Below are 68,458 nucleotides of genomic sequence, written 5' to 3'. Positions count from 1 at the left end.
GAGTTGTCCTTCACTTTCCAGATAGTTTTTGCACAACTTTGAGGTGTGTTTCAGATCATTATCTTGCTGAAGAATGAAGTACTGCCCAACTAACTGTAATCCTGATGGAATAGAATAGCTATGAAGTATGCTATGGTAGCAATGCTGGTTGAGCTTGCCATGGACATGGTAAAGATCACCAACCCTGTCACCAGCAAAGCAACCCCAGATCATGACACTGCCTCCTCCATGCTTGACAGTGGGAACCACACATGCAGAACTCATGCGCTCACCCTCTCTGCGTCTTGCAAATACTTGGTGGTTGGACCCAAATATTTCAAATTTTGATTCATCGGTCCATAAGACCAACTTCCACTCCTCAAACGCCCAGTTTCTGTGTTTTTTGGCCCAGGCAAGTCTCTTCCTCTTATTCTGCACTGTTAACAATGGTTTCTTTGCAGCAATTATTCCAGTTAGGCCAGCTTCACACAATCTCCTCTGAACAGCTGATGTTGAAACATCTGTACTTCTTGTAGCATTTAGCTGAGCGTGTATTTCAGGGACAGTTAATCGCCGGTTTCGCAGACTTGTGACTCAGATTAACTTGTTCTCTGATTCTGAGGTCACCCTTGGCCTGCCTGACCTTGTTAGGTCCTCATGAGTGCCAGTTTCTTCAAATAGTTTGATGGTCTTGGCCACAGCAGTTACAGACACTTGCAAAGTTCTTGTGATTTGTCTTAAAGATTGACCTTCATTTCTTAAAGTAATTAGTCTTTTTTCTTTGCATAACTGAGCGTATTTTGCCATTTTCTGCTCCCTTACATTCATGAATAACAAACTTGTGCCTATGCTACCTATATTTATAGTAATCATGGACCCTCACCAGTTAACAATAATTGGTGACAAAAGGTTAACTAGGTAGCATGCTAGTTAACTCAGAGAACATCTACCAAACACACTTTTATACTTAGGCCAGTTTCTAACACCGTGTTATACACATTTCAGACTTTTAACTGACTTGGGCTTCAGACTGAAATCCCCTTGTTTTGGGTGACCATTTCATTGAAATTGACAAGATTTACATTTTCATTTAAAAATTTAATTTTTGAATGCAATTCACTTATGATTATCAGCTTATATAAGTACATGTATCATATAATGAAATATTAACTGTTGATAAACAAGTTTATACAGATAAAAGCATAGATAATCATGAAAAACCTGGTTTCAAACGTACGTGTGTGTGTGTGTGTGTGTGTTAGTTAGTCAGTCAGGTGGTGTGGTGGTGTGGTGGTTAGCACTGCTGCCTCACAAAAAGAGGGTCCTGGGTTCAGTTCTGGCCTAGGGGTCTCTCTGTGTTTGCATGGGATTTTCTGTTTTCCTCCCACTGTCCAAAGACATCCTGTTCAGGTTGATTGGTCACTCTAAATTGCCCTAAGAGTGTGTGTGTGGTGACCTGTGATGGACTGGCGTCCTGTCCAGGGTGTAGTCTGTGATTAATGATAGTGGATGTTTGTATGTTTATTGTCCATTTGCAGTTTTCTAACTCGGTAGCTGAGGAAGTTGCAATTTTCATTTTTAACCAGAAGATGGCATTGTAATCTGTGGATAATAGTTCTGTCTAAAAGAACAATTTAGAAACTGAACATACTGCGCCTTGCACTACTGCAACCCATGTAAGGATTAATGAACAGTACTGCAGCCATGTCTTTTGTAGGGAATGTTGAATGAAGTTTCTAGTCCTATAAGGTAATGTTCCACTCCCACTAGAGGGCTATACATGTATATATGGGGGGGGGGGAGGGGGGCTTGTGTAAACCGTTTTCAAAATGATCATTTCAGATGATGGAAAGCAGAGACTTGACAAAATCAGCCCTTCCAAACATTTGCCTCTGTCGTTTACTACTTGCAGACCTTCTTTAGAATTGTATTGAAATGCAATATCGCCACATTGTAACAGCTGATCCTCTCACAAAAAAAGTCACCCATACCATACAGTCTCAATCGTGACTACCTTTTATCAGTTTGAAATACAAAAACCTTGGGCAAACCAGTGGTGTCAACATTAAGAAACAACCAACTGTACGTTACTGTAAAGGGTAACTGTGACACACATGCCTTCATTAAACAGCTGAGGTTAAATGCCCTTTGTTTACAGTGTCTTGCTGATCCTGATGGAATTCATGCAAAATATTGATTTATTGTAAACCTCCTGGATTGTTAGAAATGGATTTCAGTTTTCTTTTCAGCATGGAAGCTAAGTGAAGTGATTTAGTGCTTAAATTATAAACTTTTTTTTTTTTGTCATTGCACTCACTGGAACTGTAAACATATAAAAAAGCGGTTTGAGAATGTTTTTTTTTTAAAGTCACATATGTATTAGGTGAGAAGGCGATACATAGTCTAGTGTATCAAAAAAAATTGCATTGTTTTACCAATAGATTTTAAAACATATCCTCTATTTGTTTGATTGCCATAGGAGATACAGTGTATGAACTGCTCAATAGTAACACAATTGTTTAAAGAAACCTCTCCAGAATGCTATAATATGTAAACTTAATAAATCATTGAAAAATACAGGCTTGCACTAAAACTGCACATGGTGCCGAAGCTGCTGAGCTGGATACTTTTGATATGTCTGTTTAGTTTTGTGTGTGTATGTATGTCAAGGGGAGCACGCAGCTGGAGAATTAAGTGCTAGGAAAAGAGTTCTGAGGAGCACTGGGCTGTAGAGATTCAGATTGTCAATGTGCTGTGCATAAAGTAGAGATTCATTTTAAAGTCCCTTTCTTGTGGATGGCATTGCATTTTATTATGGCACTGCCATCTTTAAAGCTTCAATGAAGTAACAATAACAAATCAAACAAAAACTGGTAAAGAAAACATTCTTTAAATAATTTATCAGCTAAAGCTTTGTAAATAGGGCCTTGTAGATGCACATGTATATTTCCTTCCATTCTGGGCTGCACTAGTACTATAAATATTCAGTATCATTTGAGATTAGGTGTGGCAATATCACTTCATGTACATTTTTCTAAAATCTTTTACACAGACTGAATTTAAACTAGTGTATACTTAATAAAATTACATTTTTATAATTGAGATTATGGTTTGAAGTTTTTACACTTGCTTTCTGGACATTTCACCAATTCTTAGCCTGGTATTCCTCAGCATCTTTCTTGCGGATACACTGTCTTAAATTGGCCCAGATTCGGTCGAGCTCTGGGAAATTTGATGATAGTTGCAACATTTTAAATAACACAGCAAACATTGTAAATCATAATGTGACGTTACTTCCATTTCATACAAACAATCTGAGACAGGCCAAACTCTGTTGCTCAGTGCTGTAAATGAAGAACTGTACAAGAACTTGTTACTGTCAGAATGGGGCTGATGATTGTTAACTGGGTTAAAGGCCTAATAGCAGCATCACAAGGTCTTGCTTCTGAAAAATCCAGGTCATAGCAACAGTGTTCTGTTAATATATGGTATAGTTTATGCCTGAGAGTCCAATGTTCTAACAATAGCACAGGAAGATCAAAGCTTCCTGTATAACAAGGAACACCTGCTGGAGCTTTTGTAATGTTGTGTCTGCTGCTTAGTGTTGGGGGGAGAGTTTTCATTTCCTTTCTGTGCTGAAGGGTAATTGTCCTTATGTAAAAAAGCAAGCTTAATAAATCTGAGCCTCAGAGTCATTTTCAAAAAAAGTTTTTTTACGTATATATATATATCGTAAATTTCTAGCAGATTGAAATATATATATATATATATATATATATATATATATATATATATATATGATATATATATATATATTATCTATATATATATATATATATTTCTTGTCTGCTAGAAATTTGATAGGATTCTGAAGGGGAAAAAAAAGCCACGGTGACCCTATAGTTTTATGTTTGTACTCCAATTTACAAACATACATTCATTATAGTATCTCCTCACATAAATCAACTTTTGACCCTTTTTGCCTAGTGCTTTCCAAGTGTGGTATGATGGTTGCAGAGCGGTGTTGAGCATTGTGAATAAGGCATATTGGATGTTGCGTATGGTGCTGAGGATCAGCAGTTTACATACAACTTATGTACTTTTTTTGGGGGGATATTTTTAAGTAGGTTCCCATGCCACAAATGCCAGGTGCCTTGCTCACAGACACAACCTCATGGAGGAAGCAAAGAGACCATGTGAAATTAAACAGTACTTAGTTTCTGAGGTTTGTTCTTGATACACACAATGAATTTGTAGTCCAAACTATGTAAAACAATGTAAAAAATACAATGTGGAGCTCATAATCTCACTAATATTATTAATAGAGAACAAGGTCAAATAGATGCAATATTACATGTGGTGAGCATTGCACTGAGAGCTATTGGTTCTTGGAATATGAATTAGAGATATTAAGAAGAGGTCATGTTGGGCCATAGTTTGTTGATTGGTGGTACAGCAGTATGGCATATACTATCTGATTGCCCTTTTTTAAATGTAAATCTCACTTGTAAATGTATACAAGGCGTTTCAGAAGTTAAAGGCTGCTGTTAAGCTTTCATAGAAAATGTTAAACCTGAAGCCTAGTTAGGCAAAATCTGCAAAAGGAGGTTTTGGTCTTATACAGGTCTCTCTGTATAATTTCTGATAGCAAGATGGGATGCAACGTGCGCCACTCCCTGTGCTTGAAACACAACGGACTGTACACAAAGGCAGTTTGGACTCACTTCCTTCTCACAGTTCCATGAATTGTTTTGATGGCATTGTGCTAATCTTTTAGTTGAACTTCCTCCGCTTCTGGAGGAAAATTGAACTCTTCTAGTAATGTTCCTTTGTTAATGGATGCATCCTTCAAACGATAAAGAAAATGCTGTATGTTTTTTAGTACTGCCATGAGAAGACCTGTAGCTACATTTTTTCTACGTGTTGACTTTGGTGTCAACATGGTTTAACACTGAAATGTACCTCTAAAGAAGCTGTTGGAAGAATGTAACTATATTGTACAAGTTTACAATACGAAATGGTCTTGGTAGACTGTATTTTTAAAGAGCTTACTTTACTAATATACTGTAAAAACAGAAGAGTTGGCATCAGAGGGCAGCTTGTAGATACATGTGATAGCTTTTAAATCCTTTATTTTATTATTACATGAGTAGCTGTTATTTGCTTCATGCTAATATTGGACTTGGCTTTCTCCAAGAATAAGATGCTGTCTCCAGGGTTCAACGAAAGTGCAGCCTCCCTCGCGTCTCAGCAAGTCAACCATCTGGAATGGGCTGGGAGGGGCACTTCACAGGGCTCATCAGGTCCCTTTCTGTGTTTCATCGACTAGCCCACGACACCTCAGGGAGGCTGACAGTGATCCATCCCCACCCAAATTATGATTTATGCCAAAAAACTGCACTTAAACTATTGGACATCACTAACATAATGCAGTTGTAGATTAAAGACAGCTGACACTGTTTTAAGGCTTTACATCTAACAGGAAGTCACTGTCACGTAGCTACAAGGCTCATGTAATGGTAACAGGCCATTCCTTTAGTTGAACCCATGATTCAATATGTACTGTTACTGAGTTAGCTACAAACTTGATTCTGTTTGCAGTAAATCCATGAAACACAAGTAGTGCATGACAGCCATCACAAATAGTTCCATCTTCTATTTTAATCTTTCTCAAACAAGGATTAGAACCAATGCTTTCGTTTGTACAAATGCAAACCTGTACCAACTTGGTTCCTTTTCATTTTCAGGAAAATCAGTTAAACAGAAGTAGGTACAACGGTTTATAGCTAAATAACAGATTAGCATTAATAGCAAGGTTATGGCTACCAGCTGCAAACCTACAGAAAAAGAGCAACTAGATGACTTGCCATCTTTATTTATATGCCCTTATGTGCTTGTGAATATACAGTAAGAAGACTTTTTTTTTTCCTCAGCTGAATCTTCAAGTTCAATACAACAAAGGTTTTTGTTTGTGTTTTCCAGGTAGTCTACATTCTATTGGCCATTCCAGCCTTTAACTTGTCATGCAGCTAATTCTTTCAATGTGTTAAACATTAAAGAGATGCTTCAAAGACAAGTTTCATGAGTTGTATTTGGATAGGTTTCAAGTCTTCCTAACAAGTACCATAATGATGCTGCACCAGAAAACATACCAACAAATCAAACACCTTGCCAGTAAAACAATATCACATACAGTGTTTTTACTGGTGTGCTTATAAGATTACAGAGTTGAAAAATGTAATATTTTGTTATCCTTATGAAGCGGTGCAACATCAAGGCTAGAGCCATTGCATTTGGGGCTATTCCAGTTTAAAGTTCTTTATGAGCCACACTGTAAAAATATTTTCAAGCAGACCACTGTACTGTTTGTTTTTGCAGCTAATCATTACTGGGCAGAGTCGGAAGTGTAATTGCTGTTTGCTTTCATTTTGCAAGTTAGTGTTGTTGTTTTTTGTTTGTTTATTCATTTTACAGTTAGCAGAAATGCTGATTTTTTTTTTCCAGTTTGTACTGCGTTAAAAAAAAAAAAGGTTTTTACAGCAACAGATTGAGATCGAATGGATTTCAATTGGAACTCAGTCTCTCGCACTGATTGAGAAAAGTACCTAAATACAGCGTTCAATGGGAAGGATGCCAGAGGCCTGCAGAAAAACATGTAGAAAGTAGCTCTACAGCTCTACTGAAAAGAGAAAAGGCTGAATTTCAAGGTGAGGGTAGAAAGGTGGCAGCTTTCAAGAAGGAGAAAGCTTGTAACACTGTAGCCATGTTGGATTGTAAACTATCTGTCCAATCAGTCACTTTTGAAATACAGCTGCTCTGACTCCTTCCTGGTTACACACAGAGTCATCTTGCTGGCTATCTTTTTTAGGATCCTGTTCAAGGTGTTGCACTTTCTGGGTGTAAAAGCAGTAATGGTGGTGAGTACAGAACCCACAATTCTACTTAAGAAGCGGAACAGGAGTTGTGGAAACAAACAGGATGATTAGCCAACGGTGTCGGGATCCAACTTGGCTTTACTATGGAAAAAATCTACTAAACTGGGAGCAATCAATAATTCTATTGGGCTATGCAAATGTAGGGAATGTCATAAGCATATCTACTGTGATAAGCAGTACATACGCAGATGCAAATGCTGAATGCAAAACGTGGTGGCTGTGTGTTGCCTTTTATGAGATACTGTACACCCCGTCTAAATGTGATGGTCTGAAATCAATGCAACTGGTTTGTTAATCAGTTTCAAAATCTCCGAATGACATTTTAGCAATGCCTTTATTTTTATCTTTTATGTACTTCTGAGATTTCTGCATAATGGCCAATACGGCTGTGAAACATATTTTCAATACTCTTTCGAGGTCTCCGAATCGGGTTGTCTTTGAGACGAGTGTTTGACTGCCTCAAGGGAACCTTTTGTACTGAACAACCGAAGGACTGGCTCCAGGCCAGCAGCAACATCAGCTGAGAGCTGTCTTTGGGAGATCAGGTCTGCCTTGCCTTTGTGGGTCTGCAAAGACTTAATCAATCCTGTGTAACAGTTGTAACAAAGCAATCACCCCTAAACTCTCCTGCTGGCGTGACTGAGTGCACGTCCGACCTTTCCTTCTCCCAATGGATCAGCCACAACCTCCACAGTACATCTGCATTCGCTTACCAAGGAGATCTGCAACACGATACTCAATTACCATTGAAACATCTGTAGGAGCCATCACAAATGTCCCAGTTGAGTCACTGCATAGAACTGCACATCTCACAATGGGATTCAGGTTGAAGTTGGTTTACTGCCAGAACTTTCAAAAAGAACTGTTGTCTTGCTACTGTTTAGTATTTACGGTCAGTCAATTTATATGACGGCATTGACTGGGATTCCACATCTACTGTAGCCAGACACTGTTGGCTGCTTATGTGCTTTTTGTATTTTAGTCGCCAGCATGAGGAAGCCATAGTAGTTAAATTATGATATGCTAAGCTTATGCTTCTTAGTTCTCAACATCTTCTAAGAAACACTTCCTTCTTTGGAATGTTCTTGATTGGCTTGTGATCAGAGTCACTGTAAAAATACTGGTGTAATCTAAACTGGTACGCTGAGATAATGTTTATGGCTCATGAAATGGTGTCTGTCCTGGCATGAATATTTTAAATAAAAATAACTAACACTTAAAATAATAGCTGCAAATTTATAATGACTTCTAACTGAATACTACAGGAGTAACACCAGACTATCTTCTGCACTTCCTCCGAGTTCATTATGAATTCAACCCTGTTAATTCATGGGGATTTAATGACCCGTATTCATTCCATGTTCCTTTGTAACAAATTATATTGATCACATGTATGAGGTGTGCACTCATGCATGAATGAACACCTGAGGCATTTAAGGGCTATGACTTCTGATGGTCTCTGTCTACCTCCAGGTGGCTGAACCCTCTCCATGTACACTTTACAATGAAAACAATATTTTGTGACACCATAATAACACACAAAAGTGGTCCTATTCAATATTATATAAGTCATGTCCCCATAGGAAGCTATAAGCAGCAACTGCACTTATAATGTCTCTCAGCGTGTAGATCTCACACTCAGAATGTCAATGACAACTCTCAACTTGCTTAGAGTAGCCACTTAACACTGAAACATACAACAGAGGTGGGTGCTCTTCTGTGGTTGCTTAGATTCAGTTAATAAAGCACTTTGAGGAATAGTGAATTCTAGTATGTCGGATTCTCAATGGCTGAAGAAAAGAAAAACATACTTCAAAGCATTGATTGCAAGACATGCAATTCTCATGAAGACATTACATTTAATTATATGTACAGTGTCAACCTTTCAGTTCAGCACCTGGCAATGAAGCAATCTCTTCCAATTGCAATGGCCTTGCCCTTCAAACATACAATACCTGATAATGAGTTTGGTATGGATTGTAACATATGGGACATAGTGTATATGCTGTAACTAGGAGATAGCATTTTAAACAAGACCAAGGGATCAGGATTCAAACAGACACAAAGCAGACGTTTCCATGAGAAACAAAGGAGTGCTTTGAGCCAAGTTTCTCAAGGATAAAGATTACACATTGTGCAACTCAAAGTAAACTGTTGCTAGTTCATTGGGAGCTGTGAGACCCGTATGTGCTAATTAGAGCAGAGTGCAGGTAAGAAGAAACCAAAACCATAGCAACTTGCACCGCTACATCATTTCAAATATTCTACAAGGCAAATTGAAACAAGTCCGTCGCTTTTTTCAGTTTTCTTGCAGACATTTGCACCAGCAATTTAAGTTCCTTTTTTCATCCGTGATCCAGATACTGTAACTTTTTTCCAAGGAGGTTTTTGAGTTGATCTGTTTTGCCCAGCACAGATAACTTGTTTAAATAAAGTAGAGCTCTACATGAAACAAGAGAAACTCATGCTGGTGTATTTTAAGGGAAATACAATGTCAGTTAGCTTTGGTTGCAGTCATTGTTTTTGTGGTGTTGCACTTGTTGGGCAAGTCTTTACCTTGCATCGAGTAATGTCAATGTATTTCTTTGAATCTGAACTGTTCACAACTTGAAAACTCATGGGATTCTGGAAGCCCGTTGGTGAAAGTGTCCTGGACTGCAATGTGAAATACACTGGCTTCAGTAATGGTTCATTCTCACTATAGAGAAATTAGGAAGATTTTCAGCATTTCTATGAGCTCCTCATCCCGCTAAACAAGCATCTGAAATGTATCAATTTCTTTTGTTCCAAAAATATATCCACCAAAATTAGCATCTCCACCACAGTGGCTTGTTTGACACAACTAGAAGATCTATTCAGCATTTTTTAATGAAAAAAGGAAATCAAGTCATGTCACATCATGGTGTAAGCGCAGTGGATATGCTGACTTATGTAAAAGACATTCATAAGTTATAATGTGGCACTGTAAATATGAACTCTACCTGTGTATCATGCTGTTTTTACCATATGGTACTTGACAACACGATTCATGATTTTACAATGGTAATAGAGATCAATGACAGAAATTACAGCCAGTTATTCCGGTATGTACAGCACAGACTATAAAAAGCAGTAATGGGATGAATTTGGAAAAGGCCTCTATTTACATTAACCAGCACTATTTCCGGGTCTCTACAAGGACAGATCAACACTTGTTCTTCCAGTATGGTGCATATTTGTACGGGTGATGTAAACAATAACCAGCACTGTGTAATTTGCATATAGTCTCCTTCTGTGATGGTTTATGTTTTTATTTATTTTACTGCGTTCTTTAATTGATCCCATTATGTCAGTGTGCATTTCATTCAGGATTGATATATGGGGAAAATTCCAGACAAAAGCCAGAAGCCCTGGTGGTTTAACTCATACAGACAGCAGGTTCTAATTTCAGAGGAATACTTTGTATGCTCCAGCTGTTACTTGAACATGAATTGGTTTATTTTCGTTCGATAAACAGGTGTTTTTGGGCATGTATGCTTCCTTAAAAAAATTAATAATTCTAATGGTTGCACCATTTTGGGGCTGACCTGGTTCGCTCTGAAGCATGTGCTTCTTTTGAGGTGGTTCTCTTTTCTGTCTGTCAGTATCCGGCATGAAATTCCACACATGCCTTTAATTTTGGAAGGAACACAAGAGTAAGTTATCTTACTCTTCTGGAATGTTCCACCGTTACTTCGAAAGTTGGCCCAGACGTAATTAGGTAAGTGGGTAACGGGCGTGTGAAAATTGAATGTTTGTGCAAAAGTGCTTCATGGAGCCGAGGACTGTCTAGGAACATCACAGGGAGGGACTGAATTGGTGAAGGCAGCACATCTACCAAATCCAGCCTTTCTCCTCTGGCTCCAGCAACCAAGTGGTTAAATTAACACAGTGCACATTCAGAGTAGAAAGTGTAAGCTGCTAGGAGAGACAGACTTGGTGATTTAAAGGATGCACACCAGATAAGGTTCTGGGGATTATTCTAGCTGCTGTGCTTTTTTAGCAGAGAACAATCCCCTCAGTTTGTGTATGAGGTAAGGGATTTTTTACTGTTTTTAATGGAAAATGTTTATGCCAGAGCTATAAATATACACATAGTTTAGTGATTATGCTGTTGGGGATTGTAATGACTGCTAAGTAACTGTAACAATTTGGTTAAATCTCTCTCTCTGGTTTCCCTTTTTACACACAAGCTTGTGTGCATAAAATGGCCTTGTTTTATGAAGAGCAGTGAATAGCTGCTGATAGACTGTGGCTTGCAGCCTGCGAGTCAAAACTGGGAGCTGGGCCAAGTTGTTTATGTTATTACGGCTTGAAATCAGCATCATGTTGTTTTGTTTGTTTGTTTTTTATGGAAAGGTACTGTGGGTTTCAGTGTGTTCTAACAGCAATCTTTTGATACAGTCCCTCTCTGAGAACTATTCTAAAAAGAGGCATTGTATTAATTATTAAGATGTGGATTTTTTTAACATTCTTTTTAACATTCTGTTTTATGATATGTGTTGTGGATTGGGTGGGTCAGTTAATAGTGATCCTCAACCTGCAAACTCTATTTTGCTTGTGGCCCTTGGTAACCTTTAGCTTAGATTTTTTTTTTATTCCATATAAAAGAACAGAGTGCTTTTGTTGCAATGGAAAACCTGGATATGACTCAGCTACTGCTTAAGCAGGATTGTCCTATTTATTTTGAATCTTATCAATCAACAAAATGTGCTCACTTTTAGCTTGTAAACTTGTGAACTATAACTGCTTCTAAAAGTTTACTGTGCTCTACCATGGTGAAAGCACAGCAAAGTGTAGTAAAGCATGGTAAACGAGAGACAAGAATGCTAAATCATAGAGAATAGTAATGAATGGAAAAAACTCATGGTAAACATGGCAAATTATAGTATAGTAGTGAGTGCATAGTGTAAGCATGGAAAAAGCATGTTTACTGGGAAATTACTGCACTGTTATTGCATGATATATTTATGTAAGGTTGCTGTGCATGTCATCTTATTGGGATCAGTAAACAAGTTAAAAGCAACACTTGTGACTGTCTCTGTCAATTACCCTTATGACTAGTATATAAACATTCTCTACAAGCAACAAAACATACCTAGTTGTTGCAATGCATTGTTAAGTTGTGCAATGTTGATAAATTAGTAGTAAAGAAATGTCTACAGGGGACTCAAGCAAGTCAACTCAATGCAACTCAGTGCAAACCAATCATTTCACTGAAGCACTGATAAGGGCACTACATGGTAAGTGCTGTCTTCTTGGTACCATGCTGTGACCTGACACATAGCACTCCTATTATGTAGTATGCCTGCCTCGTGCTGTTGTTTACATTGAAGGGATAGCAAAGCTCAGACTGTGGCTGTGAGTTTATAGGAAGAGGCATTACACACAGTGACTAGCAAATAGTGTGCCCTTAACGTCAGCATAGAAAAGGCAAAACGACTTCTTCCTTTTTAGAAACATTGCTTCCATTGTGCTTCCTTATAATGCATACAGTCACCATGTGATTAAATTTGATTTGAGGCCCAATTCTATTTATTACACATTTTTTGTGGGTGAAATTACAAGACTTCGGCAGAAAAAGGGTATGTTGAGCAGCATTTGCTTGAACAGAATGTAATCAAATGAATCACTGCAAGGATAAAAGTGAATCTGGCCCTTCACTAGTGTACAGAAGGGCATTTTTTATAACCATGTCACATCTAAAGAAGTTTTTTTTTCTGTCCACAAAGAGGTTCTATTTGATACAAACTAGTTTGAAAGGTGTTTTGTGTGTGATATTCTTGTTTCCCTTTTGCGTGCACGCAGACTGGGGTAGCACCATGTCTCACAAGATTAACATTGTTCTAGTGTAATCCTTTATCAAAAATTTGCAAACAGGGATCTTTGGCTTTTTAATACTTTTGGTGTACTGTACAAGGAAATCCCATGCATGAATCTCTTACAGCAGCGGTGTATTACATGACTTCAGAGTCCTGACGAGACAAAACCTGATTTGAAACATGACTTTGCTTTCACATGCAGCATTATAAATAATGTTTATGTAACTGGTAGTGTTGTGTGATACACTGCCATTACGGATTCTGTCCTGTCCCTCCGGTGTGATGAGATGAGGTTAAAAGCTGCAATTCCACGAATGTATACAAGCTTGACTCTGTTGCATTGTGGTTAAGACGCTCACCTGCGGTGGACGGGGTCGCCGGTTCATGCCCATCCTCTGTCCTGTTACATTTACTTTCTGAGAATAGGATATTGACGTTTATATTTTTAACGATAACTGTATCCAGGGTTAAATATGTTGCTTATTTCCAGCCCCCGTGGTTTGCCAAACAGAAGGCAGTACAGCATTTGTTAACAGTTAATCATAATAATAAAAAATGTAATTGATTGAAAAAATTATGTACTGATTCAACCCATCCCCAAAATCAACCACTTGCAAACATACACAAGCACACACACACACACACACACACACACACAACATATGTAAAAACTAGATTAAGCCAAACTACAGTACCTTGTTTGGGACACGTGAGCTTATAACAACACAATATAATGAGATGCAACATTTAGATGCAACACATGAGTTAGATATTTGAGTAATCCATTACACTGATGCAAGTGCTTTGTTAAATATTAGGGAGACTTGTGAAAAGACTGATAAAGTAATCACTTCCTTTGTGTTGCACTGTCGTGCAGCATGTTTTCTCTTGTAGCTGAATGCCTTTTATGTATCTTCTGTCCTCTGTGAGGGTTGTAGAGGGTGTAGGTTCTTTTATTTCTGCAGACAGTCTGGAGTGAGTACAAGGATTAAAATGAATCTGGGCCAAGGACTGGCTGCACTGATGGGCAATAAACAAATCCATTTCAGTCCTTGGCCAATCCATCTCTTATTTTGTTCATAAAAATCAAACTCATCCGAAAGCAAGCACATTTATCTTCAGACCTACGTGCCTCTCAAAGTGTAACAGGGCGGAGCTGGTGCATGATCACATGACTACGCACACCGCAGGTGAGCGCCTTAACCACTATGCAAAATACCAGGCTTGTCTGCATTTGTGGTTATAGAGCCCTTAATCTCGTCTACTTGACAAGAGGGCAGAAGTCATAACACCAGTGCATCACACAACACTGTCCGTTACACTGTTCCCCCTTTAACCTCAGCAAGCAGCTGTATCTATGACAAGCCACGTCACCAATGAGACAGGGCAGAGGCTGGGAGCAAACCAGTGGTGACCACCCACACTGCAAGAAAGCATCTTAACCACACTATATAAAGAGGTTCTGCTGCTGATGTGGTGTGAGAGCTTTAAACTTCCTCTAACTGGCCTGAACAAACCAATCTCTTTTGGGCAATTCATATTCCAGGATGAAAAGTCAACCCCTGGCTGTTCTTTTTGCAAAACTCCTGAAATATGCTCAATGTCGATGAGGCATTTTGTGATTTAGTTGTCAACCTTGGTTTTTTTGAACACCCCAGAAACGAGAAACCAAAAAGATGCAATAACACTCGTGATGAAAAGCAAGGTAGGATTAGTACAGTTTCCCCAGAGGCAATAGTCATTGCTGTACTCTAGTGAGTTACAAGGCACAGCTGGACTGCAGATTAGGGCTGTTTACAAAGGAAAAGGGAGGCGCCAGGTCCGCTCATAACTCATAAGTTATTTTAATCTAAACCTTTGGAAAGAGCCAGTGCCAGAATAACATTATGAACAGTCAACATGGCTAACATAGGGTAATTTGCATTCAGCTTCAGAGCTTGTATTTAAGCACACAGCCCTCTGAAACCCCCCTGCAGAGCCAAAAAGAAAGCCACCCATCCTTCATCTACACTTACTTCACTGCCTCTGCGTCCTTGCCAGAAACTAGGGTGCAAATTACATCATGTATAAACTTCTGAATCCATCGTGGCCTGTACGGTACCTCCCCTTAAGGAAATGAAAAATATGAAGTGAATTAATTTATGCTTTTAGTATACTAAAATTCTTTTAAGGTGCTATTAGGGAAACCATCTGTTCTAGTTTTCCTTATATTGTACCATGTAGATGACCCAATATTCTTCCTTCAAGCGAACTTTATAACATTGATACTAATATTTGTATTATTTACAGCAAACCTAAAGTTTTATAGTTACAACTTACAGTATTTTATCAGCTTTCAGAGTCCCACCTTGGAGCATTTCATTCGGGATGTTTTTACTTACTGGGCACCAGGATCTCATCATTATGGAAGAGGGATGGAGAGCATTCTTGTTTATAGACCTAATATACTGACCTTAATTTACAATAGCGCCCATGTATACTTTATATTTTCATCTGCTTGTGGATCGGAGGGGTTTCCTGCCTTACTGTTGGTGTCGGTAGTTGCTTGCCTACATTTCCCTAGCCATGTTTTAACATAATCTTAAACAATTCCAGCGGTGGACCGAATAATATGATGAACAGGAGCAACGACATAAAATATTGTATGTCAATTCACGTGTTTTTTTTTATTATTTTCAACATGGTTCACAATTTGCAAACTGTATAATTCTAGCCTGTCAGACAAAAAGGTCCCGTGCAATCCGACAAAAATGAATCTGTTTGGTAAGGGGAAACAAATAACAATTTATCACTAGCTAATTCACACACAGCCTCTGGCCTACATCAGTCTCTATCTTACCTGCCCTCCATCTACCATCTACACCATCATCTCAACCAGCCATTGCCACTGATCACACTCTGAAGCAAGCCTCTCAAGAGATTTTACTGTGGTGTGCTGTGGCAAATAAATAGCATAGTGTATTAAATAAACAGTAAAAGCCCTGTAAACCTTGGTAATAACCAAGGTAAAGCAGAGAAATGCATGGGCCTTCCAACTCTAGCAACTCCACAGCCTGAAGAATAAAATAGAAAACTGAACGTATGACAGACCACTGAACACCCCTGCATGGATATCCTATATGAATACATCAACACTGAAACAAGAGAAGCACATCTTACAGTCGTTCTGCTTAGGAAAAGAAAAGCCCTTGCAGACATGAAATCTGGATCCTGATAAGAGAACAATGCCCATGTTATGGTTCGGAAACAGTTGCAGGAAACTGGGGTGAGTAATTCTGAAAGCAGGTTATGGAGAAAGTTTTCCTGGATGTATTTTGCATGCAATTCAGGCCTTTGCATAAGCAGGGTAGAAATGTATTTGAAAGATGAAGGGTCAATCTGGCTTGAAGTGGCTATTAATGGCTGTGAATTAAAGACCCCGCTTATCAAATGATTTTGTTTTAGTGTTTCAAAAGCAATTCATTGTTAACAAAGTGTGTGTCAGCCCAACGATGAGAAAAGCCACGGTCATGCTTATAAAGGGGAAGGGAATGTTTAGTCTCTTGGTTCCCATTACTTTGAAATGTTGATGGCAGTACAGCATTGCTACTAACTTTGATTGGTTAATGAGAATCAAACACAGCACGTGAGTCCTCTTAGTTTGCTTCTATATGGAACAATATGAAAAAACATCTGAGAGGGTTCAGTGTGAAGGTTTTTAGATCCAGCACCATTTAACTCAATTGTATAGATGGCAATGTCTCATTAAAAAAACAATTAATAAATTAATAAGTACAAACAACAGATCAATACTCTATGCATTAGGACTCAGGTGCATTTCTTGTCATGATGATGCGTACAAATATTTTTTCCGAGATAGATTAGAATAGGTACTTCACACAGCAATGTCATGAATGGCACTGTCAAAGTTATCTGATTGGAGGGCATTTGAGGCTGTGCAGGGATGTGCTGAGATAGTAACTGCTTATCTCAACTTCAACAGGTGTTGAATGGAGTCAATTTGAAGCACAGTTTATGTTTACACTTGTTTGGTAACAGTAGTCAGCACCACGATAAGAGAAACCTTCCGGCAAAGAGCTACTGCTTTGGGGATATTGGGTTTGTTTTTTCTTTTTGAAAACATGTGCAAATGCCGATTTGGAGTAAAGTGCTTTGAGAATCAAGTCTCTATACTGTAGTATCACATGGCAGCATTTATTAATGTTTTAATGTTTTTTTGTGTACCTTCCAATATCCTAAAGTGCTCTTTGATATGTTTGGCGCATGGACCTTGCAAATACACAGAACAGGCACCTGAAGAAGCTGAACTTCACTGTATACAATTTTTGAGACGTATGTTGTAAAATGGTGGATCATGGAACGACGTGGTCCGATGCCAAGATCGGGGCATGATATCTGGAGCGATTAAATTATCAAGAACTTCAGAGCTCCAAACGAAGCAAAGCCATAACGTTCATGCTAGGAAGAGTTATGTCTTCCGTGAGCATGGACTTCTTACTTTCAGAGTGGTAAACATAAAACATGGTGCATGGTGGGACACTGTTGTATTAAGTCCCACTGTCCATAGCACTGCTAGGAACTGTAGCCAAACTATTTGAATTGTGTTTGTACGCATTAAGCCCGACTAAATATGAAAACGGGACTTCAGTGTGGCTCAATTAATTAGAATGTTTTTCAAGTACGGTTCTGGAGATTGGGTTTCTAGCGTGGACATAGCCTAAAACTTTAAATTTTCAGATCAGAATCATTCATACAGATTTTTACTGTAAGGTGTGTGTAACAAAAAACATTCTCTTTTTTATTTCTGTTTTGAACTTCCCGAACTGTACCAGATATTAAAAATGTCTTAAGATCCCCGAGTGGCTCATCCAGCTGAAGTGCTGCCGCGGGGAGTGCAGGATGAGTCACAGAGCTCAGTCCCCACCAGTTCGCGTCCAGGCTGTAAAAAGAGGCCAATCTTTGCTGGGGACTCCGAGGGGGGCGCCAAATGGGCCCTGACGCTCCCGGGGTGGTGGAAGGGAAACCGTCAGGGATTGCTTCTCCTCATCATTTCTTCTACTGACCAGACACATTCAGACTGGATAAAAAGCAGGGCTGTTCTCTGCTCTCTTAATCTGATCAGCGTAAAAGCGATTCTGGCATTAGGCTTGTGAGATTGGCGGACGCTCACACACCCTCAGAATGTCTGTGCTGTGTGGGGACTCGCTACAGTGAGGAGAAAAAACATAAATGGACATTCAAAATTGGGGGGGGGGGGGGTAATAATAATTGGTCACGCTAAATTAAAAAAAGTGTCTTTACATAATGAATTCATTATCAATTAAGGGAGTCATACAAATGTATTATGTGTCGTGAAATTCATTAATAAGAACGTTTATTTGCCGTGACTATGAATTTCTATACAGTATGTTATCTTGTATATAACTGATAAAGTGATATAGTTATTGTTACTATAGCTATAGTAAACAATGTATTTGCACTGCAGCACACAATCATTCATCTTGTGAGCTGTAACACGTTTACTGATAAAAGGGGTGAAAGTAACAACAAAAAATCCCTCCATCTGTTCTTTCTCTTCCTCAACAAACTGGTAGTGTGAGACAGTGTACATGGTTGGTATTCAAGGCTTGTTGGCTTAATCTGATTGGTTTACATGAACAAGGATGACACTGAGAATCCCAAGGACAGAGATGGCATTGTCCTCATTTAAAGAACTACCAGCAGTGTTTTAGTACTAATGGTACTACACCTAGCAAGCTAAGCAAAGATACAGTGAAGCAATTATATTTATGGGGCTTTTAATCAAAGTCCTTACTGTTTAAATGCACTTGTTCACTTTCAAAAGTCTTCTATGTCAGGACAGGAAGATGATGTAACCCTTTTCATTTCCCCCTTACTAAGATGTGATCTACTGTATCTCATTTAATTTACCACTAGTGACTAGCAAACATTCTTATCATAATGTCTATCTGCCTGACAGGGGCTTCACATACAGCAAGGTGTAAAAACACTGGGTCAGGTCAGGTGGAAATAGGATTAGTTCCTAATTGTTTGTATAGTTTTGATTTGTTGTGGTATGACATACAGTGAAAATCTTGAAAAAGTGTAAAAATAGGCAAATTATGATTGTCTAATTTGATTAACGACTTTAATAGGCCATACATGAAATTATTTTCAAAACTGTAAGAGAAAAGAAACACATTGCCACAAATGATAAAATACATTAGACGTTTCAGAAGTTGTTTAAGATGCCTAATTAAAGCATAAAGTGGTCTAACATTTTCACACATGTTCCTATTGTTTCCATGTCATTGTTATTACTGACTTAAAATTGAAAATTCTCACACCCTGAGGTTCTCATGCAGGTAGGTATATAAAGGATATCAATGACAAATCTTGAGGTGTTCTAATACATTTCCACACACACACACACATACATATACAGTGGCTTGCAAAAGTATTGACCCCCCCCCCCCTTGGCATTTTTCCTATTTTATTGCCTTACAACCTGGAATTAAAATTGATTTTCATTTGGATTTCATGTAATGGACATACACAAAATAGTCCAAATTGGTGAAGTGAAAAAAATAACTTGTTTAAAAAAATTCTAAAAAATAAATAACGGAAAAGTAGTGCGTGCATATGTATTCACCCCCTTTGCTATTAAGCCTCTAAATAAGATCTGGTGCAACCAATTACCTTCAGAAGTCACATAATTAGTTAAATAAAGTCCACTTGTGTGCAATCTAAGTGTCACATGATCTCATCTCAGTATATATACACCTGTTCTGAAAGGCCCCAGAGTCTGCAACACCACTAAGCAAGGGGCACCTCTAAGCAAGCGGCACCATGAAGTCCAAGGAGCTCTCCAAACAGGTCAGAGACAAAGTTGTGGAGAAGTACAGATCAGGGTTGGGTTATAAAAAAATATCCGAAACTTTGAACATCCCACGGAACACCATTAAAGCCATTATTAAAAAATGGAAAGAATATGGCACCACAACAAACCTGGCAAGAGAGGGCCACCCACCAAAACTCACAGACCAGGCAAGGAGGTAGATACATACCCCAAGAGACTTGCAGCTGTAATTGCTGCAAAAGGTGGCTCTACAAAGTATTGACTTTGGGGGGGGGGGGGGGGGGTGCATAGTTATGCACGCTCAAGTTTTTTGTTTTTTTGTCTTATTTCTTGTTTGTTTCACAATAAAAAATATGTTGCATCTTCAAAGTGGTAGGCATGTTGTGTAAATCAAATGATACAAACCCCCAAAAAATCTATTTTAATTCCAGGTTGTAAGGCAACAAAATAGGAAAAATGCCAAGGGGGGGGTCAATACTTTCACAAGCCACTGTGTGTATATATATGTGTTATGTAACTTTAAAAAGAGTTATTATATTTTTTTCCCTAATTGTGACAAATTCACTAGCACAGTGCAATTAACAGTTGGAGCCAATAACTGATTGCCAGTGCAGCACATCACTCGAGGATTGCTGCTGTAGCTGTCTAGCACCAGATGTGTATTATCTCATCTCATTTAAATGCATCTGGGGGTGTTGTGTTCACTCCCTCCCTTGTGCAGAGCACTGCCTGGTACCACCAGTGTGTGCCGGCGTCAATAATAACCTGCCCAAGCATCACTCAGTGCTCTGGAAAACAAACTTTTCACACAAGCCTAGTGCCTGCAGCAGGTTTTATAGTTTACTGACTGGTGTGCAGCATTATTTTTTGATCCAGCTGTAAAATCATCTTAATCTGTTGCAGATGTGTGTAGATTAAGTGGATTTTTTGTTGTTGTTGTTTACATAATAACAGAGCTGGTCGGAGAAGCTGAAGGCAGGTCGGACATGTTTTTGCACTGAAATGTTCTGGTAAACTTGCTTGATTCCAGTGGGAAAGTGGTATGTGGTACGTGCAGGTGCAGTGTGGTAATGCAACAATGACGAGACAAACAACAAAGTATGGTTGAAAATGAGTTCTGTTTATTCTATATCCAGAGGTCTGATGACCAAACAGAAACCAAACAAGAGAACCAGCAATATACAGCTATGTGTATTGCACAGGGATAATATGAAGGGTTGCAGTCCCATAAACAATAAAAAGTCCAAACACCAAACACAAACACGGTCACCTCTCCCAGGGAGTGCTGCAGTGCGAGTGGTGAAAGTACAATTTACTTGTGAAGAGTTAGTGCTGTTTTGTCCGGGTTTTATGCTGGCTGTGGGCGACAGCTCTGAATCACGTTAGCTGTCCAGTCTAACAAACAAGACAAACAGTAGACTTTAGACAGACAGACAAAACAAACAGAAACACTCACGGTTAGTTTCTCAACTCGGGTCCCTTCGGTCATAGCATAACCATTACTAGGAACCGATCACATCACTACGTCCCCTTTTTATACCATCAACCATGACCCCTTGGTTAACTAGCACATCCACTCCTCCAATCCGCGAATGCCATGTCGTTAACCTTCCGGGTCAATGGTTTAGTGTACCGTAACTCTGCCCCCTTTCTAGATGGCCAACTTCCACCAAACCCTGGGAATGAATTGTAGGGCCAAACAGTCCAAGGTACTCTGTTCCCTTTACACAGCGCCCTTACAAGACGGAGGGGAGATCTAACACCAAAAATCATTCAATCTGTCACAATTACACAATACATGCTACTAGTATTAACAGAGATAGGCAATTGATCAGATTACCTGAACCCAAGAAAGACCACCTCAGACTGATTCACTGATGGTCCACGATGATCCTGGAGGTATTGCAGATTCTCTCTGTGCATGTCTCCATACTATAGTAGGCTCAGGACATAAGTGACTATAGTCTTTTTTTGCTATCTTACTAATTATCAATAGAAATAAGTGTAACGCCCCTCCCACTCCTGTTAGTGTCTGGAGTACACAACACCTAACTCACTGTAAGTGACAGGCCTGGGTTCCCAATACTTATTTAAATTATAATTGGTCTGTTAGAAATATATGTGTACTGTTTCTTTAATGCAGTGCCTCCACCTATGTAAGGGACATCTAAATACACGTGCACCCCTTAACAGGAATTATGAAATACTAACCCCAGTATCCACTCACACAACACACACCAACAGAAATAAGTAAACAATTTACTCAAATAAATGCCCATTAATAAGGTATTTTCAATAATAACATAAACACACAATAAACAAAGGCTATGTATTAAAATAAATAACATACAATCAATATTACAAATAATATATTTACTCTTAAATAATATGCGTTCCTATGCAAAATAATTTAACTCTTGCACTACAGTGGGCCCACACACATGTACTCACGTGTATGAACACGTGCACCAATATAAAAGAAATCTCACGTTGCAGGCCTGAACCGTTGCTCGGGTACGGAGTGGCAATAATAATAATAATTTAAAAAAATGCCCCTTCACTTTTTTATGTCAAATAAGCAACAAAATTATACTTTCAAAAAACGGTTTTTTGAATGCAAGCAGTACTCACGACCAGCAACACAGTGCCGTTTCTTGCTTCCACGGTAAGTTCGTAGAAGGGCACAATAAACACAACGACACCTGAAAAATCTTCTTTTCCAGCGTGGCCAGAGGTACTCGAGGCTTTCTCCTGGTCACCCCGAGTGCTATCTGGGTCTCAGCAGCAGTTCCAGACGCCAGCAGAAAAGTAAATTAATAATAAACAAAAAAGACTATACCATAAAATGGTGACTGTCTACAGAAAACGTTTGGTTTACTGAAATATATTAGCCTCTTATACTCTGCTAATAAAGTACAAAATATATCATTCAGATAATATTTCTTTTACTATCACTTTTCTTTCACTCCCTCACGTTGCGTCTGTTCCTTCGCACTCTCTCGAACCTTCTTCTCTCTCTCTCTCGCAGAAACCCAATCAAAATGCTAAGTCCCACCCCCAAATTCCACTATCTGTTGGCTAATTGGTTCAGAGGGGAAACCTGTCCAATAGAATTGTGTTTAGGTGTAGCACGCTAATAAATGTGATTCTGGTGCATTCTTACTATGTTACAAGAAATACAACATTTTGATTTAACGGAATAGCGCAAATTTGCAGCAGGGCTACATCAGCCATTCAGTTATTATTCCATTCAAGCGCAACCAACCACTAACCATCCTCTTTTACAAAGCTACCATGGTTAATTGTTTACCATGTCATATCATTCATCATTCTAATTTAAGTAACCTTAGCAACTCTACTTATGCCAAAGTCACCTCCAGCAAACTGGTTTAACATTTTATTCTCATATGATATTCAATTCTACAGGGCTACATTTATTCAAAGGGTTATACTGCGAATATCAAATTTGCACACACAAGCTGTCCCAGACACATCCAGCGCTACCAATCTGAATGAACTAGAGGGCCACATGTGAAGTGTAGTGAAAGGTTAACTTCAGGTCTCATGCAATCCTCTGAAAGACTAAAGCAACTGTTCCAGTTCATGTGAATATGCCAATATGCAGTACAATGATTGTACTGCTTTGAATGAATACTAATCATCTGAAAAACGCACTTATGAGTGAGATTAAAAAAACAACCACACGAAAGTCCTATTGAGAGCTGGATGTCTGCAATGTGATTTTTGTTACTCTCTAATAATAACTGAGTTCCCTTAGTTGCGCTCAACGTGAATGAATGGCCCCATGATCGTTATTGTGAAGGCTTGTCAGTAATATTACCAGGCCACATACTGTTGGCAGCTGTCATTTGTTATGGAGTCTGTCAAAGCCAATGTGACAAAGACGGCTGTAGTGGGGACGTCATACCAGAAGAAACACACAGTACTGCGAGATGGAATGATAAATGGATGCGCTACTGCACGGTTTATTATTATAAAACAGTACAAAAAACAGGACACGGCACTGGCAGCCAAAACAAAGAGACAAACAAAAACCAAACTACACAGACAAACACAGTAAGCTGATACTTTAACTTTAACTATTCTTATCGTTACCTCCGTCTCCAATCCCGTTCTCCACTCACCGAACACACAACCCTGAGTGAGTGAAAACATGCTGCTTTTATGCAGCTGTACCAAGACTCGATTGCTAATCAATCATTCAATTGGAGTCTCGGTACAACTGCACATGAATTAATAAAGTGCAATTCCCCGTGCTCACATATTACTACATTTTACTTGCACATGAAGTGCTGTGCAATCCTTGTGCCTAAATACAAATATACATTTTAAACACTCGTGTTACACAGACCCTTTTATATCCCGTGTACCAATGACTATACACCAACATTAACACACAACATACAACACAAAATACACACAGGGGCGGGGCACTTTGCCACACCCAGTCATTAAGTATTTATTTTGGAATGGACTGAAAACATCTCAAGTTTCATTTGAAGGTTTCAAAGTGCAAGAGAAGATTTTGATAATTAAAAGTCTGAATGAATGAAACTCATTGGCCTCTTAGCTCACTGGATCCTTACCCCAGGTGTCCCTCTTTTGGCACTGAAATTAAGAGCAAAGTCTGCATCTGTATTTTGTAAAAGGTAAACTGAATTGATAATGCCATAAAAAATGAACCACGAAATAACACATGTGATGTATCAAGCTCTTAAATTAACAGCGGAAGGGGGGTACAGGAGGTGGTGGGGAGGCTTAAGACAAAGACTTCTAGAACAGTTTGGGAAAGGTCAGGTATACTGTTTAAAACTGATTAGCCAATAACATTTAGGGAAGGTGGCTAATACTCACAGCTGGAATTATGGCAATCCTCGAATTAAAAATAAACCAGTAAAGCTAAACGGCACCAGGGCCTTGCATTCTTTCAGCAAGTGTAATACACTTCAGTACGTGTCTGTTTTATACAAACTTTTACATTTTTGTTTTCAGTGTGTTGACCTATCATGTATAAAACTGCAGGGTGGGGAGCAGTCAGATAATATTACTGGTCCTGTTTAGACAGGTGGAGACCACTATTTGCTTTAAGATGAGTTGTGGGAAAGTCTCCCCATTCCCTGCAGCCTGTTTAGTTTAGGATATTCGTGGTAAGATATGCAAACATTTGAGTCTTAAAGAGTCTCTAATGAGTTCACAAAACAGTTGGGAAAACCTGAAATAGTCCCAACAAATGATAGACTTTTCCCAATTCATTCTTTCCAAAGGGTTGTGAAAGCACCAGTTTATAATTACTATAAACACAGGTTTGAGTCAGTTTGCTTACAAAAACACACTTTAACTTTGGCAGTACTATTCAGGAGTCTTATGAAATCCGTGTTCAGTAGTAATATAATAGCAAATGACTCTCCTAGTCTTGCAGGGACCCCAAACCAGCTAAGCATATTATCTGAATAGCAGAGAGGCAGTAAGGTGAAGTTATTTGAGCATTTCGAATCCCACAGAGCATCATTAGCTCCCTTGCTTTTTTCGCATCTAGCTCTTGCTGTAATTCTGCTTTGCCAGATCAGGTTCTAGGTTTTATATTTGAAATTATTGTTTTCTATAAGGAGGAACACATCTGCAATACAGCTGTTATCTGTAGGACATACTTTTGAGTAAATGGGCCATTAATATGCACATACAGTGGGCATTGTTGCTGTGCAGTTCTGGCTGCCCATGGTGAACCTTTACCCTATTGATAGTGCTATGAAACATGCTTCTAATCTCCTGTCCAAATCATATTTATACTGTAAACTATTCCAGGTTGATGACAATTTAGCTAGATCTCAATTAATTAAGTTTTAGGTTTGGATTGGACAATGATCACAGTATAACTGCTATTCAGATAGCTTCTGCCTACAAGATTGGAACAGAATGAGCACAATCAGTAGTAGTTATGTCACTTGTTAAGCTACATCTACAATATGATGGCATAATCATTGTGCATTGTTCTTTTTACAGTTACTCAAATGCTGTTTTGCTTTTTTTTGGGGGGGGGGGTGTTGTATTAAGATGCTGTGCTCTAAATTGAGGAGTCGCTCTTCTGTCATGGACATATGGACTCACTGAAAGTTTCATTATAGAAGAGCCAGTGACATCTAGGGCACAGCTGTGTATTTCAAGCAATAAAATAAGAAGCTTTACCCTCAATACCCATCCATTAGATGGTACTAGCTCTTGCCTGTATAAAGACACTTTTGGCTGATGCCGTCTGGGTTACATATGCGTTTGCAAGCAACTATAGAACATAAGAAAAAATGACTGATTCTAATAAGAACCCCTCAAAATGAGATTGCAAAATCCATTAAAGTGATTATGAAAATGTCAATTGAAGATACTTACTCTTTAAGATGAAGGCACCAGTGATGGAAATAAGACTCCGACTGCACAGCAGATTCACCCATTCCAGGTTTTGATAAGAGCTTGATCTTAAATTCATAGTAAAACTTGGAACGGATCTTTTGTGCAATGGCTGCGTGGTAGATCACTGAAAGACTTCGCTCACCAAGTCATCTTGCTATCCCTTTCATTTGGCTTTGTGAAAACCACTGCTAGGCAGTGTCAGCAGGGAACTGTACACTGCTGAACTGACCAATCGATAGCCAGTATCAGCACTCTTCCAGTTAACTTAGAGGTTTTTAGCAATTAATATACATGTTTGTAGTCAATGGCTAGTAACCATGGCTAGCAAACTGTTTTAATTATTTTACTTTGAAACAAGACTATATGGTGGTGAAAACGAATTGTGCTTTGGAGTATTTAAGAGCATAATACAGATATTCTTAAAGATTTTACCATTAAAATGCAGAGATGCCAACCCTTTGGCATGGAGCATCACTGTATTTAGGGAATTGCCAGCCAGCTGAGTACTCTTCTCAAACTAATTTACACTAAACTCCAGCTGTAAGAGTAAATTAATATTTTACAAAAATAAACTTCAGACTTCAACTCTTTGAAATCTTGTTGCTTTCAGGAGAACTGTTTTTTTTTTTTGTTTTAATGAATGCACATCTTCTTAACCATTTGGTCCTCATTTTAAACTTACCAGCTGGAAAACACATATAATTATGACAGTGTCTTCATCTGTGAAAAGTTAGTAATAAAAACATTCAGGTATTTTTGTAGAGTTTTCTATTTCTGAAACTGTGATGGCTTTACAATGGACGCCTGTTAAATCATTTGGTGATGCTGGGGTGGTGGGAATGAATAAAATGTGATGATGTTTAAAAAATATTTTGTTTGTTTGTTTGTTTAAACTTACATTAATATTGGGCCCAAAGAACTCCAATGACTGTTTTAATGTGTATAAACATTCTTTTTGGGTATGCCATACTTTGAGAAATTGGAATATAAAACCCTGGTGAAAGTGAACTGAATACTTTATTTTATTAATCAAAACAGACTGTTAAAAATAAAAAAAAAGTGCTTCACAAAACCAACATTAAAAAACTGCCTGAAAGTGTTGTGAATAGGGTTACACATAGCGAGTAGTTCAATGTTTTTATTTATTTATTTTTCACAGCATACTTGGCTTACTGCCACTCTCACAACCAAACTACCTACTTGATTATCTGAATTGTTATTTTCTTTGTTTAATATAACAGATTTGGACGGGTAAATACCTTCCAACACTCCACGTAGACTGTTTACGACCGCTTTTGCCTTTGGACGGAGCTCTTGAGACTGACTAGCTGGTGAAAGTGAGGAACGCTTACTCTGTTCCAGTTCCTTTCCACCGGACTGCCTCCAGCCTATAGGCATGCTCAGCAGCAGCTCCGTTCTGTCTCAGCCACAAGAACGGAGCACAGGGGACTGTGAGGCGCCAGCGTAAAGGCTAAAGTATCTCTACGAGGCAGGTAAGCCTGAATCCCATACCGTCTCGAAAACTAAACATTAGCCATCGTGCGTGGGATATAGTTTTGCTTAACACGCTGCAGATGTAAACGACTGTACGTAGTAAACGCTTGCAGCAAAGACGCAGCTGCAAATAATTAGCAGCACAGCGCTTCAATTTGCAACCCGCTGTAGCGTCCAGCATTGACTTTTTAACACTAAGGACTGTACACAAAGGGTTTGGTGCATGCTTTAATTTTGTAGGTTTGTACTTTGACTGGATTGAATAGAGACCCGTGTGGTAGAGTAGCTGCGATACGATGTTCTTTAAAATACATAGTTGTATTTATTAGTGAGGACGACTTTTGAAGTTGCCATGCACACATGATGTTCCCTGCGGGAATACTCCCGTTTTCTAACACCCACAGCGTTCATTCGACTGCTTTAATTCGTTTAATAATAAAGTTATCTTGTAGGCATTCCTGGTATGTAGGTATGTTATCGTTTTGACTGAAGCAAAATAAACTAGTGTAAGTGAGGGTATATTGTACGCGGCTAGTTGCCAGACAGTTCAGGGAGTCGATTCAAACTCTTTACATGCTTACTTTCATAAAGAAATATTATTGTATCCTATAGTACTGGCAAAATAACTGTAATTTACTATAGTATACTGTATGAAATACGATGTTATTGTCATTATTATAAGGGTCTTTATTAGGGAACTACAGTGTAATTATGAGACTACTCCCGCTCTGCTAGTCCAGATAACTGAATGATAAACTCGTTGTTCATGGCGCATGTATTCCAACGTTAACACAAGGCTGAAAAAACGACATCCAGTTGTAGATGACAAACAGCCTGGGTCTCAGGCTGTAGTATAGAACGCGTATAATAAAGCATGCATGCAGTCATGGTCCAGGCAGTGCTATGTGCTTTGATCTCCTAGTACTCCTGGTATTCCTAAATCTCCTAGCCTCCATGACGGCAGCAGCAGCAGCTCCAGCTGTGTTCTGTAAGCTCCATGCTTGCTGCCTCACTCACTCCTGGGTGCATGTTTGTTACTGTTCTGCTCAGTTGCCTCCCTGACTCTGGCAGCAGATTCATTTGCTTTCTTCGACCACACATGTTAGTCTCCACCTGCTAGATCCAATCTATTTATTGGTTTGGGCTTTTGTCATCTGATTACCAGAAACTAGGGGTCATTTAGGTCATATGCAGCATTTGCTTGTAGAAAGTTTTGCATTTCTCTTTAAAAGATGGTAGCAATGGAACTTTATTTGACATACATCCTTGCAATTGGCGCCGTGACGCATTTTTCGATAAAAACTTTCGAAATCTTCTTCTTGGGAACCGGTGAAGCGATTTCCTGAAACTTGGCCTATATCATCAGCATCCAAACCTGCATCAAGTTTGCAAGGCAGAAGTTTCTGCGATAAATTTTAATGTAAAAATGGCTGCCACAAATCTTATCGAAACGCGCCCTTAACAGCAAACTGCTGCTATTTGAACACCGTTTGACCAACAAACTCCAAAAATGGTAGTTACTGTCCCAGTAACAGTGGAAATCAAATATGTTAAAATGGTTGTTTTATAAAACAAGATGGCTGCCAGATGTATGTTTACGTCTAAAATGTAAAACTGCCTTAGTTGACAAACTGTTTACTTGACTAACTTCACAAGCGTCATCCTTGACACTGTAGGAATACAACTGTCTTAAGAAAATGTAAAATTTACATTTTCAAAAATGGCATTTGTATGTTGAACAAGATGGCCGCCTGACGCATTTTAAAAAAAAAAAAAAAAAAACTTTCAAAATCTTCTGTGGAACTGTTGAAGTTGCTGATTTTAAACTTGGCACATTAAGAACTAAACACGCTTAGACGGGTACTGATACTGGGGCTTGGGAGCCGTAAAACTGCCTGGCAGTTCTAGTTTAAATTTATTTACTTGATTTAATTAATAATTTAAAAAGTGACGAACATCAACCACTGTACAGCACGAAAGCGAGTTACAATTGAAAAAAAAGTTGGAAATACTTTCACTTCTGGAAAAGGTAATTACCAGGGATAAAATAGCACAATATTTTGGCATTTTAAAGTGCACTATGACTGATGTTACAAAGTCTGCCTCAGAGATGTAAAAGTTTGTGGGTTTTGATAGTAGCGGTGGAATTTGAGATCTATTGCTGCACGAGACAAGTACTTGAGCATTACAATTCCCGAGTATTCAAATAAAACGACTCTCTCCTTTACATACTGTACTAGTGTACATAAACCTCCCAAATATTGCCACAAATTTTAAATGCCAAATTAACACACGACCAAGTAATATATTAAGTAAATAATATAATGTTTGCCTTTTTGTGCAGTTAATTGTATATGGGCAAGTATTATTAAATAACATAAAGTATTCAAATCAACGTGTCCACACAACTTTACATTAAATTGTAAAGAGATGCCTGGCCTATCTGTCTGAACTGCGTCTCAGAGGTCCTTTACTGTAGTGCAGTAGTTACAACATACAAATAAAAACTGTACTCAAACATAAACGGCCGGTCGGTCCAAAAGTTTACAGAAAAATTTCGAGTGAAAAACGCCTTCCACCCAGGGAAGATTGGCGAACGGAGTCTGTGGTAATTTCAACTTTTTCTCCCTTTGAATGTTTTGTATGAACACGATTTTCTTGAGGTTTCTCCAGCCTCGCTGCTATTGTTTTATGGGTCGGCACAGTATTGGGATAATCTTACACTGATTTAAAAACTGCAGCATTCACGATTCACACGCACTGTCCTCATCACGGATAACGTGATCACGCCCTGTTCGGCCAAATCTATAGCAAATGTTGTTATGGATGTTTGCTTTTTATTGCCATCAGTAGCTCCATCCACAATCATTGTGAATGTTTTCATTTCAAACTGCGAAGCGTTGAACTTGTCTTTTTGTGGTTCGGCAGTTTAGTTTGGCATAATTATTTACATACCAAGGTTTTCTCGTCTGGTTCCTCAAAATACTTACAAACGTGGCCTCCTTTGTTTAGAGATGCCGTTTTAAATATAGAACAAACTCAGAAAAAACGCTTGTCATTAAAGTTATTTAACCCTGCGGTGGAATTGATAAAATACCACGCCTACTACAGTCATAAACACACACACAGCGCACCAATGAAGTGCCAGATCGACCAAGAATAAAACCTGCCCCACTGTCAGTCTTTCTGTTGCCAAGCCCCTTCCTTTTTATAATATCCACCCTTACTGTGGCACTAGAGCAGTCTAATACGTGATGGACTACTGATGATAAATTACTAAAATTAATGCATAAAAAAAACATTCATTTGGTGACATTTATCATGTGACCGGTTATACGTATAGCATATTATTAAACATTTTACCACTTCTTTCGAGTTTATACGTTTGAAAGTTTAGCATTCCCATCTCTAATAGCCGGTGCAATCCAGCCCTGGTGTTTAGAGCTGGAATAAATATTTACTGCTGATTTTCTGTTTACCTGGTTGAGTCTTTTATTATACAACTCACACACGGTTAGTAAATACACAGCATTATGCATTTACCATACTTTACCATGATATGTCATGCTTTTTAAAAAGGCTTAACAATGCACTTCTTGTGCTTTATTACACTTTGCTATAATTTTACTATAGTACATTTTATATATGGTTTATAGAGTATATTGCAGTGTATTGTATTGTGAATTACCATATGCATGAAACAATATAATATGCCAATGTATGACAAATATATTACAAAGATAACATTACATTTTAAAAATATATTCACCAAATACAAAAAGCTACAAATTCCCTTTGTATTGTCACATGTATTTCTCTATATATTTCACAACACTGCAAAAAAAAAAAGCAACATATAGCTATTCATTCAATATATTGTTTTAATGTGCATAGAAAAAAAAGTGCCAGTATGTAAGAAAATATCTATTATTCGCTGAGTGGGGGGTACATTTTGTATCATGGTAACGCTGTGAATTTGGAAAAAGTGTACAAAGTGTAATGTTTAGTGACAGCCCATCACAATACATATTGTTACGAGGTCAAGTTTGGCATGATCCTGAACATAAAGGTCAAACAAAGAAAGGACTGCTTGTTAAAAGGAAACACAGTAACATTGTATTTTGTGGTGTTGGAATATAAACATGACTAGGACTATAATGGCGTTGGACACACAGGAACACTGAAGTAGTGAAGCAGCAAGTCTTATACATTTCCTGACACAGCCCATCTCTGCACATTGTGGGGTCCTAGTGGTCTCCAGTCCTAATGGTTTTGGCCCACTTCCATCCCAGTTAACATTTGGGGAGTACAGGGCTGCTTAAATTGAGATCAAAACAATAGCTCTCTTGTTTCTTTGTTTAAAACCTTTGGTTTTTAGGCTCTATCTTTAGATTATGGTGTGCAGGTTGCCCCTGACCCCAGTGAGGCTTACTGCACTTTTCTCCAAGTCATTCTGGTTTTGAAGCAGATGTTTTTCGACACCTCACAAGTGGAAATGGATTTTGTACCCAGTCTGAAACCTGCAGCTGTCAGTGTGCTTTGTTTTAAGAGGCAGTGCACTCGCAGATGCCTGGAGGAAGTTTGCTCATTAGTTCCAGCAGTAGAGGAAAGGGCAGGTTCGCGTTCCAGAAATGCTTGATTGATACAATTAGTTTAAAGTTGGCTTGCAGCAGTCATACAAAGAGCTTGCGACACGATTAAAAATTAATTTTGAAGGCGTCTCGATCAGGGACGCACAATGCAACTTTCTGTGTCTTCGCGTTTTTGTGCTCACAAGGTATGTGCAATTCCAGATCACTGTTAGTAATGAGAGGATCTGCAAGTTAAAGACAAGATACACCTTGAAGTGTGGGATGGGGCCATTCACATCAACACACTTTGCAATGTGACAGCTCTGAGATACCAGTAGTTGACAGCTTGCTGTGCTGGTTTAGAGAAATACATATAAGACAGCACAATAATATATGTATTATATATTCTTATTTAAAAGAATACAGATCACTTTATTCTGTAAGGAGCCTCCATACCTTACCCAAATCCCTTGCAATGGTGTGTGTGAAAGGGTTTGTTTACAAGTGTCTTGTTTGTTTTGTTTTTTCCTTAAATGAAGACTGAAAGGCTAGCCAGGCCCTGGTCTGAACTGCAGAATGCTAATGTGTGTGATCCCTTTGATCACAATGCCCCCTGCTTTACAGGCTATGCCACTGTCATCTCAAAGCAGCTAAAAGCTGTGATGGGCCCTAATTAATATTAATCACACTGAGCCAGGAAGAAAAACAAGATTACACTGTAATCTCTCTTTATTTTTTTAAAGTAGTCATTAGTAGCCTTTTTCATTTTTACATCTAAAGAATTGCTTTTCCAACTGTGGTCAAGTTTGACTACCGCATTCTTTACCACAAGTTACAGTATTGCGATTGTTACAATGTGGGGATTCTATGTTAGTCTGTTAGAATGTGGGGACTGTATAAGGGAGCCTGCCTGTCTGTTTGTCAAACCATACTGTATGTACGTTAGACATGCATTTTTACATGCATAAACAGTGGATGCTGTTCAGAGTCATGTACTTTTTCATGATGCTGATAGCTTTCATTTTTGTATGCATAGTACTAGTGACAGATGTATGTTTAGCCACATACTTTTGTATTTGAGTTTTTGGAATTAACTTGGTTAGCCCTCTCAATAAATACCCCTGTAATGTAATGTGAACTGTACATAAAAGGCTTTGTGTAATACATAACTTCATCACTGCAAGATTAAAGATGAAAATCACATGTACCTTGCAGTTAAACACAAACAGCCGAACTTGATAATCATCGCCATTTGTTGTGAAAAGGTTTTGGAGCTAACACTGCTTGGCACTGACTTTGTATTGCAGAAGGGAGCTTTCTGACTGTTTTCTCTTAGTTTAGCAGCAGCTTAGTCAAAGCAAAGCCGGAGCCCCCCCAGTTGTTATTTGCACATTAATTTGAAACACTTCATAAAGCTTTGTGCTGCAAACATCCTCAGGAAGACAAATTGCCTGCTGAATGATGTCTTTGACAAAACAGACGGAAAGGCTTGCAAAACACAAGAGATTTCTAGCAAATTATAAGTGTCCCCTTTTTAGAAACAAGCCTGTTCTATTGATCTAAATACTGCCACTGGTAACAATGTTTTATTTAAATCTTTAGAAATTTTAAAACCATTTGTGTGAACTCAGGCGTTTGGAAAGTTGCCCTTGCACAACTTATGTGCATTATAAAATAGATACATAGATATGAAACTGAACATGGTACAATTATGCACACAGTGAGTGAAGGGGATATATTAAATTAGAACCAAATCTGTTTTTACAATAATGCAGTTAAGATGCTCACTCACAGCTAGAGATTATGGCATTATCAGCAGCTCATTCTTTTAATGATGTCAGCTGTGGTGATATTTAGACTCACTACTGTTCATACATGGCAATTAGTGTTGTCCCCAATCGAAGATGTGATGGAATGTGAGTGCAGGGCAGCCAGCCTGGAAAGAAGGTATCCGAGAGGCTAGTGTCCCTGCAGCTAATGAGTTGAAACACTGCCCTCTAGTGTTGGACTAAACAGTAACACCTGTGGATATTTGACACGAGAGTAGTTTGAAACCAGACCACAAAGCTGTTACACTGCTGCTATGCATTGAAAAACCCTGTTAGCCCATCATTACTGCATCAAATCCACTCACATCAGGGACTTTAGTATATTAAATCATACATAACTATGGATATTTCTTTGTTTTAAAAAAGCAGATAATCTCCGGACTACGGTATATATGCTAATTTCTGTAACCTGTTCACATAAAAAAAAAAAAAAAAAAAAAAACATTGAAAAAGACTTGGAAATGTTAGTCTTGATTTTATCCTGGATTTGTATGAAGTGAAACACAGCTGAAAGTTTTCTTCATTCATCAACACTAGTGATTCAGGGGCATTTTGCCACCAAAGTCATTCAAGATTGCACCATGTTTGTTAAGGCATCATATCTCCTAGGTTGATTGTAAAAACTCCTTGGCAAGCCCCCGACCCCTGACCCCCCATAAAACTGATCTGACAAAGTTTTTATATTGGATACATCCACCACTGACACCAGACTGCAGACAGTGGACATTATTAGAGATCTGGCTTAATCTGTTCAGCCAAACTGCTGTCCATCCTGTGGATGAGAGCACTGTTTTATTTAGTTGATTGCAAGCTTTTCTGGGGGAGAGAAATGTGGCATGTTGTGTTATCTTGTAACTTGTGTGGAAAGCCGTTTTATACAAGTGTAGGTTGTTTGCTGTGTCTCTACAGTATCCAGAGTATGCCACCTTGTCAACACCACTCCAAGGCTCCCCTGTAACGCCGCAGAGCTGCATTTCACTGACGTACATATACAGGCATATCTGCTTGAACTGTCACTTTAGACTACGTGTGCTTTGACACGCGTATCTCGTACCAGACATGAGCAGCTGCTCACTTTTCTTGCAGTTTCAAAAGGTGGGGTTTAGTTTGCTGGAAATTTGACAGATGCATAGGGTGGGGATGCTAAGTTTTTGTTTGTTTTTTTTGGGTCCTAGTAGAGTAATTATTTCTTCAAATACTTATCACAGTTTGTAGGTTCCGCCTAAATGTCATTTTTTCTGCCTTTTTTCTTTTCCCTCCCATTTCTTTTTAGTTATTCACCAAACAGATGTTAACCTTTTAGAAACTCTAAAGAACCTAAACTGAAACTGATATGCAAAGTGAATCTAAAGAAGAATTGCTATTTCATACTTGTGCTTGTCCCCAATTCAAGATGATGTGGGAATGTGAGTGCAGGGCAACCAGGCTGGAAAGAAGGTATCCCAAGAGGCTGGTGTCCCTGCAGCTAATGAGTTGAAACACTGCCCTCTAGTGTTGGACTAAACAGTAACCCCTGTAGTTATTTGACACAAGAGTTGGTTGAAACCAGACCACAAAGCTGTCACACTGCTACTATGCATGGAAGAACGCTGTTAGCCCATCATTACTGCATCAAATCCACTCCCATCAGGGATTTTAGCATGTTAAATCACACTTAACTATGGATATTTCTTTGTTAAAAAAAAAAAAAAAAAGCAGATAATCTGGACTGTAATATATATGCTAATTTCTGTAACCTGATCACCTGAAAAAAAAAATATATATATATATTGAAAGACTTGGAAATGTTAGTCTTGATTTGATCCTGGATTTGTATGAAGTGAAACAGAGTTGAAAGTTTTCTTCATCCATCAACAGCATTTTGCCACCAAAGTCATTCAAGATTCAAGTCATTCAAGATTCAAGTCATTCAAGATTGCACCAAGTTTGTTAAGGAGTTTAAGAAGTTGCCCTTCAAAAACTTGGAAAATCATATATGCATTATAAAATAGATACATAAATATGAAACTTAACATGGTACAATTATACACAAAGTGACTGAAGAGGATATATTAAATTAGAACCAAATCTGTTTTTACAATAATGCAGTTAAGATGCTCACTCACAGCTAGAGATTATGGCTTTATCAGCAGCTCCTTCTTTTAATGATGTCAACTGTTTTTATATTTTTTTACCCACCACTGTTCATGCATGGCCGATCATTCTGAGATTTCTTTCATTCACAGGTAAGATGTGTACTTTGTATTCAGCAGGGTTTTACTTCAGGGTATCAGTATTTTTTCTCTGTCTGGGGCGGTTTTATTACAAATAAATGCAACATTAGTTAGGTAATTCTAGGCAGACAAACTTTTCCATGTCCAATATTTCTCAATTCAAACCAGTCTGTGCTATTTATATATCTTAGAACTGCATTTGGACTGTTTATGTGGTTAATAAAGTAGGCTTGCTTCAGGAGATATTAGTGGTCAAACACAAAACATACTGAATTCAAGAATTTACCACTTTGGTATTTATAAGTTCAGTTAGAGGAACAGGAAAACCATAAGTTCTGTAAAATATTTGAGATATTTTAGTTTGGAAGCTGCTCTTCAGATCCAGTTGCCCTTTACTTTTAGGTGGAATTAGGACTATGGGTATAGCGATAATGTCTGAAAAGTATGGAATCTTTTTTTTCCTTGGTTTTGAATACTGTATTGTAAATATATATTTTAAGTCTAAATTGAAAACATACTTTTTCAATGTGTTTTTATATAATTGGCTGTAGCTGGAGTGTATTGTACTGTACATACAAGCTCTATTGTTATTAACTTTCTACAGCGCTCGTGTATACTGTGGTGTGAAGGGCGCTATATAAAAATGAATTTGTACTGTAGTGTATATTATTGTATATAGGAGTTTGATTTAGGTGTGACAAACTCAAACTTTGCAGCCTTATTTAATACAAATTCCAGGTCATAGATATGCTTTTTCAATGTAAGTACAGATTTGTTTACCACTAGCCAGGTAGCGCTGCATTGACGTGAAGAGCTCAGCTAAGAGGATGGAAAAGAGTGGCGTTGATTGATGCTTTTGTTCACACAATATTTTGCATAGTTTGTAATGTTTGTTGTGACATGTTGCAGGGTCGTTGCTAATTGATTTAATGATTATCAATTAGGCTTGGCCACATGGATAAGGGAGCAGCTAGAAACCAGTTCCTTTGTTCTGTTTCTAGGATCTGGAGATTAAACTGAGAGGCTGCAGACTACCAAACAGAGGCACTGTAAAACATGTAAAGTAAAAGAATTGGGAATTTTGTTTTGTTGAAGTGTTTTTTATTAGAACAGTGTTCCTAGTGCAGCAGCTCCCTGTGGAGGGGGAATTACTGCAAACCCCTTTTGAACTGAACTCTGACACATTACTGCAGCCCCCTTTTGAACTGAACTCCCCCACATTACTGTAGCCCTCTATTGAACTGAACTCTGACACATTACTGCAGCCCCCTTTTAAACTGAACTCTGCCACATTACTGCAGACCCCCTTTGAACTGAACTCCCCCACATTACTGTAGCCCTCTATTGAACTGATCTCTGCCACATTACTGCAGACCCCCTTTGAACTGAACTCCCCCACATTACTGCAGTCCCCTTTTGAACTATACAAACATCACCCCATTGTTTGTATTGCAGCTCGGTGGTGGTGCAAGGTATTGCACTTTGCTCTGTGTTTTTCTGTATAAAAATAATAAAACCTGGACTGTGCTTTTGCTATCTGTCTGTCTGTCTGTCTGTCTGTCTGTCTTAAGGACAAGTAACACACAATGGAGTGCAGAGCATTTGGAAAAGCACATGGGGGGTTTGCATTGAATGCAAACAGGTGCATTGTGGGGGCTGTAGTTGCTTGCATAAAGACTGTACAGAAGATATACCGGTGCTGACAGAGCAGTTATGTAGAGAAAAAATAAAAACAGGTGCAGCATCTATGCACAGAACATGTTTAATAGCCTTGTTTCGTGCCATCCCAAACAACGAGACCCTGGGTTTGAATATGCAGGGTATTCTACGTCTTGCCATTCTCCTCCGAAGGTTTACCTGCCTGTCCTCAACAAGCCAAGCGTCGCCACATCAGGAAGTGCACCACAGCAGCCATCCTGAGGCCAATGACAGGACTCTGCAGGGGGTGTTTTTATACAGCTTTTAATTACTCGCATCTACAATGTCTTGCACCTTGCAGAGGAGGTACAAAGCTTTTGGAGAGTCAACAATCGCCCAAGTGCAACGTAAAATCCTTACATCTCATTATAATATTTGTGCCCGATCTAAATTATGTTCATGTAGTTTTTTTTTTTTTTAATGTCTCACTCTTAAAATCCTAGCTAATGTAAAACTTTTGGCCATAGCTGTAGAAAGCAGTGCTGCATGGGAAACAACGAGGGAATAAGAATGAAGTATGGGAGTGCCCTTCATGACCCTGAAGTGAGAGTCTAACCACAGGTCAAGATTGTGACAAGCCTCCACTCTTAGCATTGTCTGAAACTCAGCCGTGCATTCGCTGTCCTGTAATCGGAGGGCTTGCGTGTCTTTACTTGAACTGGCTGTGCTTATTCATTATCAGGGTCCAGATAAACAGACTGCGCAATATTACAACAGAAACAAACAGGATCATGAAGTTAACTACAGCACTTTAGATGATCTGCCTCAGAACCAGGAACTCCTGTTGTTTTCAAGCCTGTATTTTAACCCTCCAAATGGAATCGGAGGATTTGCTCTTTGGAATGCTCCCAATATTTCTCACTTGTTTTATAACACACAAATATTCAAGCATAAATTACATTAAAATTAATGTATATTACATATTTGGCAAGCAGAATAATAATAATAATAATAATAATAATAATAATAATAATAATAATTTCAAAGGGGCTACAAAGTGTTTTTGAAGTTGTAGAAGAATTACATCTTGCATCGAAAGATCCGCTCATCTTGAGAGAAACCGATACTAATAGGCTAATAAAACTAAAAATACAAACTGTAATCTGTACAGCTTGTGTAATGTAAGAGATTGCATGGATTGTCCACATAGTTGGAAATAAGTGAAAACACATGTGTTGAGATACGGCATTATAAACATGATGCCAGTAATAACAGAGGGGCAGGTAGGGCTATTGCTGGTGTTTAAGAGCTGAATGAAAAAACAGATTTCATTTCACTGGGAACCCCTTATATGGTCACATACATGTTACCCAAAATGGCCTGTTGGTTACCTTAACATACTGGTTGATAAAAACAAGTATTAACCTGCAAACTGGGAGTCACACAAAGGGTCGGGCTTTTTCAACAGGTTCATTCATTCAAGTGTTTTTTTTTTTATTTTTATTTTTTTTATTTTTATAACTAGTACATTTTTGCAAAAAAAAAAAATTTTGGAGCAGAGCAAAATCTGTCCATCTTCAAAACCTGTTGGGTTTTGTCATTCTACTGTAAACGTTTGAAGGGGTAACCTGATATCTGGTACGGTATTAGGTTAAAAGAAGCTCTCAGTTTACAAGCCGTACTTTCATGTAGTCTGTTACATTTCCTGCTGTAGGTCAATTCAGATGCTGAGTGGAATTCTCTCCCCCTTTATCTCTTTCTTTCCAGACCAGTTGCTTCTTGTGAATTGTTATTTAAGCTAATACAGTACCAGGTATCATTGTTTAAAAGTAAGAAAACATGTTTAGTATTTATCATATCATGCATACTTCAGAACTGCACACGAGACCTGCATAGGGAATAGAAGAGCCCAATATGTAACATTTATGGGATTACTTAATTATGGTATTATCTCATTAAACAAGGCAATGGTTTGTGAATGGGTCAGTTGTCTCCAAAATAATACCTCATATTTTTATTAATCTAAAAAAGATTTGAGAATTTTATTTTATTTTTTTTACAGCTTGATTGCATTATTCTGATTATTTCAGAACAGAGAAAAAAAAAAACCCAGAAAGTAATCCACACAAGAGGTTGTCTGTGAATACCCCGCAGTTCATAGTTCAACGTGATTATTTTCACTTGACATTAGGGTTCAGCAGAAAACCTTCAAGTGCACGTGTGTGAGCCGGCTTTTCTGTAAAACATCTAAGAGCTGCCATCAAAACCCAACTACTGCTGCCAACCAACTGAGTCAGCAGCTCTGTGTATCTGCCTCCAGGCTAAAAAAGCTGGGAGTTATTATCTGAGGGAAAAGTACAAAAATATTTATAGGATTTTTACAAGCATTTGTGAGCAGTTTAGCATCATAAATACATCACTCAAATGAAAACTGTAAGGGCTGGATGGAGACAGGGGAAGGGAAACAGCCCAGCAGCCCTCTGTGATCAGTGCAGTGTTTTCTTTTAGCAGCCAAACCTGTCCATCATCATTCAAGAAAGAATATTTGGTGGTAATTATTTTAGTATAACCTTCTTCTGTTTCCTTCTCTCTCTGCAGTGATGGCTTCTGCTGAACAGTTTTACTCCGGCTCGAAGTGCTGTGCCTAGAACACAGACACTCGCAATAATACATCATGTACAGCGTGGAGGATCTCCTGATTTCTCACGGATACAAACTGCCCAAAAATGCTCCTTCAGCCAACAAGAATCGATACGCCGATTGCCACCATGAAATCACAGAGAAGAGGTCTGGTGACGCAACAGTGAACGGGTATGAAACAGACAGCGGGGCCTACGTTTACAGCAGGCAGGCTCCAGCAAAGGGCTACTTCAGTGAAAATGAATGCAGGGAGAGCAGCCAGAGGAGGAAAGCTGGCAGCGGTAACCAAGGTGACACACAGCCCTCGGGTGATTTTCACACTACAGATGCAGGGTAGGTCTCTCACTTGCGTCTACTAGCCTTTGCAGTGCATCAGATCTGCCCTCTAAATATATGTTGTTAATGTGTACCGATTTACTGTGCTTGCATGTGTTTCTGCAGAGATGGAATTTGTCAAGGGCACATTTTCTGTAGATAAGTTTACATAACATTAATTAATATATTGTCTCGTTTCTGATTAATAAAAGCAGTGCTTTTTTAATAAAGATAATACATGTAACCTATTGAGAGCATTAAATAAATTACAAATTAATATTTATGACAGATAGGATATTTCCTTTACAATGCTTTTTTAAAATAAATCTTCACATGAAGTAATTCATTGGAATTGTAAGTGAAAGACAGGTGACAGGTGAGAGACTGTATATTTTAAACATTGATGTCCATGGAAAACAGTAGATTTTATACTCCATATATACTGGCATCTTTCCTATTTAAAAGGGCATTCTTAAATTTTATAAGCCCACACAGAGAAAGCATATTCCCCTCACAGGATTGTAACACAAGCACCCATATCTATATCTGTCTGTCTATCTATCTATCTATCTATCTATCTATCTATCTATCTATCTATCTATCTATCTATCTATCTATAATTCATCGGATTCAACGGGGGGTGGGGGGGTGGAGGAGGAGCATTGACTCAGGCAGGTGTAGGCCAGTATAAGTTTGAGCTGACCAGGTTCATGAAGTGTGTAAACAATGTCCAAATGAGATTCATTCATTCAGTATTCTTTATGTCCTTGGAACTGATTTGTTGCTTTTGGTTACTGCATTACAATCCAGAGCTCAAAGCCACTTGCTCAAAGTACCCAGTGCTAACAATCTCTGCCCTAGTTCCAAGACACAGCCTAGCTCAAAACAGATCAGAGGCCACGGCACAGTGCGTCAGGGCTTCCAGTTAAAGATACGGTAGCATTAGCTGCTCTGTACAAAACAGATTACCAACTCTTTTTGCTGTATTAATTCTAACAGCTAATAACATTAATAAAATAATCTGAACAGTGCAAATACTGTAACCTGGCCAAAACAATAGAAAATACATTCCAGCATTACACAGGCAGTATTGCAGAGGGAGCATTAATCATTAATGCACAGAGGAACGACTTGTAACCGAGATATTTTCTCTAAGTCATTATTTGCGCATTGTTATTAAAAACCTGAAATCAATGGTGAAAATTTTACTTTCAGATAAAAGTTGGAGGGGTGGGATCGTTCAAACCGGGGTGTGAATTGCAGAATGTATACGTGTGTAGAGTGCACTTCCAATTTCTATGTGTCTCTCACATTCGCCGTTATATTTTCAAAACTGCATATGTGACGCCTACATAGTGAATGGAAATGCTTGACAAGTACATATGTAGTTGTGTCATTTATTTTACTAACAATTCTATCTATTTATTATTTGGAAGCAAATGCAAAAACTGCAGTGACAGCACAGTGCATGTAGTTCTGCAGAGAGCCTGTGTTTATGTCCTGGCTGTGTGAAGTTGCAGATCTTCACTGGCGATTGGCTCTTGCGCTCCTGCATGTTAGAGAAGCCCTGTGTCTCTTTACTGTACTGCAGCAGGCCCTACTGACCAGGCGCCTGGTGAACCCAAAGCAGACACCTGCAGGGCTGGCCCTGTGCACTCAAAGCACACACCTGCAGGGCTGGCCCTGTGCACTCAAAGCAGACACCTGCGGGGATGGCCTTGTGCACTCAAAGCAGACACCTGCGGGGCTAGCCCTGTGCACTCAAAGCAGACACCTGCAAGGCTGCAAAGTGTTGTTTTCATTAAAACTATTTTCTGATTCAGTTTCTTATGTAGACGTACTGTGTGTTACCTAAGGTAGTTTTAGCTGACACTTCCTAAGTATTAAATAGACATGGACACAGTACTACCATTTGCAGCAAAAGGGGCTATGAATGTACAGTGAGGTCTGTTTTATCTTTGGGAAGCAAAGCATTTAATGTTTTTGCAAACTACTTGTATAAGAAACCTCATAAAACTATTATTTTCCACATGGGTTTGTACCAGAAATTTTTGAGTGCTGCAGTATATGGGGCACTGCACCTTTAAATGGAGGGGAGGAGGATACAGTAACTGCATAACAGAATAAGAGCAGAAGAATTTCTAGTATTTAAAGATGCTTTGTGTGACAGTCCTGCTCTCTACATGATCCCGAAGCACGGTAAGGTCAAGAGTAAGCACTCTGAAAGGCAATCGGATAAAAAAAACCCAAAAAACAAAAAACATTGTTTATTGAAATGATTCTGGGAAATTGAGTTCATAACTAGAAGATGCATTGCATTACAGGCTTCCTGTGAATTAAGACCAAGGTTATTTTTGATGCAGATCATATTGCAGCAGCCTCCTGATTTCAGGCACAGTATCTTTGAGAGAGAGAGCTGACTGAAGCAGTTCTATTAGACTTGCACTCATGTCCCTCTAGGAGTGTGAGGGAGACTCTCTGAGTGTCTACATCTAAACACAATTCTCAGTGCTTGGTTTCATAATATGTATTGAGAATACCTGTTACATCATTAGAATGCCATACAGGTACAGATGCTTTCGTTGGTCATTATGTTTTCACACAATTTAAATACAGTATTCTCTCGCTAATACAAACACAATATGCCAGGCACAACATAGGTATCCCAATAATAACTAATGGACAGATGGATCACATTAGTTTACTGCAAAGCTACGTCTTAGTTGGTGCTTATCTTAGCAAAAGCCGAGTTAAAATCAGCATGAAGTTCAACATCTACTCTCATATAGTGGAAATCATGAAGACCTGGATACATCCAGTGACTGCTGTGAATAATGCAGCTGGCAACAAGGAAAAGACCTTGTGACAGCATGGAGACAGCTGACAGGAGGCAAGAGACCCCATTGGGGCTGGCAAGAGTTAGCTACCCTGGTCGGCGGTATCCAGCTCTATGTTTTCAAAGGTAAACAGGATGCTGGAGACACCCGTCCAAGGCTTCTAAGAAATTAAAGATAAAACTACCCCTAGAGTCTGCAAGAGCGGGGACGGAAGATGACTCAACGTTGGATAACACGGTTAACAACTTAGGAACGGAAATCGATATGAGAATGGAGAGTACTTCACAAAAGACTAGTTCAAGATCTGCAGTTAGCAAAGACATGGAACTCCAGGTTTGTGTCTGTGGCTGGAGCAAGGCGACAACGAATTCAATCAGCAAAAAGGGAGAGGAAGGAGCTCCATGTGACATTCCTGGATTTGGCTAATGCATATGGTTCAGTGCCACATGAACTTCTTTGGGCAGCATTTGATTTTTTCAGTGTACCGATGACAATAACAAATTTAGTGAAAGCCTACTTTGGAGATTTGCAATTTAGTTTTTCAACTTCAGAATTCAGCACTACCTGGCAATACCTAGAAGTTGGAATAATGGCAGGATGTACCATTTCTCCACTGGCTTTTACCATGGCAATGGAAGTAATTATAAGGGCATCAAAATGGGTAGTGAGAGGGGAGCGCTTGGCTTCTGGAATGCAACTACCACCAATTCGAGCATACATGGATGACATGACAGCAATGACTACAACAGTAGCCTGCACTAATCGCTTATAGGGCAAATTAACCAATAACATTGAATGGGCATGAATGCATTTCAAGCCCACTAAAGGAGCCCACTTCAAGGAGCATCTCCATAATTAAAGGTAAAGTAATAGACAAAAGGTTCTACATTAATGTCCGAGAAGCCAGTAAAAAGTCTAGGGAGATGGTACGACGGGGATCTAAAGGACACAGTTCGTGTGGGAGAAGTTAGACAACAAGCAGTGGAAGGGTTGAAGAGCATAGATAGCAGTGCTTTACCAGGCAAACTGAAACTCTGGTGGATTCAGTTTGGTCTACTGCCAAGACTGCTGTGGTCACTGACTACGAGGTTTCCTTGACAAAAGTTGAGAAGCTGGAAGCTTTAATCAGTTCATATGTCAGGAAATGGTTGGAAGTTCCACGTTGCTTCAGCAGAGTGGGACTTTATGGTAAAGGAATACTGCAGCTACCAATCTCTGCTCTAACCGAGGAGTTTAAGTGCGCCAAAGTCCGACTGGAAATGACATTAGTAGATTCACATGACAAATGCGTAAGGAAGGCAGCACCTGTGTTGAAAACTTGAAGAAAATGGACGGCAAAGAAAGCTGTGGAAGATGCTAAGGCTGCCCTTCGAATCGGAGATATGATGGGGCAAGTTCAGCATGGAAAATTAGGTTTTGGACTCGGTTCAGCTCCTCCTACATGGCACAAGGCAACCCCCACTCAACGGAGGAAGCTGGTAGTCAGTGAGGTGCAAAAGCAGGAAGAGAGGATCAGGTGTGTAAAGGCCGTTTCCCAGGCCAAGCAGGGAGAATGGATGAGATGGGAAAGTGTGGAACAACGCAAGATCGGCTGGCAAGACCTATGGCCAATGGAACAGAGCAGGATCAGTTTCCTCATCAGATCAGCATGTGATGTTCTCCTATCACCACAGAACCTAAACCTCTGGGTGAGTGAGGATCCCTCATGTCCTTTGTGTTCATTACCTGCAACATTAAGGCACATTTTTGACAGGATGTAAAGTGGGTCTTAGCCAAGGACGGTTTACTTGGCGCCATGACCAGGTGCTGCGATGTTTGGCCTTAGCATTGGAAGACAAGCGTAACCTGACCAATAAGTTGCCACTGGTTCCATCAAAGCATTACACACAAAAGACAATATTCCTCCATCCAGGAGAGCAACCACCAAGAAAAGGTGTTAAAATCAAGCCTCGCTCAGGACAACTGAAAGCTGCTAGAGACAGGAAGATGTTGGCAGATGTTGGTCAACGGCTTATTTTTCCACCTGAGAGTGCCACCACTAACCTTCGACCAGACATTGTCTTGTGGTCAGGATCAGCACGCCTTGTTCATCTGGTAGAGTTAATAGTGCCATGGGAAGATGCTGTGGATGAGGCATATGAGAGAAAGAGCCTTCGGTATGCTCAACTAGCTGCTGAAACGGAACAGCGAGGATGGAGAGTCCTAGTTTACCCAGTGGGGGTGGGTTGTCGAGGATTTGTGGCACATTCTACAACCCGGTTTCTCAGAGACGTCGGGTTCAGTGGCCAAGAGTTGTGTCGCACAGTGAAGAACTTATCTGAAGCAGCAGAAAGGAGCAGCAACTGGCTGTGGTTGAGATGGAAAGATTCTGGATGGGGATCTCAAGCGCAATAGAAAGAAAGTAATGCTGATGTACAGGTAAGTAAGCTGGGCTGAGCTGAGTGGGGGTAGAGGGGGCTGATGCTGGGATACCAGAATCACTGTTGAGCTCTCTTGAGGTGTCATGGGCTAGTCAATGAAACACTGAGGATGGAAGGTGCCCACTTGAAGACCCCAGAGATGTACCCTACTTAGCTCAATCGAGACGGTTGTCATGCTGATGCTCTGGGGAGACCGCACTGGGTTGATCCCCGGAGCCAGCATCGCAGCCGTTGTGTGTGCTGATGCGCTGGGGAGGCAAAATGAGCTGATCCCTGGAGCCAGCATTACACTTCAGTAATCAACACCAGACAGAAGGATATCTGCATCATCAGTTGGAAAACAACACAAATGGATGGAGATGCAGATGGATCAAACTAGTTTACTGCAAAGCTACGTCTTAGTTGGTGGTTATCTTGGCGAGAGCCGAGTTCAAATCAGCATGAAGTTCAGCATTTACTTTCATGTAATGGAAATCAGTGTGACTCTCGGTCACAGTGGATTGCATGATCCAAAGAGACACGCTGGAGGAAAAAATAAAGTGTTATACTAACAGCAAAGACAAAGCGAAAATAAACGGAAGAACAGATACAAACAGCTTACTAACTGTCTTCAGAGCAGGATTAAAAGAGGGTGTTTAAAGTCTGTTTTTCAGAGTTTAAACTGTGCTGGGTGCGCTAGGTATTTATTTGATTGTACTTTGTGCTGTATACACCTACTGTACAGATTTATACATTTCAAATAAATAAATATGGGCATTTGTTTAATTACATTTTGTATAAACGGACACCTCGTTATTTAAGACAACTTGTCTGTCTCCCGATATGTCCAGTTTAGCAAGGGACTGCTGTATAATTATCTTTATATATTTGTAGATGAATGTACTGTAGAGTGGCATACTGTTAATATCCATGAAACCTTCCTAGAGTGTTGTTTAATTGAACAAGTCCTGAACAATTTCATGAATATCAAACTGCATGTTTATTTGTTTGTATTGGCACGGCAGAATGCTAACAGGTAGTCAAGTTCAAGTAAACATGATATTACTTTCAGTATGTTTTCCTGAATAAATAAATAGCCAATTTAAAACAAACCTATAGTAATCAAGTTGAAAGAATGGGGAAACACAATGAGAAAATGTACATCTAAGTGGAAAGAACATTATGTTTATTTATAACTGTTCTAAAGTGTCTGTTTGGAATATTTTTAGGTTCTATGATGGATCTTCCGGAATGTATTCCTCACGACAAAGGAGCGAGAGAGATGTGGCCTACTGGAGAAGAAGAGGGCAAGATTTCAGTGTTTTACTTAATTACGCCGACAGTGGAGAGCCGAGAGGAAATAACTCTTCAAAACCAGAAGAGGTGAGACGAGAGGTGTTTGCAAAGGATCTGAAAAGTGAGAGAGAAAGTGCTCACCTGAAAGAGCAAGATGTGGTGCAGGGGAAACGGACGATCACTGGCAACAGGAAGTGGCAAAGCCTGGGCACAGAGGAGTGGGAGCCGGCTGTGGGGTTAGGAAGGCAGCTGTCGGATGGAGACGGCGACAGGTGGGCACAAGAGCAGCACTGCCACAGACCTGGGGGTGGCACCGTTCATCCAAAAACAAAAGGAAAATCTCAGTCGCTACCTAGAGTACTGTCACCAGGCAGCCTGCAGTTTGTAGACATGTCTGCAGCTACTCAGGAGACGTGCAGCAGCCAGAGACTCAACAGCAAATATCTTGACAGGCCAGCTAACAAAGAACAATGGACTGAAAACAGCAGGCCAGGGGCTCCCGTTGCACTTTTACCAAAGCCCAGGTTTAGCAGGCCGCTCAAGCCCCCATCGTATGAGGCCCACCAGCAGACGAGAGGGAGCTCGGAAATGATTGCTGGAGGCCCAGACCCCAAGGCAAAAGATGGAGCCGGGTCTAATTTTTCAAAGAGTGGGGAAGCAAGGGTTGAGCCTTTCTCACAGGAGACTGCTGGCTCTGGCATGGAGCCTCCAGTTTACGTACCTCCTCCATCTTACAAAACGCCTTTTCAACAAAAAGGTAACCAAAAGACCTTTCATGAAGTGCCTAATCAGAAGTACCAGAGTGACGTTCAGCAGGTGCCAGAAAGCAGGGACACAGGGGAATGGTTGTCAAGGCAGGCTGACAGCTCAGTGGTTGAACACCAGAAGGATAAAAGTATATTAAGCAGGAAACATATGTATCCTGGATTTATAGATGAACGTCTGGGATGTATTCAGTACATACCCTTTGATGATCCACGTTTAAAACACATGCCAGGGGGGCTATGTGGAAACCCCTTGACTGACTCTGACAAAATGAAGAATATCAAGAAAGAGACGCCCACCGATAAAGTTTTCAAACAATCCACACAAGAGAGTGCCTTTTTATTCCCACCAGGATTAATTTACGATGTGGCGAGCAAAGCGTCCAATACTGAACATGCTAACAGCAATAGATGGTTTAGTGCTTCACAAAAAGAGAATGATAATCTTGTAGCATCTAACCAAAACTGTGCCCTGTACCACAAAGATCAATCTAACCCTTATCAGGCCAGAATGTCTAGGCAATACCCACAACCAGATCAAGGCTTTGCCGAAACTGTAACCCAAGTAAAAAAGTTTGAACCAGGCACAGGAATGGAGAGAAAAAGAAATTCCAAAAGAACATTGAATGAGACCATATTCTGCCTGGTGTCTGTACCAGTTCACTTGCAACCCAATGGTCAGAGCTCAGATCAGAATAATAACACAATGACTCCAGACACTGTGGAAAATGCTGCTGGCAAAAACACGGGAAGCTTACAAAACCAAACTCTCCACAGCACATCCTCAACGGACTTGGAGTTGCAAGCACTTACTGGACGCATGATGAACCACAAAGCTAGGAGGAAGCCACAGACGAGGACCGACTCTGATTACAAAGAGGTAGATGGCCTCAAGTCCAGCCAACTCCAGAAACACAAAGAACTTCGATACTCTGGGTCTTGGCCTGGAGATCAATACAAAGACCAGGAGACACAAACAAGCTACATTGAACCTCTACAAGGTGCCAGTCAGGGTGCGCCAAGCAATCAAGCACACAGTCAGTGCCATTCCGATTCTGAAACAAAAGAGCTGAATTTGGATACTGAGGGCATTAGATATGTTCAGCACGGGTATCCCATGAAAGGTCAGATGTGCCTGAAACCGTCCAGTAACAGCGCTTTTTCAAGGACAACCAATTTCTCTAACCAGGTAAACAAGAGCAAAGCACACCAAATGCAACCCTCAGGAAATCTAGGGGAGAAGAACATTTCAGCAATGAGATGTGAAACTAAACCATCCTCTGCCAGCAACGGGAAAGCAGCTTTCGGTCAGTTTCTCCTGAAGCCGGTCAGCCGTCGACCCTGGGATGCAATCGAGGAGCTCGAAAGCATCAACAAAGAACTTCAGGATCAGATTGGGATCCGCGCTGCTGGTAACCAGTTCACAGGGGACCCTGAGGTGGCTTACAAAGAGCCTGGAAATCTACAAACTGGGAGCTGCTGCACTGAAATTGTAAAGACAGAAGTGTGGAATCAGAAGCAGGTACAATCAGTTCTATCAGAGCCACCCCCCTACACAACCAGCAGATTGAACTGCGTGTCCCAGTGCTCGACCGTTCCACCAGACCCTGAGTATAGTAACATAAGGGATGTTTCCCGAACCTCACTGAAGACAGCGGGCGTCAGTAGACTTGCACAAAAAAATAACCCAGTTCCACAAGAGCATAAATATGGAGACATTAGGGCAGTTTCCCAAACTTCACTTGAGAGCGTGGTCACCAGTAGAACATCAAAACAAGATACCCCTTTTCCATCAGAGCCTTTATATGGAGACGTTGACACTGTTTCCCAAACCGCACTTAAGACTGTCAGTGGACTGTCAAAGCAAGATAAAATAGAGCCTGGTAGAAAGATTAAGAAGGACTTTTCTATTCCCAAAGTGAACGGGCAAGAGATGAGCTCAAATAGTTTTGGCATCGCCGTTAAAGACAATAGCTTCCAAGAAATAAGGAGCATAAACTGCAATATCAATACTCAACAAGAGGAAAGAAAGCGTGTCAATGGTTTAACAGGGGTTACATTTCTACCAGATAAGGACACCACTAATGAAAGCGATGATGATGATGATGATGTGAGCTGTAATTGGATAACTTACAAGACAGACAAGACGCAGAGTGGAGCCCTAAGTGAACTGTTTGAAATCAAAAGTGCAGAGGACATCCCTGAAAACGAATCCTTGGAAGTGAGGGCTGCTAGGATATTAGGGATAGCCGTCCCGGTTGAATCTCTGAATGTTGCAGACCAGCTCCTGGAATTGGACAAACCAGAGCCTTTGACAGAGAGGCACGCATTCACTAAAAGTGTAACAGAACGTATGAATGGAAAGTCGGGGCATGTGAGAGGAGAGCTTGAGGACAGCTGCGCAGGTGACATGGCAGAATCCGTGGAGCACGTCAGACATAAGGAGGAACGTGAATTAACAAAAGCAAGAAAAGAAAATAATATCATCTGCCTGCAGAAGTGCCATGTTGAAAACCAAGTTAAAAGAGACCCAGAAAAGGGTGAGAATGTCTCTGGCAAGTTTCTAGTGCCTGGTGCTATTGAGGAAACAATGGTCGCCGCTGTTCCTGACTCGGATAAGAAAAGCAGAAGCACATCGAGAATGATTGAGGCCCTGCAGGGTAAGCTGGCTTCCTCTCCAAGCCGGAGCGTGTTGGAGCGCATGGTCAGGATGAAGGAGGTGGACTCGGTGTCCCGCATGAGGCGCCTGAGCATCAAGAGCTCGGACTCGGATGAAGCGGAACATGAGAAAACACCTAAACAACGGCAGCAGGAAACGGGAAGTATATTTACCTTTACCACTCACCGCGAGTCACTGAATAACCACTCGTCACAAGGGGCTGCTGTTACAAAAAGAATTATAACTCTGACCCAAAGAAAGGAGAGGCTTCGAGAAGATGAAGGCGGCATTTACCTTTCAGGTAGGAATATCTTTGGAACAGCAAGTATGCAGCCAAACTCTAGCATTTTGTGAGCGAGTTAAACTAGAGTAATAAGGAAATTAACCATATGACCAACCTTCTGGGTTTTCGTTAGAGAATGTACTTGAGGTGTACAGGACCACACAGCTAGTGCTGAAGACTGTTTCTTCTGAATTTGTATCTAATATATAGATAGGTGTTAGTCTAGATGTTACACCCTTCTACTATAGAAAAAAAAGTTTATAAACAGCATTTTAATTCCTTTACCTGCCAGGCTGTAATTTTAACTGTTTTCTAGTTTACATTGGAAGTCTTCCTAAGAATTAATATCCTTCTGACTTATTTCTGTTATGTTTAGATCCCCTTTGTGTTTGAGTCTTTATTGTTCACATACCCACTTACCAAAACAACTGTGAGGAGATAATAACCATAACTAACGATCCTCTTAACTATCTAGGAGGTTTGCTGGCAGTATATAAGAAATATTACAGGTAACAGATAACATGAATAAGCCTATGTGATACATGAAAACTGTCAATCTAACTATCTATCTATAGCTACAGAAGACCTAGCAAAGGTTTTGTATAGTGTAGCAGGGGCCTCCAACCCTGGTCCTGGAGAGCCACAAAATCTTATATCCTTAGGTGTCTATGTCATCAATGGCTAAAGATCAGAACACCTGTTAATGTTGACTAATTAAGACAGGAATTGGTGCAATTAAGTGACTGAAAGCTAGGCTGATATGAAAACCAGAAGACCCTATAGCTCTGTAGCTATCCAGGACCAGGGTTGGAGAACCCTACCAGGGATCTGTGGAAACGAGATTAGGGGGACTTTTCGTGTCTCCCTAATGTTTAAGTCCATGGCTTGTAGTTGGATAGCCCCAAGCTGGCCCAGAATCGATGGCAATGTGGTCTCTGAGTTAGTAATCACTAGGATATACACAAGGTTTAAATGATTACAAAATCATTTATTTCAGGGCGTTTTGGACAAAAGCACTTCAGCTGTGTGGAATGAAAAGTAAACAGTTATATATGTAACAGTTTACATTAAAAAGTCACGTTGCTGTCTGAAGTGTGAATCTAAAGGCAGAATAAGCTGTCAGGGGTGCTGAGGGCAGTGAGTTTCCTGCAGGCATTGTTCTCCTAATTTGCAGAAGTTCAGTTCCACAGGATCTTGTTGTTCTGGCTGTACCTGACGCAGGCATGTCCTGGCAATGGCAGTAGTAAAGCTGCAGTGCCTTCCTCTCCCAGCAGTGTGCATCAAAATCCGTGGTGCCCTTCTACTGTATGTGACGGTAAAATCCGATATTAAAATTAGGGCTGGTATAATGCATCGATGCATCGAATCATTGGAATATCCATCGATGGATAAAAACAAAAATTGCATCTATTAATTCATTTAATAGGATCGGTTTTTATTAGGACTGGCAAAATGTAAATCTACACTCTTATTCTTTGCCATTCCTTTAAATGTTAGCTAGCGTAGTTCGGGGGGCGTGCAGCAGGGGGCTTCCAATTTCCTGTCAATTAGTACCTATTCTCTATTTAAGTCCTGATCACTTGCACCTTCGCTGTCTAGCGTTTCGTTTTTGTAGCAAACGCTCAGACGGCGTCATTTCGTGCCTCACCGCTAATCTACACTGTGTTGCCTTTCAATGGAGGTCAATTCTCTGTGCAGCGCTCCCAAGATATTATCAGATATGTTCCTACTTGCTTCAGTGCTGCTTCTCATCATTCAGCTTCTCCATTCGGCTGCAGGAGCTCCAGCGTTAGTCTTTCCTGCTCTTTCCAGCCTCCAGCCCAGCAACCGCACTGTCCAAACCGCAGCTTCATTTTTCAACTCGTCCGCGTCTTTATTAGACAGACTGGCCCCCCACTAAAACCTCTAAAGCTCCTTCAACAAGACATCGACATTCCCGTCATCAGCGTTTGCCTTGCCATAGCTCCTCCACCACAAAGATCTGTCAGCTGAACATTCCTTTACTCTTCGCTTGCAATCAAGCGCCCCTCCTCTGCTCCCAGAGCTAGCACAAATTGCCGTTCCTTCATAAGATCCTGCCCTGTATTTCTATTAGCTACGTTCAACGTTTTAAAGACCTGTCCAGTCAATTTCATGCTGCTGCGCTTTTACAACCTGTGAGGGCTCGTTCAACTCGCCAAATTGTGACATCTAAATACTGTGTTAACGTATTCATATACATGACTAACTGTCCTAAAACATGTAACGAAGATATTCAAATCTAAAAGACTACGCAATTGTTGTTCTACACCGACAAGGATTTTAATCACAGTAACCAAATATATTCTACCCGGCTTCACTCAAGCCAATGGTTAATTCTAATCATAACCGCTAGATGGCAGTATAACACCACGAATTTTATACAGTCTCTAAGCTGGTTTGCTATCATTGAGAAGCTCACACGCTCCAGCTTTTCTATACATTCCTGCAGTTTGTTGCCACTCCAAGGGATTCGCAGGAGTCCCCCTCCTCCTCAAACTTTTGCAGCAACTGACGTTCTCCAGTTTCAACTCTTCCCCTCTTCAAGGACCTGGTCATGAAGCATCCTTACTCAGCTGTTTTTGAGATGCTCAGTATCTACCATCATAGTAACGTCCTGCTTCCATGCATCACGCATCCATTCCTGTGACTTATTCCTGTTCCCAGATTCGTGTTTCCTCATCTGGCGCTGCTCCTCCAATCCGACCAGCCATCCGATCATCATTTTTCATCAACGCGAGCCGCTAGTCAGTCATGGAACCATGTCCTGCGATTTATCAACGTTCCAGTCAATGTCCTCCTATCTCCAATAGAAAATAAACTGCTCCCAACCAATCAATAGGTTTTGCAGACACCTTGGAGCAACACATTCTTCATCCTCTCTGGTTCTGCAGCGGTCTCAGATCTCTGCAATCTTCATCTCTGCCCAAAAGCAGCCCCATCTCTGGCTCCATCTAAATCTGCCTTAACACTGAAAGACCAATATCTACTGCATACAGCAGATCACTACTCTCTGCAGCAGACCACCGCATTCTAACGATGGAAGTCCTCCATTCTCTATTGCAGATCTCTGCTTCAGCAGATCTCTGCTCTCACAGCTGGGCCTCTGCACACTACTGACAGCACTCTGCCCTCATTTCTAGAATATGGGGCGCAAAGGCGCCGTGCTTCCCCACTATCCGATTCATATGTTCGTTCAGTCCAGCTGCCACCTCAGCCCTCAGTTCCAGCTCTCCTTCTTCCTCTACTTTTGGTATCCAAGTTCAGTCAGTTGGTCCCATTTGCTTCCGCAACCCCCATCCAGAATCCTCGGCTTCTCCAGATGCTATTTGACTGAATCCTACTCTCAGTAACCTCCTTCAATCTGCTCAGCATTACATGTCTGCAGCCCTCCACCTTGTACAAGAGCTCCTATTCTACAGCCTGCTCACTGTCTTCAACCCTCCTTGCCCAGATTCGAATAATCATAGCCCTTCAATCAAAACCTGGCTCTCATCATCCGTGCTAGGGATTCTCTCCATCTTCCTCCAGTCTCTCAATTCCAGCATTCTGCCTGACCCTCTGTGGGATTCTTAAGAGCTTTCCCTCTGCCTCACCTTCCTGTCTGTCTATATCAACATACATTCTCCATTTGCTAATTTCCACTCTTCTGAAAAGCTGCTTCTCCCCCTACAATGATTTACCCATGGAGATCAGCTGCCTCTCGGCCGCCTTCCATGCTTACTCCATCACCTCAAGACGGATCAATTCAGCGTGGTCGGTCCACTCACCTGTCAAGTATCAAGTCCCCTATCCCCCTTTTCAAGGTATCTCCCCAGCACACCCCCTCCTCAAACCATCTGTTCATTGATTCCTCTCACTCCTATCATCACTCGCCTCGCCTTTGAGCAGACATCCCTCCATTCCTCCACCCTTGCCGCCGAGCAGGCCTCCTTCCTCTCCACCCTCGCCTTGTGAGTAGGCCTCCCTCATCTCCTCCAGCCTCGTCTCCGAGCAGACCTTTTCCTCTACACACTCGCCTCCGAGCAGGCCTCCCTCCTCTCCACCCTCTCCTCCAGAGCAGGCCTCCCTCCTCGCCTCCTCGCGCTCCCGCCTCTCCACCCTCACCGCCAGAACAGGCCTCCCTCCTCACCTCCTTGCATAGCTCCCTTCTCTCCACCCTCACCTCCGAGCAGGCCTCACTACTCGACTCCACCATCGCCTCCGAGCAGACCTCCCTCCTCTCCACCCTTGCCTCCTCGCAGGCCTCCCTCCTCTCCTCCCTCTCTTTACAAAAGAAAAGAAATAACAGACGTGATAGTGGATGCTGTCACTGAAGATATCAGACCTGTCAGAGTAGAGGGAGCTGCATTTAAAAATCTGATTGCGAATCTTGCTACGGGTTATGAAATGCCCTGTCGAAAGACAATCTCCAAATTCATTACTCTGGACCATGAACATGCAAAGGAAAAGCTTTGACAGGATTTAAATCAGGAGTGTAATTCATTGTCCATCACTACCGATGTATGGGCAAGCATGGCACAAGAAGCATTTTTAACAGTCGCCTGCCATTACATTAAGCAAAACTGGGAACTTGGGTCAAGTATTAGCACACGAAAATTACACGAGACACACAGCTGTGAATTTAGCAGAAATGATCAATCTGATAAACACAGATGCATTCAGAAAAGCTTGGCGGATGTACGACAAGTCTATACGTTAGTGGCAGCAACAGGGAGACTGGCTGCACGTTTTAAAAAAGAGTGAGATGGCAACAAGTGCTTTAAATAGGAAACAAACAAATTCTGAACACAGAAAAAGCACCACTCAAGTTAATACAGGACGTACAAAAAGGTGGAACACAGTTTATTATGTTTGAACGCCTTCTTGAATTATAATGGCCAGTTATTGCTGTTTTGTCAAACTCAGATTTGACCAAAAAGTCTAACGCAGCTACTTTAGATCTTACGACTGAGCGGTGGAAGCTAATGACTGAGACAGTACCTCTACTACAGCTATTTGAACTGGCTATAGCAGTTTTGAGAGCAGAGGAAGACATTACAGCTAGTTCTTTGTACCCAGCTGCAACAGAGATAAAACACAGACTGACTGAAGTTCCCGATGAAGGGGAGATACCGTCTTCTTCAAATTCAACTGATTTGCTAATTCCAGTTACACAGAGTTATTGAGAGATAAGCTAGCGTGTCGTTTGTTTCAGCGATTTTGTTTACATCAGCTGAATGACCTGTAATGAGGTTATGCCACTGCTTTTTGCATCATTTCTTGACCCCCGATTTCGCCATTTGGATTTCCTATCCGAACAAGCCAAAGCCTGCATGTCTGAAGCACTGTTTTCCAAACTAGTGAGGCTGGTGGAGGACAACCTCGAAAAATGACGGAAATCCTGCCTGTACAAGAGAATGCAGCATTTACCCGTTAAAAAGAAAATGAAGACCGAACAAGCAATGAAATTGTTACTTTGTTTGTTACTTTGTTTGTTACAAACACACACTACTTCCAAGGAAACCTTTTGTGCTTCTGAAACTCCATTAAACATCAGCAAAGATCCCCTGATTTGGTGGAAAAATAACCAGACACACTTTCCCAACCCTTGGCAAAGAGCATGTTAAGTATCCGTGCAACGTCGGTCCTGCGCGAGCGTGTGTTCAGCAAAGCAGGGGTGCTTGTGAACAAACTCCATTCTTCTTTGAAACCGGAGAATGTGGATGCCATAATATTTCTAAATAAAAAACAGAAATGAGCTCTGGAGAGAACACAGACTTTGTTATGTTGGACTTGTAAATAGCTACATTATTGTGTTCCCTGTTGGAGTTATTTATTTTTTTATCTTATCCGGTTGCTGTCAAGACATCTTAAGGTAATATTTTTAATGTTTTATTAACATTTCATCGGGAACCTCGCCAACAGTGTGACTAGACATAAATAATTAGAACTGTGTAGTTTTAAGTTCAACTGGAGAAACGTTTACTTTTCTTGATTAGATTTGGTGAAAATATATGTACTTATTTACACGTTTCTTTTGCGTTCTGAAAAAAACGATGCATCAATTGATTGGGTCTTTATGAAAACGTTGCATCAATAGTAAAAAACACTATCGTCCCAGCCCTAATTCAAATGGTCTTGTATATTCAGTTTCATAATTATCTGCCGTCCATCGAGGACCTTGGTTTTCAAAGAGATGCAGGCAGAAATGCTCACAAACTCTAAATGGTGTACAGTATTTCATTTAAAACAAACAAACAAACGTATCCCACATTGTATTACTGTAGTTAACTTAAACCAAAATGGTTGCTCAACCTTGTTTCATGCATTTGTACAAGTATGTACAGTGCCATTAGGAAATCGCCAATGCTACTTTTAGGAGAGGGGTACAAACAAAAGTGTGCAAGGTGATAATGGTACATAGATAATGAAAGAAAGAAAATAATATTAATAATAATAATAATAATAATAATAATAATAATAATAATAATAATAATAATAATAATAGTTGTATTTGGCCTTATTCAGTGTAAGGTGGTCTCAGTGTTTTCAAGTTGCTCATGTATACAGTACTTTTCTTTGCCACAAGGAGGAGCTCCTGTTCATTTTATTTCAGCAATGGTGCAGTACAGTAGCTTCCTTGACATCCCCTGAGCATGTTACTGTAGGGCAGTCAGTCTCCCTCCTGTGGTGTTGATTTTCTTATTGATCTCTTAGATTCCTATGACCCCAGCAGAGTTGAAAGAGTGTGAGACCCGAGTGACTGACAGACCTGAGCCTCATCATCATCATGGTCCTTTGAGATCCAGCTACAGCACTGTGACCTGGCTGCCAACAATATTGCCTTCATTCCACCTAACCCAACGCAGATTGCCTCCTTCGACACAAGCATTGTTTACACTGTGTTCTCCGGTTCTGTCATGAGCGTGCTGTTCCACTGCCATAAGAAAGCAATGCCCAAAGGGCCACCATTTCCTTGCTGTGAGTAAACAAAACGAAACGTGCACTTGGACTTGCAAAACTGTGTGTGCTTCTCATTGGCGGACCTTTATGCAATTCTGAAATGCAAAACAAATCTAAAACTGTTGCTAATTGTTCTTGGCAACAGGGCACAGCTGTTATTCAAACCATGCTATTATCTCAGCGAACCGGTATATATAAAAAAAATGTTGAATGTAACTTCTCAAAGAAATGTCAGTGTTTTCTAAACACCAGAATAGAAAGAGTTTCATGTGAACATTTTGTCATAATCAATGTTACCTTTTCCAGATGTGAGTACGGTAAGAGGAGATGGTATGGTTAATAGCTTCTGAAGTCAAGAGATTAAGGGGCTACAGCAATGTTTGTTTTTTTATAGCACTCTTTCGCAAAAAACACCCATACTGTCTATCTTGACCATTTCAAAAAAGAATGTAGAGCCAAACAGATAGTGAATACTCTAGCAGAATTATGCTGGAAACAAGTTGATTCACATTTCTTAGTACTGAATGTCAGCACTTGTGAATTAAATAACAGGGTTCATTCCTAGTTCTGCTCCATGCAAGTATTAATTAAACCTTTGATAAAAGCTATATCTGTTGCAGAGTCCATCAGCCACTAATAAACAATCCTTTTTGTTAAGTATGTGTTGCAGGGACCTATTCCATAAAGCATTAACTGGAGAGATCTTCAAAGTATTCTGAATTTGATAGAGTTTGGTATTCATTACAACGTCAATCCCCTGTAGTCATGGAGCACTCCAGAAATTACATAATACTTTATTTCATTAATTACAAGTCTTTAAATAACCTAAGACATAGTGCTTTATGAACAGAGATTGTAGTTTCTAAACTGAAAAGTGTCAGCATAGGTTTCTTACAATGATCTAAACAATGTACATACATGACTTAAACAATGATTATAAAGAATAGATTGTAAGGACCCTAATTGCAGACTTTTAACTCTCACGAGTTAATGCTTTATGAATAGGGCCCCAAGTTCCATTTAACACAGTGTATATGTATATTTTTTGGTTCTTGTTACAGACATGTATTTTTTAATATCATTTCACAGAATCTGTAGCGAGCTACAAGCTGTACAAAGTAAACTGCATTTCAAGAGATTATATTTAACCTTTAAAATGCTGACCACTTATTTCAACCTTGATTCAGCACATAACTATATTATCCCAATTATTTTATCATTGTGTTTGTATGTTTTCAGAAGGCAATCGCCCATAGTTAGCTTTGAAGTGTGTTTGAGTGTGAACACATTATACACTAGATATCTCTGAGATGTAGTGCTGCCAACTACCTAGATCTTTGGGGAACCTGTTTTTTTTTAAAGAGTTGCAACCATTTAGTACTTACCTATATCTGGAGAACCGCATGTCCAATTGCCATGAAACTTGTTAATGACAGTCTTTAAAAAAAAAAAGGTCATGGTGATTGATTTCTTCACAACACTGATATCTCTAATTGTGCAATTCCAGCGCTGGCAGGTTTTCTAGCGAGTGGCACAAAGTACCTTGACTTTACTGACATTGCACCGAGCTCACTCAGTTAAAATGGCATTCCTTGTGTCCCCCTATTGTCAGCAGGGTAACCACTGCAGTTTTCACAGTAAATTACAAAAAGTTCAATTCCCCATTGTAATCTGTACATGTATCTGTGTTTTTATTATTGTTATCATTGACTGTTCACGTGTATTTTTTGTTAATGCAAATAAGCTGTTTCAAGTTTTAAACAATAGCCTTTTTGCCATTATGCAGTTGAAACATTTCGCATTTTTATTGTTATGTATATGCACATTACTTAACGCAGTATTCTACTTAAAATTAATTCTGGCAATAATAAGCTGAATGGTGTTGTAGCACCTGGCATCTGCAGAGCACTATAATGTAGTTAAACAAGCGTATTCAATTCACTGCTACTGGGTGACAATAATAGTTAAAACATCAATGCCCTTTACTCATTGCTAACATGCTGGCATGACACAAACCTCTCATTTAGCATATTGAAAGCACAGCTGGATACATATTTTATGTTCCAACCTTTACAATGAGTTGTTTTTTGCTTACTAATACATTTGCAACTATTTCAATATTTCATTGAACATTTTCATTTGGGATGAAACTTGGGACCTCAGGTTTCTGAACAGGGAGCATAACAGCTGCATCTATGCCTTTGGAAAGGGCAATTCCGAAGGTTGCACTTGCAGCTGTGTGCACCACACTGACTGTAACTGGTGCTTCTGAAGCTGTAAGAGTGGTTGTGCTGCGGGGGTTTTAAAGCATTCTTAGTCATGGTGGCGTGGAAGCAAATCATTTAACCTCTCAGAGCTGTCTCTTGTTCTCAGTTTTGTACCTTGGCATCTCAAGCAGACTGTTGTATTTGAGTGTCATTAATATTTTGTATTGCCCGTTATGTGCAACGTGATAGATTATGCACATCTTGTTGTAATATTTTATATTTTCATATGAAATCGAAATGCTTTTTTTGTACTCAGACCTGGGCCTTTATTGCACACATGAAACTAAAAAAAAAAGATATAATAATAAAATAATTTGCATTTGGTACTTTTAAAGAAGTCAACCCAATAAGCAACCATTGTCTTTCATAAAGCATATTTTTATTTCGGAAACCTATGCCAAGAGAAATGACCTGATAAGCTAAAGAGCCATTTATAGTATTTTAAAAGGGATTTGCTTTTCTTTGTGGCACATCAATAGTTTGTATTTATGAACAGAACATGTACATAATATATCACTATATGAGTGTGCTACCATTGTGTAATAATGTTGCCTATTCATAAATAAACTATTTGCATGAGTATTTTGTTTGCATTTGCATTCCTGTGTGTGAGTGTTTTTTTAAGAAGCCAGATCTTAATATCTTTCTAGATCAAAACAATGTATTTCCATTGAAGCGGACACATTTGTGGCCAAAAAATAATCATTTTTGTAAATAAGGTAAAATGAGAATAAAATCGGGGTAAGAAGAAGAATAAATAGCCCACCCAATTCCTCTGCGCAGGTAGAAAAAAAAGTGAAAAAAAATCTTGCTGGTTAACCCTTTCAGTCCTGACGGAACCTCAAGGTCTCGCCTTATCTTAGCAACATATGTTAACATATGCTGTTGGAAATCATGTTGGAACCTTCCAAAACAACGGGGTTTGCATCACGATTCACACCAAACCTGACTTTTCCCCTTTTTTTATGTTAAATGAGACGCATGTGAAAATGGACTGAAGTTGTACAGCGTATTTATTTCATGCCTTTCGCCTCTGAGGGCCTAGTTTTGATACTGTCACATGGCCCAGATGAAATGGGCACTGTGCCTGACTGTAGCCAGTGGCAAAGGGAGTTATTGTCCACTGTGGTGATAAGGCATGACTTATTTAAAGGTCTTATACTTTCCGTAATTGTCACCTGTTTCATATTTTCATTTATACTGTACTTCTAAATGATGATAATGCATTTCTCTTAAAGTGTTACTGGACAGGCTGTAGGGTTTCAAACACAACACAATACTTTTATATGGCTGACATTTTCTAGACAATAGGCTAATGGTCAGCTAGGCAAGGAATGTACCACACAGACAAAGGATCAGATAATTAGACAAAATAAGCAATACTGGTTCCGGGCCATTAGGGAGATCCAGTAATCTATAATAAAGCTGCTTGTCACTAGAATATATGAAATGGAGGGGCATTTTCAACACAACCTAAACAAGTGGAGAAAATGGAAAACCAGGCCATTACCTCTCTGCCTTCACGAGCACCAAAATTGGAAGACATTTTAAAATAAATAAATACATATAAATAATGGAATATTAAACCTAATCCAAATTTGATTTGGTTCAGGTTTATATAAAACATTCTCTGAAGTAGATTTTCAAATGAAAGTTTCATTTTCTCCATATAATTATGCATTTGACATAATGTACGTTGCTCCAAACAGTTAGGCATATTGAGAGATCCGTACATTAAAAATGATACATCCATACATCCTGGATTGAAATGATGCCTAAGATTGTCATTTTAATTTATTTAATTTTATCATGTGCTATGGCAGCTGATGGTTACTGTATATGCAAATGTAGAAGTGGTCCCAGTTGTTCCTGCCCTATCGTCTCCACACCTCCGTCTTGGTTTCTCTTCTTGGTCACCTAGCAACTTCTGTACAGCCAATAGTAGTCACACCAGAACCTAGGTAGCTGATTGATACCCGTTAGAGCAACAGCTGCTTCAGCACTGAAAGTCAAAGCATGTGTGTGAACTACATTCATACTCTCTTAAGACCATGCATTCCTAAATACAATCCTAGGCTCTGGTACAGTAGGAGCACATTATCATTTGCATTCAGTGCAGTGATATGTAGAGTACCCATCTGCATGAACTGATGAACTGTACAAGTAATCAATGTTTAAACTCTTGCACACACATTGTCAGCCCTCGCTGATAGCATGTTATACTGGGCAGGCTCAAACAGTAATTTATGACTGACCTTTCTTCAAACACCATCTGTGGCCGTGTGTTTTTAAAGCAGAGGCAGTTTGAGTGCAGCTTTCATATCTAAATGGTAATGCAATTACTTTCGGGGGAATCAGGATTCTTTACATTTAAATGCATTTCAGCAGTGACAAATCAAACAGGCCTTTCTGGCCTTCAGTTCCGGACAGTAAACATTCACCGACCTTATTAAGACAAGGCATTTCATGTAAATCAAAGCACATTTAACCTACAACACAGTTCCATTGGGAGATTCAAGGAGCACTTTTATTGCAGTGTTTTCAAATTCACATTAGTGTTAATACACTGAACAAAAATATAAACGCAACATGTAAAGTGTTGGTCCCATGTTTCATGAGCTGAAATAAAAGATCCCAGAAATTTTTCATACGCACAAAAAGCTTATTTCTCTCAAATTTTGTGCACAAATTTGTTTACATCCCTGTTAGTGAGCATTTCTCCTTTGCCAAGATAATCCATCCACCTGACAGGTGTGGCATATCAAGAAGCTGATTAAACAGCATGTTCATTACATAGGTGCACCTTGTGCTGGGGACAATAAAAGGCCACTCTAAAATGTGCAGTTTTGTCACACAACACAATGTCACAGATGTCTCAAGTTTTGAGGGGGCGTGCAGTTGGCATGCTGACTGCAGGAATGTCCACCAGAGCTGTTGCCAGAGAATTGAATGTTCATTTCTTTACCATAAACCACCTCCAACGTCGTTTTAGAGAATTTGGCAGTACGTCCAACCAGCCTCACAACCTCAGACCACGTGTAACCATGCCAGCCCAGGACCTCCACATCCGGCTTCTTCACCTGCGGGATCGTCTGAGATCAACCACTCGGACAGCTGATGAAACTGTGGGTTTCTGAATTTCTGCACAAACTGTTAGAAATCGTCTCAGTGAAGCTCATCTGTGTGCTCGTCGTCCTCACCAGGGTCTTGACCTGACTGCTGTTCGGCGTCGTAACTGACTTCAGTGGGCAAATGTTCACCTTCGATGGCCACTGGCACGCTGGAGAAGTGTGGTCTTCACGGATGAATCCCGGTTTCAGCTGTACCGGGCAGATGGCAGACAGCATGTTAGGTGTCGTGTGGGCGAGCGGTTTGTTGATGTCAATGTTGTGAACAGAGTACCCCTTGGTGGCGGTGGGGTTATGGTATGGGCAGGCATAAGCTACGGACAACAAACACAATTGCATTTTATCGATGGCAATTTGAATGCACAGAGATACCGTGACGAGAACCTGAGACCCATTGTTGTGCCATTCATCCGCCGCCATCACCTCATGTTTCAGCATGATAATGCACGGCCCCATGTCGCAACGATCTGTACACAATTCCTGGAAGCTGAAAATGTCCAAGTTCTTCCATGGCCTGCATACTCACCAGACATGTCACCCATTGACCATGTTTGGGATGCTCTGGATCGACGTGTATGATATCTTGTTTCAGTTCCCGCCAATATCCAGCAACTTTGCACAGCCATTGAAGAGGAGTGGGACAACATTCCACAGGCCACAATCAACAGCCTGATCAACTCTATGCGAAGGAGATGTATCGCACTGCATGAGGCAAATGGTGGTCACACCAGATACTGACTGGTTTTCTGATCCGCACCCCTACCTTTTTTTTTAAGGCGTCTGTGACCAACAGATGCATATCTGTATTCCCAGTCATGTGAAATTAATAGATTAGGGCCTAATGAATTTATTTCAATCAACTGATTATCTTATATGAACTGTAACACGGTAAACTTTTTGAAATTGTTACATGTTGCGTTTATGTTTTTGTTCAGTGTATGTTAAAGGGGTTGATGGTACTCCAGGGATCCCCACACAGATGAGGAAGTGGAAGCTGGTCACGGAATCCAATCTAGTCCAGCGACGTGTCATCACTATAGATTTCATAACATCCAGCGCTTACGAAAGCAGCCCCATTGTTAATAACCACAGTGCTGCAAACCGAATCACTGTAAACCAAATGCACCGCCAACTGATTCAAGCAAATAAGAATTGAACCTGTCAGCATGATATTTTTCTTCAGCTCCTGTTAATATCCTCCACAGCAGTCTTTGCCGTTAACTAATTGGTCTTTAATTTCTTTATGGGTCGGAATACCTGTCACCATCGTCAATCAACTAGCATAAAACAACAATACCATTTAGGAAAATACAATTATTATTATTATTTTTATTATTATTATTATTATTATTAGCATGTCATATTTATTATTACATTATTGAAATTAAATAGCTTGTACCTCAGAGCAGCTCAGGAAGCATTTGGCATATAGAAGGTGAATTCAAATCAGCTGTTTGAATTCCAGATTGCATTGGGATTATAAGCAGATCCCAAGATGATAACAACGGCCTGCTAATGGAAGATGTAGAGAATAAAGTTTTAATGTAAACATTTAAAAAAAAAACTATTAAAATGGTATCACACATATAATATTTTACCACCAGGGGGTGCTAGACATTAAGTATAAATCCTATTTGAATTAGTTCAGCAATAAAAGATTCAACAGGGAGTTTGTTTGGCCGCTGGCATTTAACATGTTAGGTGGATTCATTCAACATTGTGTCAGTGATGCAATGTGTTCTTATTTCCTTTTAATATTCTTCTATTGCATCCTGTGATAAAAACAATGTTTTTGATTTCCATTCTACAGGGAAGTGACCTTGTTGTTGTGAAGTTTTAGCCCTCCAGTTTACTTCTAGACTGCAAGCCCCTGCTTCCGGGTTTCAAAGAGAAAGGCCGGCACATAAAAAAAGTGTCTGTTTACTGGTTATTATTTTAATTGGACATCCACCCAACTGAAGCACTTAAGGACTGACCCGAGGGATTAGCTTTAATGTGTGGCGCTGGTTATGAGTAATACAAACTGGAATATGAACATGAAATGTGTACTTTTCCCAAAAGAAAAGTTAATAAATAATAGCAGTGCTAGAGCTGGGTGTGGAATAAATAAAAAGAGGTGGAAAGCATTGCTGTGTTTTTTGCTTGTTTGTTTGTTCATTAATTAACTGCTGCCCAGTGGTTAGGGCCATTGTGCTTTGCAGTGCAACATTCTGTAGGATGACTGATTTTTGCCTGCCCATAGCCTGCTCTTAAATTAGACCCTGAGCAAAATTAGCATATCCTTCCCAGAAAAGCTGGATTCATCTGCTTTTATATGTAAAATGTATCAGTTCCCAGGAGATCACAAACATCAGCCCAACCCAAGAATGGGCCTAGGCTCCTCAGAAAGTCACACACTGTTTCAGCACATTGCAAACATAGTCTATGGAAACAAAATAGAAGCACCAGAAGTAAGTTGTTTCTTAGCAGGCTGTCTCAACATACATCTGCTCTGCTGTGTCACTTACTGAAGCCTCAGGCAGGGTCAGGTCAGTTCACTTTTTTCAAATCCAATTCCTTTTTAAATCAATTCCCATTGCCTTTTAATCAATTCCAACCATCCTTGATCAACATTTCAATTAGCAGTAGTTTGTTAAAATGAGGCTATGTTAGTCAATAAAATTGGCTTCCCTGAAAGCAGATGAACAGTCACAACAATTATTGACTCTCTAAACTATAAATTACAATTCCAGTTCCTTCGAAGGTGCCTTGTTCCACTTTCATATACAATAACACAGACAGTCTGCTTTTCACGGCCGCATGTAGTATTAAAGCTATCCTGAAATGCACAGATGTATAATGGAAACACAATGTTCAACATAAGGAGGCAGATGAAAGCAAAGCAGGCTGCAGCTGTGTGCAAGCTTAGTTACAGGAGCAAGGCAACTTACCAGGCAAACTTCCATAAGCTATGTTTCCAACAAACTTTTTATATGCTAAAACATGCATATAAAAAAAAGATTGACAACTGTGATGGAAATAGGAAATTCTATTAATTCATGCGAGCGAACAATTTTATGAACTAGCACATATTTTTTTCAGTCATGGTGGTATTTACTTGGTCAGCGCAACACATCTCTACCAGAACGGGGCACTTTTAATTAATGACATATATCATATGTCAATCTACAGCTATGGCCAAAAGTTTAGCATCACCCAGAATTTGTATCACAAAGGTCTACCAGAAGCTAATATAGTAGTACAGTATCTCATGTTAGATTTCAAAATGTCACATTTGTCAACACAGCAGTACTTCAGCCACTGTCTCCACCTCCTGGTCGGGCAGCGCAGAGGCTTAAGGCCACTTTGTAAAATAGTCGTGGGCTACCAGGATGTATCGGTTTCCCTTGTTTGAGCGAGGGAACGGGGCCCAGATTTCGACCCCAACCCTCAAGATGCCCGGGTCTAAGCTGGGGTTGGGAGTTCTCATGAATACCTATAATAATATTATTAGATCATAGCTATCATATTATTATTATTAATTTCTTAGCAAAAGCCCTTATCCAGGGCTATGTACAATTGTTATAGGTCCCGATACATGTTAACAATGTTTTATAGAGTCATGTTTCATAACGTAATATTTAGCTGTTGTGTGTGCTGATGCGCTGGGGAGGCAAAATGAGCTGATCCTTGGAGCCAGCATTACACTTCAGCCATCAACACCAAGCAGAAGGATCTCTACATCAGATGGAAAGAAACACAAATGGATGGAGATGCAGATGGATCACATTAGTTTACTGTAAAGCTAAGTCTTAATTGGTGCTTATCTTGGCGAGAGCCGAGTTCAAATCAAAATGAAGTAATGGAAATCATTATCACATTACCACAGTTACCACATGATAAAATATCACATTACAGAATATCAATATATATTTAAGAGCAGTTATGAAAGTACACTAAGATCAAATTCAAGTAAGAACAAAATAAAGAATACAAAAAATATAATAATAAATGGATGCTGAAGGGGATTAAGGCCACAGAGATAGTGCTGGACTGCCGTGACCACCGCTAGTAGCTCCCTCTGGGTCACACAGTACTGCCCTCTTACTGTCAGGTCCTTCCTGGGACAGTACAGCTCCAATCCCCTCACTGCTGGCTCCGGTACAGGAGGAATGGTAGGCTGGAGTCCGGGGAGAGCACAGGAGACTGTGTCAGCGCCTCGCGGAGGGTGTAAAACGTAGTCTGCCATTCCTCCATCCATTCAAAGGGTTCTCCCTTGAGGTCCAGCAACAAGAATCACGTAGACCCTGTGGGGGAGAGAATAGGAGTCCTTCTTGCTCACCTCGTTCAGCTGTCTGTAGTCCCTCCTTTTTGGAAACCATCACAACGGGTGATGTTCAGGGGCTGTCTGACGGTGCAATCAGACCCACTTCCCGCATCTCCTTCAGTACCTTCTCAGCAGCCTCCTGTCTGGGCAGGGGTAGACGATGAGGTCACAGCTTGATAGGTGTGGTCTCCCCCATCTCGATGTGATGCTGTACCAGGCGAGACCAGCCAGCTCCTTCTGAGCTGGTGGAGGAGCTGTCGTGGTAAGCTGTTGTCTCCAATTCTTTCTTGTCTCAGCAGCTCTCTTGCCACTTTTCTCATTCTGCTACTTATCCTCCTGTCCAGGCCATGCCCCTGGTGCACCAGCCACCAATCCCAAGCATGCACGGCTTCCCGCTCTGGCCCCTGGTTTCTTGCTCTTGATCTCTTGCAACATTGTTGTAACAATTTACCCCTGATTTGTGACAACAATGTTGAACCTTTGACTCTGGTCCAAAGAACATTCCAGAATAAGGTTACATTATTATTATTATTATTATTATTATTATTATTATTATTATTATTATTATTATTATAATCATTACTTAAATTACATATGGGGGAAACAGTACAGCTTCAAAAAAATATGAAAAGTTGAAAAGTACAATGGTAATTCTTTTTAATTTGAAGGCTATATATTGTGATATAAGCTGTGCTCACTAACATTCATTTGCCCTCACATAACTTGGGAGTTTTTTCTTAAACAGAACTGTTAAAACCACTTCACATCCGTTGCTGTATAAAATGTCTTATAATGAGTAAGAAAAAGAAAAAGGTTTTAT

At 39.9% G+C, this 68,458-nt stretch overlaps 1 protein-coding gene across 2 annotated transcripts; it reads left to right on the top strand.

Moving 5' to 3' along the window:
* Positions 1-10,813: 10,813 nt before the first annotated feature.
* On the top strand, positions 10,814-60,737 carry LOC121311564 (junctional protein associated with coronary artery disease-like). Of its 2 annotated transcripts, none has more exons than XM_041243974.1 (4): positions 10,814-10,966; positions 40,380-40,754; positions 47,202-50,992; positions 57,692-60,737. In XM_041243974.1, the coding sequence occupies exons 2-4, from the start codon at positions 40,456-40,458 to the stop codon at positions 57,724-57,726; spliced, it is 4,125 nt and encodes a 1,374-aa protein (XP_041099908.1). In that variant the 5' UTR covers positions 10,814-10,966; positions 40,380-40,455; the 3' UTR covers positions 57,727-60,737. The 2 variants fall into 2 exon arrangements, with proteins under 2 accessions (XP_041099908.1, XP_041099907.1); XM_041243973.1 differs by lacking the exon at positions 10,814-10,966 and adding an exon at positions 27,278-27,529.
* Positions 60,738-68,458: the final 7,721 nt, after the last annotated feature.

The sequence above is a fragment of the Polyodon spathula genome, chromosome 3 (assembly GCF_017654505.1).
Source record: "Polyodon spathula isolate WHYD16114869_AA chromosome 3, ASM1765450v1, whole genome shotgun sequence".
Taxonomy (NCBI): Eukaryota; Metazoa; Chordata; class Actinopteri; order Acipenseriformes; family Polyodontidae; genus Polyodon; species Polyodon spathula.
Note: the sequence above shows the minus strand (reverse complement) of the source record. Positions and strands in the feature narration are given on the sequence as shown.

What these genes read in the sequence shown, in the direction of transcription:
- LOC121311564 (XM_041243974.1), top strand. Translation starts at nt 40,456, where the DNA reads ATGTACAGCGTGGAGGATCTCCTGATTTCTCACGGATACAAACTGCCC. An exon ending in TTTCACACTACAGATGCAGG is followed by an intron (nt 40,755 to 47,201) that starts GTAGGTCTCTCA and finishes GAATATTTTTAG; the next exon opens with GTTCTATGATGGATCTTCCG. An exon ending in AGGCGGCATTTACCTTTCAG is followed by an intron (nt 50,993 to 57,691) that starts GTAGGAATATCT and finishes TTGATCTCTTAG; the next exon opens with ATTCCTATGACCCCAGCAGA.